General features: G+C 47.4%; 1 protein-coding gene across 3 annotated transcripts; it reads right to left on the bottom strand.

Annotated features, from left to right (window-relative positions):
- Positions 1 to 23283: 23283 nt before the first annotated feature.
- On the bottom strand, positions 23284 to 66467 carry LOC103632498 (protein ENHANCED DOWNY MILDEW 2). 3 transcript variants are annotated; one of them, XM_008654289.2, is made up of 19 exons: positions 66172 to 66467; positions 65557 to 66076; positions 65375 to 65471; positions 64766 to 64813; positions 64512 to 64675; positions 62649 to 62745; positions 62464 to 62559; positions 60146 to 60393; positions 59970 to 60053; positions 59450 to 59893; positions 59003 to 59144; positions 58822 to 58923; positions 38177 to 38269; positions 28924 to 28965; positions 26647 to 26757; positions 25546 to 25617; positions 25350 to 25468; positions 25183 to 25246; positions 23284 to 25097 (listed from the first exon to the last, which is right to left on the bottom strand). In XM_008654289.2, exons 2-19 carry the CDS (start codon positions 65973 to 65975, stop codon positions 23652 to 23654), a joined length of 3888 nt encoding a protein of 1295 aa, XP_008652511.1. In that variant the 5' UTR covers positions 65976 to 66076; positions 66172 to 66467; the 3' UTR covers positions 23284 to 23651. The 3 variants fall into 3 exon arrangements, with proteins under 3 accessions (XP_008652511.1, XP_008652512.1, XP_008652513.1); XM_008654290.3 differs by lacking the exon at positions 28924 to 28965 and having other exon boundaries at positions 23301 to 25097; positions 66172 to 66413; XM_008654291.3 differs by lacking the exon at positions 38177 to 38269 and having other exon boundaries at positions 23301 to 25097; positions 66172 to 66413.
- Positions 66468 to 71914: the final 5447 nt, after the last annotated feature.

Below are 71914 nucleotides of genomic sequence, written 5' to 3'. Positions count from 1 at the left end.
GCCTTCATTATCCTGAACCATGGGAGCTTTGCCCTTAACAAAGTTAGACAATTTTTAGGGGCATTAAGCTTGACATTGCTTCCCTGTTGGAAACCAATGTCATCCTTAATGCCAGGGCGTCTCCCACTATAGAGCATGCTTCTAGCAAATTTAAACTTTTCATTTTCAATTTCATGCTCATTGATTTTAGCAGTTAATTGAGCTATATGATCATTTTGTTGTTTAATTAAAGCAAGGTGATCATGAATAGCTTCTACATTAACATCTCTACATCTAGTACAAATAGTGACATGATCAATGGTAGATGTAGAGGGTTTGCATAATTTGAATTCCTCAATCTTAGCATTTAAAATAGCGTTCTCATTTCTAAGACTGAAAATAGAAGCATTGCAAACATTTAATTCATTAGCCTTGGAAATTAAACTAGCATTTTCAGTTCTAAGGCTAGAAATTGATTCATTCAATTTATCAATCTTAGCAATTAAACTAGCATTTTCATTTCTAAGATTGGTAATTGAATCATGGCAAATGCTAAGCTCCTTAATCAAGTTTTCATTTTTCTCTACTTCCTGAGCATAAGCATTTTTTACTTTAACATGCTTTTTGTTTTCTTTAATAAGGAATTCCTCTTGGTTGTCCAAGAGTCCATCCTTCTCATGAATGGCACCTATCAATTCATTTAACTTTTCCTTTTGTTGCATGTTAAGGTTGGCAAAAAGAGTAAGCAAATCATCTTCATCTTCACTAGAACTACCCTCATCACTAGATGTAGTATATTTGGGGGTGGTTCTAGTTTCTACCTTCTTCTTTTTGCCGTCCTTTGCCATGAAGCACTTGTGGCCGACGTTGGGGAAGAGGAGTCCCTTGTTGACGACAATGTTGGCGGCATCCTCGTCGGTGGAGCTCTCATCGGAGTCCCATTCCCGACATACATGGGCATCGCCGCCCTTCTTGTAGTACCTCTTCTTTTCTCTCTTCTTCCCCTTCTTGTCGTCGCCCCTGTCACTATCACTAGACATTGGACATTTTGCAATAAATGATCGGTCTTACCACACTTGTAGCACACCCTCTTGGAGCGGGGTTTGTAATCCTTCCCCCTCCTTTGCTTGAGGATTTGATGGAATCTCTTGATGATGACTGCCATCTCCTCATTGTCGAGCTTGGAGGCGTCAATGGGAAGCCTACTTGATGTAGACTCTTCTTTCTTCTCTTCTGTCGCTTTGAATGCGACGGGTTGTACCACGGGTGTGGAGGTGTTGCCTTGCTCCAAGTCGATGATGTGTTTGGAGCCTTTGATCATTAGTTCAAAGCTCACAAACTTTCCTATCACTTCCTCGAGAGACATTAGCTTGTATCTAGGATCACCACGTATTAATTGAACTTGAGTGGGATTACGAAATACGAGGGATCTTAGAATAACCTTGATCATTTCATGGTCATCCCACTTGGTGCTCCCGAGGTTGCGCACTTGATTGACCAAGGTCTTGAGCTGGTTGTACATTGCTTGTGGCTCCTCTCCTTGGTTGAGGACGAAACGACCGAGCTCCCCCTCGATCGTATCCCGCTTGGTGATCTTGGTCACCTCATCTCCTTCGTGCGCGGTTTTTAGGACATCCCAAATCTCCTTGACACTTTTTAGCCCTTGCACCTTATTATACTCCTCTCGACACAAGGAGGCGAGGAGTATAGTAGTTGCTTGGGAGTTAAAGTGTCGTATTTGGGCGACCTCGTCTGAATCGTAATCTTCGTCCCCCACATTGGGTACCTGCGCTCCAAACTCAACAATGTCCCATATGCTTGCGTGGAGTGAGGTTAGGTGATGCCTCATTTTATCACTCCACATACAATAGTCCTCACCATCAAAAATATGGTGGTTTGCCTAATGGAACAGAAAGTAAAGGAGCGCACTTGGAAATACAGGGATAACGAAGTGGTATCTTACTATACTTCTTGCGCTCATGGCGCTTAGAAGAGACGGACGCCGCCTTGGAGCCGGATGTGGAGGGCGACGAAGAGTCAGTCTCGTAGTAGACCACTTTCTTCATCTTCTTCTTCTTGTCGCCACTCCGATGCGACTTGATGCGGGGAGGGGATTCCTCCTTGCCTTTGGCGCCGGACTCCATTGATGGAGCCTTCTCGTGGCTTGTGGCCTTATCACCGGTTTCCATCTCCCTCTTGGCGGATCCTCCCGACATCACTTCGAGTGGTTAGACTCTAATGAAGAATCGGGCTCTGATACCAATTGAAAGTAGCCTAGAGGAGGGTGGATAGGTAGAATCTGAAATTTATAAACTTAAGCACACACTACAAGCTGAGGTTAGCGTTAGAATTAAATTTGAGTCCGAAAGAGAGGGGAAAACAAATCAACCAAGAAATAAAGCGGATGAACACGGCGATTTGTTTTACTGAGGTTCGGTTCTAAAGAACCTAGTCCCCGTTGAGGTGGTCACAAAGACCGGGTCTCTTTCAACCATTTACCTCTCTTAAACGGTCACTTAGACCGAGTGAGCTTTCTCCTTAATCAAACGGGTGTCTCTTGCTTTGATTACAAGTCACTTTGAAACAAGAATGAGGAAGGAAGAAAGCGATCCAAGCAACAAGAGCACAAAGAACACGAACAAAACTCTCTCTCAAGTCACTAAGTGGTTGGAGTGGATTTGGCACTTGGAGAGGCTTTAATTCTTTTGATTTGTGTCTAGGAGTGAATGCACTAGCTCTTGTATTGAATGTGAAGTGCTAGAAACTTGGATGCTTGGAGTGGTGGTGGTTGGGGGTACTTATAGCCCTCAACCACCAAAGGACCGTTGGGGCAGGCTTTTGTCGATGGGCGCACCGGACAGTCCGGTGCGCCACTAGACATTGTCCGGTGCGCCAGCCACGTCACCCAACCGTTAGGGTTCGGGAGCTTCTGACTGTTGGAGGCTTTGTCTTCTAGTGGCACCGGACAGTCCGGTGCCAAACCGGACAAGCACTGTTCACTATCCGGTGCACCTCTGACGACTGCACTGGCTTCGGCGCGCACTGTTCGTGCACTGTAGCTCTGCGTCCACGCTTTTGCAGTCGACCGTTGCGCTGAATAGTCGTTACTCCGCTGGTGCACCGGACAGTCCGGTCGCACACCGGACAGTCCGGTGAATTATAGCGGAGCGCGCCTTGAGAAACCCGAGAGTTGAGAGTTGGACGTTGTACGGTCTTGGTGCACCGGACACTATCCGGTGGCACACCGGAGTACCCGACAGTCCGGTGCGCCAGACCCTGGCACTCTTGGTTTCTTTTGCTCCTTTGTTTTTGAACCCTTTCTTCAATCTTTTATTGGTTTGTGTTGAACCTTTATGCACCTGTAGAACATATATTCTAGAGCAAACTAGTTAGTCCAATTATTTGTGTTGGGCATTCAACCACCAAAATTATTTATAGGAAAAGGTTAAACCCTATTTCCCTTTCACAAATACTTATGACTATGTGACTAATACATGCTCACCTATTATGTCATTTCAGTGTGCTTGTGTGCCCGCTTGCGAGACTCCCCTCCTGTATGTTTTTTTCTCTTGAGAGACGTGCTCAGGTAGCAAAACTTTCCTATTTCTCTCTTATCTACTGCTTTGCTGCTCTTGCTTATCTTCTCTATTTCTCGTGCAGCGTGTTAGTAGTCAGTGCAGGATGGTGAGGACGAAGAATGTCGCACCATAAGGGGAGGAGATGACCAGGACACTCCTCGCCCCTTTAGACAGGCAAGGGCAAGTATGTGTACCTTGAGCAGCAGGGAGGCAAGAAGAAGAGGAAGATGGATAGAGCTACTCGAACAACAGCAGCAACAGATCGGGCAGAGTAGGGAGGTCAGCTGAGGATAGCTTCTGATCAGATTGCCTTCAGGGTCCGTCGCCCCTCGCCTCAGACTCGCTCCACTCCTGCTCGGTTCAATCCTTCAGCCCCAGTCACCACTACCACTCCACCTTCCTCCACTCTGCCAGCTTCTGCCACTCCCGAGCCTACCACTACACCTACTGCACCTACAGCCTCCACCACACATGGTTCCACTGCTCCCGCTCCCGCTCCCTCTTCCATTCCACTAGTTCCTCCACCCTGCTTCCTAGAGCGTGACGTGACTGAGGTGCGACCTCTTGCTGCGGATCCTCGGTTGTTTGATCTTTAGAGAGCCACTACTGCCAGGGTTCGATGGTTCCGTCATGTACCAGTGGAGTCATGGTTACTTGCTCAGTGAGATCCAGCAGTCGCTCCTCTCTTTAGCACCCGCACCTAGGAGTCCTTTTACTGTGCTCAGCCATCAGCGTGGATTTCTTTGAGAGCTCACCGACGCCTTGACCTATCAGCCTTCTGCTTAGCAGCTGGTTCAGAAGGCCACATCACTGTCTGTACTTCTTGGTGGCCGATACATTGAGGAGTGGGTCAGAGTCTTCTATGCCACAGTTTGGATTGACCGTGACCATTAGTGGATGAGGTTTCCCTGAGTCGACGATGAGGCTTCACAGTCTGTGCTATGGTACTTCAGACCCCTTCGCCGCCCTCATGAAGGAGTTGCTCCCGGTACACCTCATGTTCCACCCTTTTCAGAACTCCATTCACAGACGGTTCTCGATGCTCCCCTACATACTTCACCCCAGTGGTGAAGTTCATTTATGAGTTGATGAGGCGCACTCTACTACCGAGGATAGGATACAGAGATGATATCACTCATATTCAGCTCTGGCTCCTCGGCGCTTTGGTTTCCCACTCTATGTTCGACATCGTCGATTTCCTGATCTGTGAGATTGAGGACATAGTGTTGGATGGACTTCGAGCTCGGCATCAGCTACCCTATGCGCACTACTTCTATCATATGTTCGTGCAGCTGATCCAACCTCCTTAGTTCCAGGCAACTCTCGACGCCACATACTTTCATTTGGTTTCTACCGCCTAGCTCTTGAGGATACAGCTCTAGCTTCTGCTACAGTGGATCCTTTGGCACTTGAGCTTAGAGATGAGGATGAGACGATTCGCCAGTTCAAGGATCAGGGCACTGCTACAGATACTTCTTCAAATTCAAATGATGAGGATCTCAGGATACCGCCACTGCCCCCATAGCCTCCTGTGCCACCTCGTTCTCATGATCACGAGGCTAGTGGTTCCATTGCTACTCCTTCATCTGCTCCTCCAGCTATTGATCTAGCCCTGGCAGCTATTCTTTAGTCTCTCACCCAGCGGCAGGCTCACTAGGCAGGTGAGCAGGCCTGTCAGGAAGCGATCCAGCAGCAGATGTCTGAATGGATGCTCTCTATGTTTCAGACCATTCGGGACCGTTTGGACACTCTTCAGCAGTACCTTTTGGCAGATAGGGCGGAGCACCAGGCCTTCATGACTCATATCCTTCAACATATCGGTGTTCTCGTTCCTCCAGTGCAGTCCACTCCACCTCTAGCTCTTCAGGCTTCAGTGGTGCCAGTGATCCAGTCTAGACCCCCAGCTCCACTCTTTTGGTCCGACTATCTCTCCGCTCCAGCCAGTTACACTCGACTTCTCGACACAGGACATTAGAGTCATCAGTGCTCAGCCACTAGTGCCCCGAGTTTCATCGGTTTCTACTCCTACTATGGCCGTCACAATTTTTGTTGCAGCGCCAACAGCTCAGGCACCGTAGCCAGCGTTCGAGTCAGCACCAGCTCCAGCCTCTACCACAGATCCTAGATCCAAGACTGACTCCGACCCCCTGCATGTCTTTGCTCTGGCTCCTCGCCCTCGACCTGATGCTCCTGCACCTCCTCCTCCTTCTGGTCTCTAGGTTAGAGTAACCCTTTTGGTGTTTGCCGCCAAAGGGGGAGAGATGAGAGTTGTGAGAGCTAGGGGGAGTTAGTTGAGAGATTCATGATCTTTTGTTGTAATATATGCCTGATACTCTCTGTTATGACTCTTCACTTTTGTATGCTTTTGACTCACAAACTCAATGACATGCTCTCAAGATTTTTTTATGACCATGTGTTTATGTTTTCACTTTTCTATTCACCAGTCATGCAGTTCTTGTTCCTGGTTTTTCACTCACACTTTTGTGAACAAGATTCTCATGTTATGTATGTGCTTACACTTCCAAAATTATTACATGACTTTTCCCTGTCAACTAGATTAGTATCACTAACTATCTTCTAATGTTGACAGAAAACAAACAAAATACTCTCACACTCTTATAGGGTTGTCATCAATCACCAAAAAGGGAGAGATTGAAATCATCTAGGCCCCTGGTTGATTTTAGTGATTAATGACAATGTAATATTATATGTGACTAACATGTGTTTTGCAGAGCAAAGGGTAAGTTAGGTCACATTGTAGGGAGTTGCGCAACAACGGTGAAAATAATCCCTCGGATGAGAACTTGAAGCGACGGCTGAAAAAGGTGAATCAAAAGATGAAGGACTTCATATACTAAGTGTCGAAGGAGTTGTGGACACTTGGTATAGAGTTAGGACTTCTATTTTTGTTTTAGCCATACTATAAAGAGGGGTTGTGGATGAATAGTTTGACCAAGAGAAATCTAGTGTAGTGTTGGTGCATGTTCACACTCACAACTAGTGCTAGGTGTCACTCTATAACTCACTCACAAGTTAGAATCGAAAACGATTTAGAAAAACCTAAGGAAAGAACTTAGGGATGCTGACCTAGGGGCACCAGACTGTTCGGTGCTCCCCTTGGGAGCGGGCCCGAGAGCGCCCGAGAGTAGCCTCAGCCAGCTGAAGAAACCCGAGAGCGCGCTGTTCACATACTTGAATTTTAGCCTAGCACCGGACTGTCCGATGCACACCGGACATTCACTGTTCACTATTCGGTGCGACGTCAGAGCAACATCTAGCCATCAGAACTAGCCGTTGGAAGTGCATCATTGGTGCACTGAACTGTCTGGTGTGCCCATGTGCAGTAGCCTGCAGTAACCGCTAGTTTTGATTGGTGGGTGTATCTATACCCCCTCTACCAGCCATAATAAGTGTCTTGCTACCCCGACACACTTGTATTCATTTCTAGAGCATTGCAAGTCCACAAGGCATAGTGAGGTGATTAGCAAAATCATAATCCCATGTTAGGACCTCATTAGTGCGTACGAGAGCCACCTAGAGCAAACACCACATGCAATAGGCTTCTCTTGGTCAAGTGAAGGTCTATGGCTTATTACTCTTGGTGATCGGCATCACCTAGATGGCTCGATGGCGATTGGAGTTTGGTGATTACCCCGAAGGATTTTTGGTGACCCGACTCGGAGATTGTACGCGGAAAGGCAAAGAATCATCTCATAGTGAGCACTTGGTTCTTGCGAGGACCAAGCAGGATCGATACCCTTGCGCGGGAATTCCAACAAGGACTAGTTGAGAGTGCCGACTCTTCGATACCTCAGGGAAAAAATTGGAGGAGTCGTCTTGTCCCTATTTACTTTCCGCATTTACTTTGAGCATTTTACTTTGTGTATTTGCTTTGTTAGTATTTGCAATAGTGACTTAGGGTTCTTCTCTATTTCGTAGCTTTTACTTGTTGCTAGTTTGGATGAAAAGTTGGGCTCATGCTTAGGGTTTAATCTTTTGATAGAATTTTAGAAAAGCCCAATTCACCCCCCCCCCCCCCCCTCTTGGGCATCGTGATCCTTTCACCATATTTTTCTTGTTTGTTGTGAAACACCCACTTGGTGCCCACAACATTTTGCTTTGGATGTGGCACCAAACTCCATACTACATTTATCTTGAAGTTGTTGAGCTTCTCTTGCATGGCTAACACCTAGTCTGGATCCTGTAAGGCTTCTTCTACCCTGAAAGGCTCAATAGAAGAAACAAAAGTGTAGTGATCACAAAAATTTGCAATATGTGAATGAGTAGTTACTCCCTTACTAATGTCATCAAGAATTTGATGCACTGGATGATCTCTTTGAATGTTGGTGCAAACTTGGTTTGAAGGTGCCTGTGGTACTCCTTCCTCCTCCCTTCCTTCTTGTTCTTGTGCTCCCCCTTGATCCATGCCATTGTCTTGATGTACTGGTTCCTCATCTTGAGCTAGGCGCTGCACCATTGTTGAGGAAGAAGGTTGGCCTTGCACTTGTTGTTCCAATGGTCACACATCACCTATCGCCATGGTCCTCATTGCGGCCGTCAGAACCTCATGTTCATCTATGTCATCAAGATCAACATGCTCTCTTTGAGAGTCATTAGTCTCAACAAACACAACGTCACTAGAGACTTCAACTAAACCAAAGATTTGTTAAAGACTCTATATGCCTTTGTATTTGAGTCATAACCAAGTAAAAAACCTTCAACGACTTTGGGAGCAAACTTTGAATGCCTACCTTTCTTTACCAAGATGTAGCATTTGCTCCCAAATACACGGAAGTAAGAAACATTGGGTTTGTTACCAGTGAGTAGCTCATAAGCCGTCTTCTTGAGGAGGCGATGAAGATAGTGACGATTTATGGCATGGCAAGCCGTATTTACCGCTTCCGACTAAAATTGTTTCGGTGTCTTGTATTCTCCCAGCATCGTCCTCGCCATGTCAATGAGCGTCTTGTTCTTCCTCTCCACTACACCATTTTATTGCGACATGTAGGGAGCGGAGAACTCATTCTTGATGCCTTCATCCCCAAGATATTCTTCCACTTGAAGATTCTTGGACTTAGATCCATTGTCACTCCTTATCTTCTTCACGTTTAGCTCAAACTCATTTTGAGCTCATCTTAGGAAGCGCTTGAGAGTTTCTTGGGTTTCAAATTTATCCTATAGAAAGAATACCCAAGTGAAGTGGGAATAGTCATCAACAATTACTAGACCATACTTACTTCCACCGATGTTAATGTAAGCAACAGGTCCAAAGATATCCATGTGGAGAAGTTCCAATGGTCTTTATGTCGTCATTACATTCTTGCTTGGATGACTAGTTCCCACCTATTTACCTGCTTGACATGCTTCACAAGGTCTGTCTTTCTCAAAATAGACATTGGTTAGTCCTAGTACATGTTCTCCCTTTAGAATCTTATGAAGGTTCTTCATCCCAACATGTGCTAGATGGAGATGCCAAAGCCAGCCCATGTTGGTCTTAGCAAGTAAATGTGCATCTAGATCGGCATTTTCTTTAGTAAATTTTACTAAATAAAGCTTGCCATCAGATACACCTTTAAATGCTAATGAACTATCACTTCTTCTAAAGACAGTTACATCAATATTTGTAAATAAACAGTTGTAACCTATGTGACACAACTGACTAACGGAAAGCAAATTATATCCAAGCGATTCTACCAAAAAGACATTAGAAATTGAATGCTCGGTAGTAAATGCTATTTTACCTATCCAATTTACCTTGCATTGATTCTCATCTCCAAAGATGATCGTGTCATGAGAATCCTTGTTCTTGACGTAGGAGGTGAACATGTTCTTCTCCCCCGACATGTGGTTTGTGCATCTGCTATCAATGATCTAGTTTGAGCCCCCCGGATGCATAAACCTGTAAGGTATTTAGGCTTGGGATTTAGGTCCCCAACTTGTGTTGGGTTCTGTTAGGTTAGTTACATAAGTTTTTGGAACCCAAATGCAAGTCTTACCTATCTTGCATTTTAGTCCCACATTTGTAGCAACAATTTTATCATTTTTGCAATGAATCACATAGGATGCATCAAAAGTGTGAAATAGAATGGAAGGTCCATTAGATGCATTCCTATCCTTAGGCGCATGAGAAACAACATGAGGAGCATGGCGCCTAGTTGTACTCCTTTTAAAATCACTAGATGAAGCAATCATAGTGTGAGGAGTAAAACAATCATTGCAAATAACATGATAAGCATTATGAGAAGCATTCTTGACATGAGAATACAAATAAGCATGATTTTTCTTTTCCTACATATAATGCAAGCTACTAGCCATAGGTGCCTTCCCCTTCTCCTTTGTGAAGTTGAGGACCTTTTGGCTCTTAGTGTTCTTGGTTTCCTTTTGGAAACCAAGTCCATCTTTAATGAAGGTATGTCTGCCAATGGTAAAGGAAAATCTAGCAAATTTAACTTTTTCTACTTCATTTTTGCAAGTTTTAAGTTGAACATTTAATTGAGCAATTTCATCATTTAATTTTGCAATAGTAGAAGCATGATTACTACAAGCATTAAAATCATGGTCTTTGCATTCAGCATAAATTGAAACATGCTCAATGGAAGAACTTGCAACACTTAATTTCTCTGTTCTAGCATTCAAATCATCATTTAAACTCTTAAGGCTAGTAATAGAGGAATTGCAAGTGGACAACTCAAAAGCAAGCATTTCATTCTTCTTCATTTCTAAAGCAAGAGATTTTTCTACTTCCACTACTTTATCATGTTCCTCATAAAGTAGATCCTCTTGTTTTTCTAGCAATCTATCCTTTTCATTAAGAGCATTGATTAATTCATTAATTTCATCTACCTTAGATCTATATAAGCCCTTAAAAAGATTGCTATAATCTATGTTACCGTCATCATCACAATCTTCATCACTAGAAGAGGTATACTTAGGGGTATCGCGGTTACGTACCTTATTCTCTTTTGCCATGAGGCAAATTTGATGCTCGTTGAGAAGAGGGAGGATTTGTCGAAGGCGGAGGCAGCAAGTCCTTCATCGTCGGAGTTGGATGAGGAGCAGTCCGAGTCCCATTCCTTGCCAATGTGCGCCTCGCCCTTTGTATTTCTATAGAATTTCTTCTTGTCCTTATTCCCTTTCGTATCTTGTACCTGGTCATTATCATTATCAGGACATTGAGAAATAAAATGACCAGTCTTACCACACTTGAAGCACGAACGCTTTCCCCTTGATATGTTCTTGTTGGGGTAGTCCTTGCGTCCTTTCAATGCAGTCTTGAAGCGCTTTATTACAAGCACCATTTCCTCCACATTAAGTCCAGTCGCCTCCACTTGCATCATCATGTTTGGGAGTGTCTCTGTGCTGATCGTTGCTTTGAGTGCAATGGGTTGTGGCTCATAAAGAGGAAGATGTCTGTTGGCAATGTCATTGACGTACCTTGCTTCTTTTACCATCATGCGCCCGCTTACAAATTTACCAAGAATTTCCTCGGCTGCCATTTTGGTGTACATGGGGTTTTCACGAATAAGATTAACAAGATGAGGATCGATTACAGTGAATGACCTTGACATGAGGCGCGCGACATCATGATCTGTCCATATTGTGCTTCCATAGCTTCTAATCTTGTTCACTAGGGTCTTGATCCTGTTGTACGTTTTAATTGGCTCTTTCCCCTTTTCATGGCGAATCTCCCTAGTTCGCCTTCCACCAAATCCATCTTGGTGATCATTGTAGCATCATTACCCTCATGAGAGATCTTGAGGGTGTCCCATATTTGCTTGGCGTTGTCCAAGCCACTAACCTTATTGTATTCATCCCTGCATAGAGATGCTAACAGAACAGTAATAGTTTGGGCATCTTTATGGATTTTCTCATGAATAAATATGGCATTATCATTACTATCAAAATACATTCCATTTTCTACCACTTGCCAAATACTAGGATGAAGAGAAAATAAATGACTACGCATTTTATGACTCCAAAAATAATAATCTTCCCCATCAAAGTGAGGGGGCTTGCCAAGTGGAATGGATAATAAATGAGCATTTGAGTTGTATGGAATACGAGAATAATCAAAATAATAATTTTGATTAACCATCTTTTTCTTTGTAGAGGAATCGTCATCGTCGTCGTCGTTTGGTGAAGACGAGGAGGTGTTGCTGTCGTAGTAGATAATCATCTTGATGCGCCTCTTCTTCCTGTCCTTCCTCTTGTTGTTTGAGCCTGAGTCAGTGGGCTTATTACCTTCTGGCTCATCAATGTTGAGGGTCTCCTTGTCGTTGATCACAATCTCCTTGCCCTTAGGATCCATCTCTTCGGCAGGTTAGTCCCTTGATGAAGAGAACAACTCCGATACCAATTGAGAGCACCTAGAGGGGGTGAATAGGTGATCCTGCAATAATCAACTCTAAACAACACAAACTTGATTTATAATGAGTGTTAGTGAAAACTAAAACCAAGTTGTTATGAGTAGAGATGGGGAGAGAGAGGATCTCTTCACTTGATTGCACCTTTTAAATGTGTATCAAACTTAGGATCAATAATACAAGTGCATATGAGAACTCAAGATGGCAACAATCGCAATAAAGTAAATGCACAAGAGACACGACGATTTTATCCCATGGTTCGGCCAATGCCTACTCCGTGTTGTGGTGACCGCCTTCGGTCAAGGGTTGCACTCAACCCTCTCAAGTGATCCAAATATAAAACTTGAGTACCATGGTTTTCTTCCTTATATCAAATCTCTTTTGTGAGGAATCTCCAGAAGTTTGAGTTTCTCACACCTTACACAAATGATCTTAATCAAAGCACAAGAGTAAGGGGGAGTAGCAACACAAACAAGAACTTAATCGCAGCAACAACACGCACACAAGTCAAGAAAAGAGCGTAAAAGTCAAAACGGTGGAGTCGCAGCTCAAGAATGCGCTCAAATCTCTATCTAATGACACAACAACGTGGTCGCGGAGTCTTAGAGTTGTAGTATGCTCAAAGTATGCTTGTGTTACAGCTCCATACATCTAGGGGGTCCTTTTATAGCCCCAAGGGACCAAGGAGTCGTTTGATCTTCATTTGGAAGGCCTTGGTTGCCTTCTATCCGCGGATGCACCGGACTGTCCGGTGCGCAATGGACAATGAATAGTAAGAAGTTCCTTTCCATACCAGCCACGGTGACCGTTGAGTTAGTCGTTGGATCCTTCGGTCACCCGGCACATCGGACAGTCTAGTGTCGCACCGGATAGTCCGGTGCTACCACGTGTCCACTGCTGATTACGCGTCGACCGTTGGTGCTAGCGAGAGCCGTTGGCCGCCTGGCTCACCGAACAGTCTGGTGCACACTGGACAGTCCGATGAATTATAGTCAGCATGCCTGACTCTTTTCTTGAGAGCGGCCAGCTCGCCTTGCTGGTCAGCCTAGGCATCGAACCCTCTCCGGGACACCGGAAAGTCCGGTGCTCCCAAGACTGGTGCAAGTTTCACTCCAATTTGTCTCGACTTGGAGAGTCTCCAAGCACTTTGTTCCTTCAATTCAATAGGATTTGCAATATAATCCTATATTTCACAATTTGCCTTTCTTTACCTGTGCTCGTACTCATAGTAGGCATGTTAGTTCAAAGTGATGGGTTCGGCACTAAATCACTAAAACACTTAGAAATGGCCCAAGGGCACATTTCCCTTTCAGCGCCTCGGGTAACCGCCACTGACGAGTGAGGGGGCACTGTCGCTCGCTCGCGCCTCCCTAGGCTAGGGCCGGCACTCGCACCTATAAGGAAAATGGACCCCGGCCCATTTTTCTAAAGGATTTTGTTGTTTGATGATCAACATAACCTGTGGACTAATGTGTTTGCTAGTGATTGTGTTTGTAGTTCACAAAACGCGAAGGGGATTGGACTGAGGCACTAAGGATGCAATACCTCAAAAAAAAGACTTAAAAGATGCATAGAAGTCCACTCAAGACCAAAAGAAGCCCAAGGAAATAGTGAAGAAATCCAAGAAGAGGGCAGTCAGCCAGCGCTCTGATGGTGCACCAGACAGTGAACAGTACGTGTTCGGTGTGCACCAGACTGTCTCACGAGTACCGGACAGTCTGAGTAGAGAGGCCCGCAACCAGGGTGATGAGGACATCACTCCCATGGATACAAACAACAGTCCTCAAGTTGACTACCCAATTACTCGCGCACGCGCTCGACAATTGAATTTACAGGTGATCTCATTCCTAAGTAATTATTCTTGTGCATTTGAGAGTAGTATGCTACCTAATGATTTAATTGTACTTGGGAATGAAGGGGAGGACCAGCTAGGACGTCGGGATCAAGATGGAGGCCCAAGTTGACGTTCAGAATCTATTCCGGCGCTGCGACGCCATCATTTGGGCTTTTGGGCCGTGTATCTTCGTTGAGCCCATTACGGGCGCGTCCAGGGTTTGCATAACCCTAGAGTCTTTATTAATAGCCGCCACATCCGTGTTAGAGGCGAGTTTTGCTTATGTTTAGATCTGTCAAGAACAGTCGGCGTAGATCGGTTTGTGAGACCCCAACTTGTGAGCTTAATCATTCATCCGCAATATTCTAGATTGTGTTTTTTCTTGTTCTTGCTTGTGTCTTCGATTCTCAGGCAGGAATTAGCCCTCGTGGTGAGGTCAATCGCGCAGTGCATGGTTGATAACCAGAGGAGAAGTGGTGCTGCGATTGCGGGGTTCTAGTCGTGTTGATTGGAAGCCGGATCGTCTGTGTGACATCTCCACCAAATCGATAGTTACCTTCACCTGACGGAAGATCGGGCACCCCCGTTCCTATCAAGTGGTATTCAAAGACTCAGGTATTACCGTCAGGCTTACCCTAGTTTAGTTTAGGTTTTTCATCCTATAACTCCAGATAATTGCCATAAAAAATCTGCTGTCCTAGAACCCTTGTTTAGCCTTTGCAATTTTGTTTTCAGTTTGGTGTTGTTCACTTCGTGTCCGTGGTCGAGTCGTGTTGCTGGTTTAGGGTGTATCTTAGTCGTAGATCAACTGCACCTTCGGCGCTATCCCATCCACCATTACCCAGATCACAAGTCGATCCACCCCATTAATCGACTTGCCCTAACCGCTATGATTGCAGATAGAGAATTTTTGCCCTAACCGCCGCTTTCTAGTCGTGCCTCCAAAAACATAACTTGAGGTACCTTCCTTAAACCGGGCATAACTTTTCGCTCGGGTGTCAAAAAATATGAAATTTTTACAGGAGCTTGTTGGCACCATTCTGAGGCCAGCCAAACTAGCCTATGGCTTGTTTGGTTTCGATAAATTTGTCAAAAAAAAATCAGGAAAATAAAGAAAAAATTGTCAAAGCTCTTGCACGCTTTTCAGAGAACTTGCTCATTTTCTATAGACCACATCTGATCTCTGTTTTAGGTGAAACTTGGTGTAGCTCCTATTTTGTTGCTTCTTGTGCTGAGAAAAATATCAAAAAATCATACAAAAAAGAAAAACAAAATCACAAGTGAATCCTACTAGTGCCTTTTTGGCCTTGCTAGTACCACATTTACGGTACTGTCATTCTGCGTAGTTCCATTGTTCTTTATTCCAACTTGTTGTGCTACGCCTCGGATACATCTCTTAGCCAGCAATTGTGACTTGTGCTTTGGATATTTATTGAACTTCGCTCATCTGCACTCGATTTTGTTCCACATTCACATACATATTGTGTCTGCCTACAGCTCCACATACTATATCTTCTGATCAATACAGATTTGACCTTGCAATCGTGGTTTCACTACCTCTTGGTAAGTATCACGAACCAGCCTCCGATTGTACCATCCTTTGCTTGTATTTCGTCAGACACTTGTAAGAGCTTGGTAAGATACATTAGAGTGTGTTCCTATGTTCCACCTGAGAGGAGCATGTAGTGAAATTATTAGGGATAACTGTCACCGTTTGTTTCCTGTTTTTTGTGTTTCGATGGCAGGCGACGAAGAAGAAGCAAGGATCCCTACAGACTTTGATGAATGTGTTAGCCGCCAAGATCTGGAGGCAAACAACAAGCTCCTGAAGGAGCAAATGGGGGAGATGGTCCACAAGTCAGTGCATGACGCCTTCATTGACATGAACCTTGGCAAGACTTACGAGAGGCTAGATCGACGATTGTCCCAGATCATCGACATACTTGCTATGTTGGAGACGCAACAACAAGCACCGCCACCACCACCTCCTCGTCCACGTCTTCCCGATGATGCGGTGTTTGATGAAGAAGGTAATTATGATGAAGCGGCCACCAGAGATTTGCACCTACGTCGTCGTCTTCATCAAAACACAGAAGGTATGCCACACCGCCAGCAAGGTAATAACAATCGTGCTCCTGACGACCCTTATGCTAAGATTAAATTTTCTATACCATCTTTTTTGGGTCATTATGATGCTGAGGGATATCTTGATTAGGAGATGATGATAGAACAGAAATTTGCTGCCCACCTTGTACCTGAACGACATCAAGTTAGACAAGCCACTAGTGAATTTAAAGATTTTGCTATTGTTTGGTGGACTGGTCTAGTTGGGGATGGTAGAGCACCTACGACTTGGAAAGATCTTAAGGTAGCTATGCGCGATAGATTTGTTCCCCCATCTTATCATAGAGAATTGCGTAAGAAATTGATGCGTTTAGAGCAAGGGGATAAATCTGTTCAAGATTATTATGCTGAGCTTCAGAAGGGATTGCACCGTTGTGGGATAGTAGAGGGACATGAGGACGCTCTTTGCCGTTTTTATTCAGGTTTGCGGTGTGACATTCAGGACACTATGGATTACAAAGAATTTAACACTGTCAACAAGTTGTTCCAGTTTGCTATGCTTGCAGAGAAGGAATTGCAGGGACGCCAACATCGACCTAGGGATACTTTTGGTGTCTCCTCTACATCACAGACGCACACACCTGCCTCGAGTCATACACCTTCCTCGACACCTGCTGCACATGTTGGTAAACTTCCTTTGTAGGTACCCGCCAAGAAACAGAATTCACCAGCACCTGCAGCACCTTCGAGTGGTCGTTCTTCGGGTATTGTTTGCCACCGCTGTCATGGGATTGGTCACGTGAAGAAGGATTGCCCGAGTCAGCGAACATACATTGCTACGGATGATGGCTACATTAGTGCTTCCGACGGTGAGGGTGATGATGATGACTCCAGTGAAGTTGCTGCTAATGATGATGCCATACTTGGTGTTGATGCTACTGTGAACCTTCGAAGCATCATGGTGCAGCGTGTTCTTAGTTCTCAGCCTGAACCATCAGAGAAGCAGCAAAGCAATAATTTGTTCCAGACTTTCTTCTCCATCGAGAATCGGCGTGCACATGTTATTATTGATAGTGGAAGCTGCAATAATTTGGTGTGTTCAGATTTGGTCAAGAAGCTTGGCTTGACCACACGTCCACGGCCACATCCATACCACATTCAGTGGATCAATGATTCAGGCAAGGTTAATGTTAGATAGTAGTTGTAGTTCAAAGCACCCCTTATGCCCTAGAAATTGATAATTTTGTCCAGAGAAAACTATTCACTTTCTGATCCCCAAATTTTGAGACAAAGAAACATACACCAGTACCAAGCCACTGTAATTTTTGCAAAATTTTTAGAATTTTATAAAAGCAACTTGTAGTTCAAACCTACTCCAAAACATTAAAGAGAATAAAAGAAAAGGGAAGAAGAAGTAAACCTCACCCCAATAAGTCTAACTTGAGAACTTATCAATTCTCCCTAAGACTTAAAAGGAATTCAGTGGAACCCCAAAATTAAATCTACTACTTACCTTAGCTAAGTTTAAACCAATTTACCAAGTATACCACCCAAGGGTCTTACATAAGTAAAGTTAACCTTGTTTAACTCAAGAAGATCATACACCTTTAAAGTTGTGATTTCTAGAAGCACATATCATATCATGCATATATCTTACGCATTGCATTCATTAGATTGTAATCTCGCCGACGGAGAGTACGTGCTCATCCCCGAGCAAGGACCTGTCCAAGAGGAGGACCAGGAGCAGGCTTCAGAGGCTGCTATTGAGGATCTCCCCGCAGCCCCAGCAATTGAAGGCAAGCCCCAGTTTTATGCATAACCGTATTATTATATGCTACTTTACTACACTTAATGCTTGTAGGTTTGTAATGTGCACTTAAGTGTAGGAGTTGCTTGAAACCTCTAGTTGCATGAACTTAGGATTCCTTTTTGAGATGAATACTAGTATGCTAGGTCGAGTAGCTGCTTGCTAATCAGGATCTCGGTAGAAGTCGAGTGATTTTTCTAGCACTCGCGCGAGGTCAAGAATTGATTGTATTCATCTTAATAATGGGATATATGTTAGTCTATGGACTTGGATCCAGGGAGGATGCCTTGTCCATGAGACGGGAAAAGGAATTAAGGATTAATGTGTGGATACCTGAGTCAAGCTTTTGAACGTACTAAGCACATGCCGGGAAAAATGGTAACCGGTAAACCTAGTACCTGATTGAAGCCGGGCGCGGACTTTATCCCTCATGCGACCTGAGACTGGGTCTCCCATGCTAGCTATGGTGGGTACAAGTGCGGTCACTGCACGGCGGCAGCCGGGGTCAGTGGAGCATTGTATGCCAAGGCGGTGAGGCCTGGACGCGAACGGGGAATCGATAGGGACGGTTGTCATGTGGTTAGGTTTACCTTGCAAGGTTAAAACTCGATTCGAATCGTCTGCTTCTCGCAGCTAATGAGACTGCTTGACCCCTTGTACTGCATCGAGTAAGAAGTGAAATGTGGTTACATGAGATAACTTGTTGATTGAACTAAATGATTGTTACCATGTATGCTTAGAAGGAGCAAACCTAGCTAAGTTAATGATGTTAGAATTTGAAAGGCTAAAATTTGCTTTTAGAAACAGCTAGTGTTTTTGGCAAACCAAACCCCTCAGCCAAACACCTGCATAGTCTAGAGGTAGAGGAGTAGACTCCTCACATCGGTTAAGTCTAGCTGAGTATTAGTATACTCAGCCTTGCTTGTGGCACAATTTTTGCAGGTACCATTCAGGAAATGGTTGATGGTGTGACTTGGCCTACCACCCTGCCACCGGGTTGGACGGTCGAGTGGGATGTTGCTCCGGCAGGAGAGGAGCACGAGGAGTAGTGGGCTAGGCCTTACCCTATTCCTCGATACCGACAACATCGATTATCCGCTGCACTTTATTTTGTGAACTTTATTTACTACGCAAAAACTCTGATTTATGTAATAACTCAGTACTTAATTTGAGGTTTCCTGTTTTATTATATTTCTTTTGTGACTCACCTTCGAGTGAGATTGTGGAATTTGATCCTGGTTAAGTGGCTCTATCAGACTAGATCTGAGGGACTGACGGATTATTCCGATTTAAGTGTGTTACGGCCCCTGGGGCGTGACTTAGGCACTTAAGCTGGAATAATTCGGGTGGTTCTGCCACAGTTAAGGTAACACACATGGTACGAGTGCATTTCTCCATTGGTATGTATTCTGATTATGCGAATTGCGATGTAGTACCTATGGAAGCTTGTTCTCTTTTGTTGGTTAGACCTTGGGAATATGATACTGATGCATGTCACCATGGTAGGAGTAATACATACACTTTTAGGCATAAAGATAAAAACATTACTTTACTACCTTTGACTCTTGCTGAAATTGTACAAGCTGATAAAGATAGAGCTGCAAGTACCCATAAGGAACCAACTAATGAGACAGAAATTCAGCAACAAATTAAATTGAAAGCTCTTGTCATGCTTGCTACTAAATCTGATCTTCTTGAAACTCATGCTACTGATGCTTGTTGCTATGCCTTGGTTTTCAAAGATGCTTTCTTTTATATTGATGATATTGCTAGCACTTTGCCTGCATCTGTGACTAACCTTTTTCAGCAGTTCCGAGATGTTTTTCCCTCTGAGTTACCTCTAGGACTTCCTCCCATTCGTGGGATTGAGCACCAGATTGATTTGATTCCTGAAGCGAGCTTGCCCAACCGTGCTGCTGGACCATTTAAAATTTTGGAGAAGATTAATGACAATGCATATAAACTTGAGTTGCCCCCGAGTTTGGGATTAGTCCCACCTTTAATATTTCAGATTTAAAGCCATATTTGGGAGAAGAAGATGAGCTTGAGTCGAGGACGACTCCACTTCAAGAGGGGGAGGATGATGAGGACATCACTCCCATGGATACAAACAACAGTCCTCAAGTTGACTACCCAATTACTCGCGCACGCGCTCGACAATTGAATTTACAGGTGATTTCGTTCCTAAGTAATTATTCTTGTGCATTTGAGAGTAGTATGCTACCTAATGATTTAATTGTACTTAGGAATGAAGGGGAGGACCAGCTAGGACGTCGGGATCAAGATGGAGGCCCAAGTTGACGTTCAGAATCTGTTCCGGCGCTGCGACACCGTCTTTTGGGATTTTGGGCCGTGTATCTTCGTTGAGCCCATTAGGGGCGCGTCCAGGGTTTGCATAACCCTAGAGTCTTTATTAATAGCCGCCACATCCGTGTTAGAGGCGGGTTTTGCTTAAGTTTAGATCTGTCAAGAACAGTCGCCGTAGATCAGTTTGTGAGACCCCAACTTGTGAGTTTAATCATTCATCCGCAATATTCTAGATTTTGTTCTTTCTTGTTCTTGCTTGTGTCTTCGATTCTCAGGCAGGAATTAGCCCTCGTGGTGAGGTCAATCGTCCAATGCACGGTTGATAACCAGAGGAGACGTGGTGCTGCGATTGCAGGGTCTAGTCGTGTTGATTGGAAGCCGGATCGTCTGTGTGACATCTCCACCAAATCGATAGTTACCTTCACCTGATGGAAGATTGGGCACCCCCGTTCCTATCACAGGGATAGTCCACCAATGGTCATATCCACCGGATAGTCCACCAATGGTCGTATCCAACGGTCGGCTGACGTGGCCAAGGCATCGGACATGTCCGGTGCGCCCGACAATAGAAGCAGCAACTTTTCTATCTAATGGCTGTAATTGAGGGGGAGGCTATTTATGATGGATTATGGGGAGGCTACACTAGCGTAAAACAAATTTTTCGACCCATAAAACCAAGAACTACTCCGGTTATAGCTCATGGAATTACCACTAGACGCGCAGGACTGCGGAAGACGCTCGATGTAGATGAACGTGTCGAGCAGTGTCGTGCAGTCGCCGACGTTCTTCACGTCCTCGCACGGTTCATCCTAGTACTCCAGATGCAGTACCTCCGAGGTATCCACACATACAGGGAGGAAGCGTCACGTACCAAATTGTTGGGTTCGCGACGGCGGCTAGGCGAGAGGCGGGTGACTGCTCGTTTATTGGTGGCAAGTTAGTGTCCACTTAACCGCGCCCCTGCCCCTCATTATATAGGCGTTCTGGTGGGCTTCTGACTCCGAAGCCCATCAGTAACTCTAAAGCCCTGTCTAATTTTGGATCCAATCCGAGTTAGACCTCCTTCCCCTTAAGTGTGTGACCCTATAGGTTTACGTACATATAGACATGGCCCAAGTACTCTTTACCCAATAATTGACAGCGGCCTCTAGCAAGACATGTCAACTCCTACACGCATGTAAAGATCATATCAGACGAACTATTGCAACATTACGTACATGGTGTTTCCTTTATCTCACGATATTTGGTCTGGCTCTAAGCTAACCTGTCTTTCTCGATATTGTGAATTGGAATCCTTTCATTTGTTAACACTTAACCCTAGCACGACCATGCATTTCTTGATCCAATCACTCGAGGGGCCAGAGATATCTCTCTCAAGATGAGAGGGACAAATTCCATCTTGACTGACCAAGCCTCAGTATGCTTCCTGACAAACCCAAAACTACCTTTATAACTACCTAGTTACGGAGTAGCGTTTGATAGTCCCTAAGTAAGTTAATTCACATTTTGAGAACATGCGACAATCTCAGGTCTAAGGACACAGTATACATGTTGCAAAAAGAGAACTATATTACAATATCACGTTGGGTCGATCCAGCCTCATGTCATACATGCGCCCGCATTATTAGATTAACATCTCCATACCTCGATAAAAATACGGGTATCATCCATGAGAGTTTACTTTCTCTACTTGCACCTTTCCTTCCGCATTTACATTAAGTACTTAAGTTTCCATCTATTCTTTCTAGTTATAATATTCATGATTGAAACATAGGCTTTACGGTAGAGATAACAACACTTAGACAAAACCTAGTTTGCACACTCTAGATTTTTTTTATTTGCATAGATTTTGTTCTAGTGATTTAATTATTTAGGTAGAAGTTTTTAGAAATCCTAATTCACCCCTCTTAGGCGTCATCGTTTCCTTCAACGCCACCGGGGTCACCGTCGCCGCTGCGCACGCCTCAGGGCCGCTGTCGTCGCTCGTGCCTCATGGAACGGCCGCCACCGAGCGAGTGGGGCGTCGTCGCTCGTGCGTCAGGATGGGGCGTCAAAAAATGAAGGGGCAATGAACCCTAGTGGTCTGGGACTCCTTTAATAGATGATAAGACCTAGTGTGGCTGAACCGGTCTGGCCTAGGCTTCTTCTAATTATTAAAGTCAGCCCGCCCGAGCCAGCCCAGACTGGCTGATGTGCCCACCCGTCCGCCCCATGCCACCTTGTGCAACCACCTGCCCCGAGCCAACCGACCCCGCGGAAGAGCCGAGCCAAGCCACCCCAGAAATGACTTAATGTTTATTGAATGATTTAATGCTGTCTAGAATGAAATATATCATTTGATGTAGGATTTACCAACCACCCCAGAAATGATTTGATGTAGGATTTACCAACCATCCTGAATATCTAGCTCTGTACAAAGGTGAAATATATCATTCGAGTAGTATAGCCATGAAACCTTCTTTTAAAGAAAAGTTCAATCGTGGTCACTTATCTATTCAAAATGCTAGAGATTATTTGGACTATAAAAATCAAATGATTTTTTATAAAATATTTAATTATGAAATGCTCACTAAAAAACATGAGCATTATAGTGGGGGTGTTCTTTATGCTAATTGTGATCGAGATTTTAGCTCTGTACCTACTATCTCACTCATAAAAAAGATTGTTGCGATCACTACGATATTTCGCAATTTCATTTGTGATTATTCTAGTGGTTGACTAAAGCAAATTTTATTACAACGAACGCATTTCATGATTATGTGGCAACATCCTTATCTTGCATCAAACTAGATATAATGATCATATAATATTTTTGTGATAAAAACTATGTTTGTAATTATTTATATTTGATAATTTATATTTACAAAAAATAATTATATGACTCTTTATCCATGATAAACATATAAACACCGAAACCAAAGATAAACATGACTTCTCACTTAAACAAAAAACACTAAGGGCTTGTTCGGTTAGGGGTGGATTGAGGGGGATTGGAGGGGATTAAATCCCCTTCTATACAAATTTAAATAGGAGGGGATTTAATCCCCTCCAATCCCCCTCAAACCCCTTCAAACCGAACAAGCCCTAAGGTGTCAATCGGTTGTTTAGGATTAGTGGATCGAAACGATTTCTAACCGGATTGCTTCTCTAATTTATATAAACTTGAAACGATTCCGGACGCAATCCAACGCAAACCAACAAGACCTAATTTAGAAAGTTACACTTCAATAAAAAAATACCGGCCTACCAGGTCCCAAATCGACCAAGCCGGTTCTGTCGGGCTCAGGTTAGCCTCTCATAGCAGGACGCGCAGAGGAACCGGCCTGATCGAGTTCTGCGGAGGGCAGCATCTTCTCACCCACTCGTCCTTTTTTCTCATCGACAGACCCAAACGTATAGTATTAAACTTTGGCACGGTACAACGGTTTTGGAATTGTATTCCTAATATACTAACATAGACCAAACATACTCTTGTAAATACGCTCATAAACAGAAATCCAGAGCAAACAATAGGATTGAAGCCTACACTTCTGTATTTGTAGGAATTGAAGTCTACACTTCTGTATTGGTAGACACAGGTGATGTCTTCGTCGAAGGCGCCAGGAAGAAACGACTAGTAGGATCCAAAAAGTTAGGCCGTAGATAGGTTGTAGGCTCCACCGGACTCAAGAAATCGGTTGCACTTTTGCTGGTCAAATCTGAGGACCAAGTTCCAGCGATCAGTGATGAGGCCACCCGCCACCGGAAGAGCCAGGTTGTCCGAACGGGTACTGCTCAGGCAAGGAGCTCCTCGATCTTGTTGTGTTCGTTCCATCGAGGGACGGCGCATACCTGTCAATAACTGAGCGCTGTGTTCCAGTCGGACCCGAAAGCCCATACGAATACCTGTCCATTACTGAGCCTCGTTGTGAACTTGCACCTGAGAGCCCAAAAGGGGGAACAGTTGGAGCTGGTTGGCTAACGCGAGCACCTGAAGATCCAAGGGAGTATCTTGCCGAGAGGTAATTATCAGCAACCGTTCCACCATGCAGTCTTGAATCTGTTGCTAGTGGGACCATACTAGCTTGTGGGTTACTGTCACCACCAATTTGTCCATATCTTGCACTGTATCCTGGCATAAGCACATCAGCATTAGCGTTTAAATCTTCTGAGCTCGGATGCCTGTAAAAGCTGCCATCTCCTTTAGACCACGGATCACTGTTTGGAGCAGTAATATACGGCTTGGTCACTTCTTCGATGCTGGAGCCCCTCATCCTTGAGCTATCATCAATGTGACTGAAGATAGGATCATTTTTCCTCTTAAATCCATCACAGTATTCCTCTTTGATTGCCAAATAACTGTCATGATTTGGAACCCTATTGAGCACAGAGTCACTAGGTTCTTCTGCCAAAAGGTGAGCATTCGTATCCAAGTGTTCAATTGGTCTCGTCAGGGAATAGCTCATGGGTTTGCTTCGAGCATTGCAACTGACTGGGGGTGAGATACTCATGTCAGAATCCCCTCCTCTAGACCTCATGTTTGGCATCCCTGCTGCAGTTTGCTCGTAGTTGTACTGCGCGCTCTTTTTTTCATTATGAGCAATCTTTTTGCTAGGAATAACTCTTGTTTCCTCATATGCAACTTCCACTTGCTTTTCAGGGGGGAGGCTCTCTGTGTGATCAGGTGTCCCCTTGCTGCTCCTGTTGTCATGTCTCCTCCTGTTGTATCTGCCAATCTTTCTATCTTTTCCAGAATGCGACATGACTTTGCTGGAAGCTTCAGGTTCTTTCTTCACTGGGAGGTTATCTGGTATATTAGCCTTTTTCACATGGTGTTCTATCTTCCCTAGAGTTCTCTTCTCTTCTTCAGATCTTGCTTGCTTCCTAGCAGAACCATCATCAAGTAGATTGGACATTCTGTCATTGAATGGAGTCTCTTTCCCTGATCTCGAGTTCAGTTTGTTTGTAGCATCAGATTGTTTCCTCACGGACAGGTCATCTGATAGATTACTCTCTTCAACATGGCAAGCTATCTTCCCCATACAAGTATGACCATGCTCTTCAGCCACTTGCATGTGCTTCTTTGTCCAACCAGGATGACTCCACAAATAGAGGGGTGGCGCAGATGCATTCCACCCTTCAACTATTTTATCATTAAGATCCACAGAACCAGGCAAATAGAAGGACTGCCAATTTCAAGAAAGGTATTAGGTCAAACAACTAGAGAAGAACAGACAAAAGAAATTCAATACAATGAATGTAAGTTATTACCTTGCCAGAAAGACACTCACTGTCCTCCCAAATCAAATCATAAGGTGTTCTCCTCTGATCTAACCTGGATATGAAGTGGATAAATGTAGAGGAAACACAATTTCCCAAAAGGAAACCTGAGAAGATGTTGACCAAAATACTCAGGACAACAGGAATATGTTACATACCTTTTAGTTTCTTTAGGGACAATTAGTACAATGAGCTTAGGCTTGAATGTCAATGCTTTGTCAATAAATTTGTTCGCAAGACTTGCTTTGACTCCAAAAGGAGGATTAAGACCCATAATCTACTCAATAAACAATTGAATGTTGTAATTATATAAGATAAACTAAATTGTCTCAATAAATAACAAATAGAACATACTAGTTGGGATCCATGAGGCAGCTCGTTTGGCTGCACAGTCATCCAATCCCTCTTTTCAAAGCAGAAGCGATTCTGCAACGCAGGAAGCACATACATATTACATGAAGTAATAACTCTGAAGAGAAAGTAATCATGACCAACTCCTAACCCTGAAATCTTCAAATGAAACTTTGAATGAATAGCATGATAATCTCTACTATATGAATAAGGAAGTGTGTTCATCTGCTCCGACGGTTTTCTTCTGCCTTCATCCGCCTAATAGTTCATCTTCATCTTTCACGTCGCTTAGTAGCTCTAGTGTTGGTGTGTAATGTGTGTGGTGTAATGGGGTTCTCTCCCCCTTTTGTTCTTGTCAGAACCCCGTTTAGGTTTCCCACATGGTATCGGAGCTAGGTTATTTTTTTCCCCACCCCAGCCGTCGGCTGCCCTCTCCCCTTCCTTCCACCACCAGCCGCCGACACCCCTCCCTCACAGCCGGCGAGATCCCACCGCTGCCGGACCCCAGCACCGGTCGCGCAGCTCCCCGCTTCCCCACCTTCCACGCAGTCTACAATGAGCTTCTCGAGGAGCTCACCATGAAGACTGAGACACCCGCTCCCACCCCGACCCTCTACAATGCGCCACCCGGTGGTCAGGCACCTTCATGGGAGAGGGAAGGTCAAAAGCCATCTCGATCTGAGGTAAGATTCCTCAGATCAATCTATTATTTGATGTTAAGGGCTCCTTTGGAACACATGATTATCAAAACACATGAATAGGAAAAACACAGGATTAGAATGTCCATGTGATTGGAATCCTACATGAATTTATAAGACATGAAAGTCACAAACATCTGTTTGGATAATGTGCAGGAAAACATAGGAATGCATGGCACATCTCATGTTTATTTTCCTCCAAAATTGCTACGGGAGATACCATTCCATAGGAATTTTAAGGAGTTGATAGGATTCAATCATTTGTTCCAAAGGCTCTCATAGGAAAACTTTCCATAGGAATCGAATCCTCTAAAATTCCTTTGCTTTTCCTCCATTCCAAAAGAGGCCTAAAAGGCCATGTGATAAAGAAAAATCGAACAAAGGACTCAATTGTCATCAATACTACCTGTGGTTGGATAAGATCATAATTCTTGAAATGGCACTTCTTCTGAACTTTGTCGAGTTTTTCTTTCATAAGACGGCTAAAATCATTTGCCCCACAGCAGAAATCTACTATCTGCAAGACCAATGGAGTTTAGCATGTTCATAAATTTATGTAACAAAACAACATTATAACCAATTTTACTTGTATAGATAAAGGAAAGGGCAACTTCAATATTTACAAACAAAGATGCCATGCTACAAAATATTGAACACAATAAAAGTCTTAGTCTTAGCCAATAACTTCATTAAGAACCTTCAGTTCCGACCCTGGTTCTCTTAGACTGGTTTCAACGCCTCCCGCGAGCAGCCCCTCTCCTTCATTTAGCGGACACAGTTTCATGCTATGCACCACAACGCTTCTCTCTACCGAGCACGCTATGCTGCAGTAACATTCTCTCACCCTGGATTGAGCGTGCCACTATATGTCCCGTCCCGGTCGCCGGTGACCGCCATATTCTCCCTCCCATTCGCGTGCGCGCTCAAAAAAGAAGTCTACCGCCGTATTCTTCGTCGAGTTTTCTATCAGCAAGATGTAATAGGCCGAAAACAGCAAGCTGTGCACAGTACTGTTCATTTCATATACGTAATGACCCATACAAATTTGAAATAGTAATAAACAATTAATAAGGATTCGTGTAATTACAAACGTAAACTTGTATATAGGTAGGTGAAAAAATGATAAAGGAAATTATATGAATGGTAGTTTAGTTCATTAATGGGAAATCTATATTTTAATAGTATAGTGGATTTTAGGAGGATGATATAGGGGGAACCACTGTACAGAGTACAAATATAGGAGGAGCTGACGTGGCACGTTAGTGGGATATAGAGGGTGCAATTTAGAGGGAACCGCTGAAAATAGTGTTACCAAAATCTGTTTTATATCATGTGCGAAAAGAAACCGATAAGCATAAGAAACAATCTAACACAGTTGATCTCTATATGAATTAGGTCATTTTGATTACAAACATTCATAAGCAGAAGACACACAAAACAGTGCATCAACAAATACATGCACTATAGCTCTCACCACTCACTAGGGCTTGGGCACACTCAGGGTCTGTTTGGTTGGGTTGTGGCTCTGAAAAAAGCTGTTGTGGGCTGTGAGCTGTTAAAAGCTAAAAATCATTTGGTGGAAACCACTAAAAGCCGCTAAAAGTTCTTCGATTTATATTTTCACAGTTTCATCCGAAAGCCACTAAAAGCAGGTCCAGAGGTGCTTTCAGTTTTGCACTGTGAGAAAGTCATCTTTTAAAAAAAGTTGCTTCCTGGTTCCAACCCTTTGGTTTGGCTTTTGACTATTACAGGGCAAAAGTGAAAACCAAACCAAACACACCCTCAATGCTTACATGTCAACCCAGATCATCATTGTCCATTTCTCACCCTCTATGGAGGATAGATATCCCCCGGGTTACCATGACTCGGATATGTTCTATGGGCCGCCAAAAAGGCCCTCGGTGGGCTAGGAGCGCAGCCTTCAGAGGACATTAGTCAGGCGTAACTAGAGGCGGGCGAGGTAGGCGGATGCGTGGGCGCGAAGACTCCTGGGACGCATTTCGCTGAAGACTCGCCGACCTCTAGAAAAATCGGCACGACTCTCGTAGATGAGGTGCAACTCCTCTTCTATCGAGAATAAGGCAGAGGGAGAGCCCCTACGAAAACAAGGACATCACTCAGTAGGCATAGCCATCTTCAACCTCCACCGAGCAATACACCTCCAAAAACTCATAGGATAGGGTATTACGCGTTTGAGCGGCTGGCCCGAACCTGTACAATCCTCTGTGTTCCGTCGTGCCCTGCACGAACCATTAAGCTTCAATCGACTTCGCCACCCTCCCAAAAGCACTACGTGGGATACACCGTAGTGCGTCGTCGGTACCAAACACCGACACCCTCCCCAATCTCAGACATACCCATTTGCCCCAACCCACTAGATAGTGATCAAGCTAATCGGGAAGAATACCCTTGATAATCTTGACCCATTGGGTGCTAGTGGGTAATACTCGTATCCTACCCATTACTAATGGGTAAATAATTTGCTACCCATACCCTACCCATTTGATGTGGATGAAGATTTGCAGAGTGGGTATAAATATCCAATGATATGTATTAGTGCACAGGAGATTTAGAATTTTATTTTTCTCTTGATGGCTTATTATGAGCTTTAGAAACTGCTAAAACGTACTTTAGAGGATGGAAAGATCAATTGATGGTTGCTTATACCAGGAAAAAAACATACCATGTCACCAGTTTCCACATACCAGTGAAGTCTATCAACAATCTGTACAAAGAAAAGAGCACATTAACAACAATGATATGGAATTATATGAAGGGGATGGCAAAGCCAATCTTTAGTTGGCTAGCTAGTTGGCTAGCAACTAGTTGAAGACTTAGCTAAAAATTAGATCACCGATTAGCCATCCTGTCTGGATGCACTAGAGCTAATTTTTACCTAACACATGAGTCGGTTTTCATATCTTATTCTGAAACCTTGACATCATATTTTCCATGAGGATAGCACAGTAGCACTTATATTATATCAACAAAGTGCGCATGAATCAAGTTCAAGAGACACAAAGTGAATCCATATATTAAGATGTGTGTTTCAAGGACCTAACACAACCAATAATTATAACAAAGATTTATTTCCAATGGTTATGTGGGAAACCCTAACCCTAACTCAGGGTTGGGTGTTTGTATTAATAGAGCAAGTTAGATGGGCCTGGCCCATTACACAGGGGTGAGACTGTAATTACAAGGGGCTAACACCAAAACCCTAACGGGTACCCTTACACCCCCTCAGTCTCAACTCTATCATGCACATATGTTGAGACTTGATCAAAAGTCGGTGAATACACTCGACGGTAGCCCCTTGGTGAAGATGTCGGCGAACTGTAGTGTGGTGGGAACACTGAGAACACGAACGTCACCGGCAGCGACACGCTCGCGGACGAAATGCAGGTCGATCTCCACGTGCTCCGTGCACTGATGCTGCATGGGATTGGTGGAGAGACCTGATCGCGCTGACGTTGTCGCAGTAGACGAGGGTGACTCGCTGAAGGGGGCTATAGAGCTCTTGGTGTAGCCGGCGTAGCCAGGAGGCCTCTGCCACGCCATTGGCTACGACGTGGTACTCGGCGTCTGCGCTGGAACGGGAGATGAGGTTGGCGCCCAGGAACACGGCATAACCGAAAGTGGACCAGCGCGTGTCGGGACAGCCAACCCAGCTAGCGTCGGTGTAGACCACGAGCTCCGACGTCTGGGAGGGTTGGAGTAGAAGGTCGTAGTCGAGGGAGCCGCGGAGGTAGCACAGAATCCGCTTGAGAGCGGTGAGATGGGGCTCCTGCGGGGTGTGCATATGTAGTCACACCTGCTGGACGGCGTAGGCAATGTCGAGCCTAGATAAGGTCAGGTACTGAAGCGCGTCGGTTAGGCTCCCGTAGGACGTCGTGTCAACGACCAGGGGCCCGTGGAGCAGTGCTTGTAGTCGGACATGCCAGCCCGCTCCAGGATGTCAATGGTGTATGTGTCGGACTTTAGCCGAAGGGGAAAGGTCCAAAGAAAGACTAAGTACAGGGAACGTCTAGAGATCACAATTAACTAGATCAAAAGTCTGCTCAGCTTTAGAAGAAGTCGGAAATGGAAGACGAGTATGTCGGTCTAGCTAACAAGCATGTCAGAGGCCCTCAGAATGTCCTCTACTACATGAAATATCTAAACTACTTAAGAGCTTGATCATGATGTCGGGTCCTAGATGGCCGAGACAACGATGTCAAGTAGTGAACGAGGTGGTGGAGGAAGGTCGAAGCGTGTAGAGGGGCTCCGAGCTATCACAGCGGGCGAGTGGGTCCTGGTGGCCAGATCCTTCACAGAGAAACCAAAAGGGTCAAACTCAATGGAACAAGAATTGTCGATGGTGAACCGACGAACAGAAAGAAGGTTGTGAGTAATGTGAGGAACTACGAGAACATCGTTGAGATATAACGGTCCAGGGAGAACTAAAGCACCTACTGAGGTGACCAACAGAGTGCAACTGTTTTCAATGACGATCGAGGAGGGATGGGAGGGATGGGGGAGGAGCGGGATAACGTGGACATGCTAGAGGTGGTGTGGTAAGAAGCACCAGAGTCGACCACCCAGTCGGACGGGGGTGGTGTCATCGCCATGGTGCTAAAGGCGGTGGCTGGGTCCCACCCTCCAAGCCAGCGGGGACCAAGGTGTCAAGGTGGGGGTCCCCAGAGGCAGGAGCTGGGCCGGAGTCAGAGGCGGGAGTCGTCGGGGGCACGTCGTAGGGAGGCGTAGTAAGGAGGGCCAGCGCAGGAGGGCGGGAGGCACTCGGGGCCTGACCCGGTCTCATGACGATGGTCCCGATCCAAGGGTTGTAGAATGACATCCATGCCTAGACGCCACCCCGGCCAGAGGGACCACCCTGGGTGGAGCCGCTATTCCCACAGTCGCCCTTGTGGGAACGACGACCTCCGTAGGCGTTGGAAGCCGAACGAGGGGCCACAGGGGCGATGGGTGGCAACCCCAGTCGATGGAGGGCGAGGGGCCAAGCCCCCCGAGGGTGCCTGACCGCTGGTAGGAGCACTGTAGAGGGCCGACGCTGGAGCAGGGGCCTTAGTCTCCAAGGTGAGCTCCTCGAGGAGAAGCTCGTTATGGATGACGTAGAAGGTGGGGAAGGACACGGTCCTCTTGATGAGAGCCTTCATGTGGTCATAGCGGGGGCTGAGGCCACGTAGAAGGTTCAGCGTCAAGGTACGGTCGGTGATGGGCTCGCCGAGGTCACGGAGAGAGTCCGCAGGTCCTTCATTACATGGCAGTATTCTCTCACAGAGAGATACCCTAAGAGAACTGGTATAAATGGGCATCGAGGTGGAGCGCCCGAGCCTCCCGGTTCCCGAGGAACTAGGCCTCGAGAGCGAGCCACGCCAGTCGAGCAGTGTTCGCCTGGTCGCGAATGATGTCCTGTAGCTCAACGATGATGGTGTCGTGGAGCCACAAGAGGACCACGCTGTCCATTAGGTACCACGATTGAGACGACAGGGCATCAAGGTCGTCGAGGAAGTGGTCGGCGAGAGCGTACCGCCAAAGCGTGAGAACGACTTGACCCCACCAACGAGGGTAGTGTAACACCCCAGGTGTCGATTTCGTGTTATGCCGTGAGTTTTGTCCTAAGCTCGAATGCTCGGTGAAAATTTCTATTTCTCGATCGCGTCTCTTTGTTTATCAAGATTTTTCCATGAAAGTTCACTGAATTCAGAGTTATTCGATCTCGAGGAATGCCGGATTTGGAGCTCGTTAAAACTTTTGCCTCTTGAACGAGTTCAATTCGGACGTCAATCTCGTCTCGCAAATATCGCCTAAAACTCCTCCTATCCGAAGTCTCGGCAGTGGCTATCTGTGCTCGAATTCGCTTTCTCGATTTTGGTCTACATCCAAATATTTAATCTGATTCTGTACTCTCATACGGAATACTCTGTTGTGTCTGCCTCAAATTAATTCTTATCCGACTCAGCTTAATATCTTTGTGTCTAATCCAAATTCAAAAATCAAGATCGGCAATGATTTTTTAAATATCGTGACTCGCCTTTTCAATCGTAGGTCTGAAAGTCAGTCGATCTCAAGTCATTTTGATTTTCTTTTGTGCGCGAGGAATTATTTCCGAGTGACGCAAAAATCAAATTCCTAGTCTAGCTAATTCTTCGATCTTTCGTTCGACCGAACCCCAACTCGCTTTATTTCTTCGCACCCATCTTTTCCGCGAGGGTATTTTATTTCTTGACTGGTGATTAGTTCGCCTCGAAGGAATCTTTTGCTTCCCTTCTAAGCTACCTCTTGCTTCTTATCTAAGGAACCCCATTCCTTAGCTCCTAAGCAACCAGCCCTCCTCTTTAAAATATCCCACCATCCACCCCCTCTCCTTCCCTTCCCCCACACGCCACTTCTCTCTGTTCCAAAACACAGCAGCAGCCTCTCCTCATCCCCATGCCAACACAAGTCCAGGAGTAGCAGCCCTTTCTCCTCCCATGACGCTTCCTTCTCCCCATGGCTGCTATAGCCGGCGCCCAGCTCGCGCAGGAGATCGGCAGGCCGGACCTCACCCCTTCCTCCATCGACAGACATTCCCTTTGCCGCGCCAAGGTTCCAGCCCAGCGACGCCGAGTTCCTTGCAGTCTCGCCATGCTCAGCGCCATGCACGACCTCCTCCTTGTCTGTGTACGTGGTGCATGAGTCAAGGTAGAAGAACCCTCTCTCTATGACATGTGGGCCATGTGGCATTTTCAATGTGTACTCAAATCACAGATTTTGCGTTATGTTCTAAAATTCATATCTTGAGTTTGGTAGCTCCTAAAATCATGAAACTTGTTTTGTTAGCTTCCTTATAAAATGCTCTACCCATTGGATCTATAAGTTGACATGCTTTAATAGATAGTTTTGGTTGTGGAATTTTATTTAGAAAAGAGGTTTAGAAAATAAATGAACTTGCTTCTCTCCATAGTTTTAATTTTAAAAAAATCTGAAAATGGTGAGACTTGTTTCGTTAGTTAGATGTTGTCATACTCTAGCTATGAAAATATAAAACTCATATGTTGTTTACTGTTTTGTTGGTGTGTTAATTAAATAATGTTGAATGGGAAAAAGATGATTGATTTGCTTGTTATTTTTGGATCTGTAGCTCTAGTGCTCTAAATGGATTGAAATTTTTACAGTAGACCCTCTGTGTGATGCTCGATGACTGTTAAAATTTTCATGAATTGTGGTGCATGTATCACTGAGTTAGTGATTTAACTATTTTAATGCACATTAAGTAGTTTTAAATGATTTAAAAATAATATATAGATGTAAAAATGAAAAATGATGTTCCATTGTACTTGCATGATATTATAGTAGCTTAAGGAAACCTAATATGGTCATGCATTCACCGAAAATAATTAGTTTTAGATTTAACTTGCTCTCACATGCTTTATTGCATTAACAATTTATCATTTTTGTAGTAATTAATATATAAAACCTGAGAATGTAAAAATTGTACATTAGTCATGATTTGTTATTACCTATGCCTCATAAAAATCTCATTAGATAATTATAAGAAGAGTTAGTGAAAAATTAGAAGTAAACAAAGACATGCATATTTGTTGGAATGCCTGAATTGTACCTTAATACCAATTAGGGGTTTTATGTTTATGTCATAGTGATGTACAGTCAAGACTTAGTGCCACTTCTTTATTGCCTGCTTGTGATTTAAGTTAAGTAGGATTGCCCACGAACTGAATTTGCTGCTTGTGTGTTCTCAGAATGTGGTGATGATTTAGTAAAGCAAATTAAGTTTCTATAGAAAGGTTCTATATAAAAGTTGTAGTTAACTTATATGTCTAGCTTGTCCTGAAATTTCATGAGCTAAGAATTAATAGTTTAGAAGTTATGCTTTTCACAAGTCCAGCACCCGAATATGTCCAAATCATGTACAGATTTCGAAGGTTGCATTGTTTGCTTAAGTTAAGCATTGAATTAATTCTTGTTGATCATAAGAAAGTGTAGACAACTTTCTTATCTTGTTTGTGTTAAAATTTCATAACCATAGGCTCGATAGTTTCAGAGTTATGAATTTTACAAAATGATTGTTGTGTTCTGACCACTGTCTGGACAGATTTCGAAAATTCTATTGTTCGATTGATTAAAATTGGAACCACTTCTTGGTGATTATAAAAGTTACGTAGTATTTTTACTAAGCTTTTCAAAAAGTCTTGGATCATCCTTTTTGGTGATCTAAAGATCAAGTTATAGCTGATTGAAGTATGGAGCCTGAATCTGTCCAAACCTGGACAGCAAGGCCTTCCTTGTGTCTTTTACCCTTGATGCTTATTAAATCACCCTGAGATGTTTATAAATGTTTTGTAGATAATTTCATTACCTTTCTAGAAAGTCTAGGATCACTTGTTTTGGATGCCTAAGTCTCTAGTTATGGATTTTTTAAGTTACAAGTCTGAATCTGTCATTTTAGCACTATTTAACCTTGCTAAGTGTCTAATCACATTGAGATAACAATACAAAAGTTGTAGAGCATTTCTTAAACTTTTCAAAAAGTATTCGATCACTATTTTCGGATGAATATCTTGTAAGTTATGATTGAAACAAGTAATTGTTGTGCTGCTGTCCTAGACATGTTGGTTGTGATTGATTGCTCTACTAGTTGTGTTGTCTTGATTCGACTGCTTGCTTGTTTTGATCTTGATTGAACGAAGTAATAATGATAGTAACTAATATAATTGAGGATATATATATAAGTAACTAGTGCACGCCTCCCTAAGTAGTGAATTAAATTGTTGAAGTCTAGTAAGTGAATTAGCTTCAATCAACGTTAACTTAGCAAGATTCGTTATATTGACAAGAAACACAATTATTGATATGTTACCATTTCTAATACTTGCGCTGCTAATCTAATATTACTAAATAACCAACCTCATTAGACTAGTATAATAAGCAGTGTGATTAGGCTATCACTTCCTGTGTGTTTTCTTGGGTGTGTGTGCTTGCATTCGGAAATTGTGAATAATGGTAGAACCCGATTAAGTGATTATTCCCAGTTAAACTAAGTTTGTCCGTATGACGTTTAGAAGTCGCAGTGAATGTAGGTGTGCTTAAGTAGTTTAATAATAGAGTAACTAACAAATGATTAAAGTGAATGTGGTAAATACTTGTACGTGTGATGTCGTGTTTGTGTTGGTTAAGTATAGGTAGGAATCATCGTCCTTCCAGTGGTGTTGATGTTGTGCGCTCGATGACGTGTAGATAGCTAATGCTAGTGTGTGGTTGTTTACGGTGTCTTACGATTTAATGTTTAGTTCGCTATTGTGTGCCTTGGGGTGTCTTGTGCTATTTTCCATCTTGTTCATACATATGCATCTTGCATCTCATTTAGGACCGAGAGATGTTGATCGTGCGAAGTGAAGTGGTGCTAACCACAAGATGAAGTCGATGGACAACCCGAAGGACGGACGAAACAAAGGCCAAGATAGAAGATGCTCGCCAAGCGAGTGTCATCTAGCGAACACTAACTAGTGTTGGATTTTAGGCAAGCACCGGTTTTATGCATAACCGTTATATATGCTATTTTATTGCAATTATTGTTTGTAGGTTTGTATTGTGCACCTAAGTGTAGTAATTGCTTGAACCCTAGTTGCATGAACTCAGGATTCCTTTTGAGATGGATACTAGTATGCTAGGTCGGGTAGCTGCTATGCTAATTAAGGATCTTGGTAGAAGTCCAGTGATTTTTCTAACACTCGCGCGAGGTCAAGAATTGGTTCAATCCATTTTTGATAACGGAATTATGAAGGTCTGTGGACACTGATCCATGGGGATGCGTTGTCTACGAGACGAAACTGGAATAAGGATTAATGTGTGGTACCGTGTGTCAAACGTTTGAACGTACTAAACACATGCCGAGAAATATGGTAATCGGTAAGCCTAGTACCTGATTGAACCTTTCGACAGACTTTATCCTTCATTGGTCCTGAGACGAAGTCTCCCATTCTAGATATGGTGGGTACAAGTGCGGTCATTGCACGGCGGTGGCCGGGGTCAGTGGAGCATTGTATGCCAAGGTCGTGAGCCCTGCTCTGTTGCCAGGGAATTGACAGAGACGATTGACGTGTGTGGGGACAGAGTGCCCCTATTTGTCTTGTGTTTAGGTTTACCTTGCAAGGTTAAAACTCAATTCGAATCGTCTGCTTCCGTAGCTAATGAGACTGCTTGATCCATGCTGCTACATCGAGTAAGAAGTGAAATGAGATTTCTTGAGATAAAGTGTTGATTGCATTAATTGTTTGTTACCATGCGTGCTTAGAAGGAAGCAAACTTAGTTGAAGAATACCATAGAACTTGAAAAGGTAAAATTTTGTTAAGACTCAACTAGTGCTTTTGGTTAACCAAACCCATCAGCCAAACGGCTTCATGGTCTAGAGGTAGAGTAGTTTTCTCGCACCGGGTAAGTCTAGCTGAGTATTAATAAACTCAACCTTGCTTGTGGTATAATTTTTTACATGTACTCTTTGGATGGTTGGTTGATGGTGTGACTTGGGCACTTGGCCTTCATCCCTGCCACCAGGATAGACGGTCGAGTGGGTTGGTGCCTCTGCAGGAGAGGACCATAAGAAGTAGTGTGGCCAGGCTTCGCCATGTTACTCGGTTTTCATCGTTAGTTATTTCCGCGGCATTAAAAATTATGGTTATTGTTTCTGAAACTCCGATAATGTAATCACTACTGATACTTCCTTAATTTATGGTATTATGCTTTATTGTATTTCTCTATGACTCACCTTTGAGTGAGCAAGTGGTATTCGATCCTTGGTAAGTGGCTTTATTGGACTAGATCCGAGGAATTGTCAGTTTATTCCGATTTAAGTGCGTCGTTGCCTCTAAGGCGAGACTTCGGCAATTAAGCTGGAATAATCTTGGCGGTTCCGCCACAGGTAGTGAGAGGACATCGGGTCTAACACAACGGACACGAGGGACCGAATGTTGGGCAACCCGGTGGCCTGAGCGTGGAGGGCGGCAATGTTGGCGTCGAGTCTGGAGGCGTGGGGAGCCTCGGGTGCGACCGGGGGGCGACCGAGGAGGCGCTACGCGGTGGCCATCTGTGCGATCAATGTGGCGTCCATGGCACGTTCTTGCTCCAAGGCGAGAGTAGCGATGCGCTCGTGCTCCCAGGAGGAGACGACGACCGCCTGGATGGTGGTGATAGCCACAACCAACGCTGAGGGAGCCGGGGGAAGAGCCGACGAGGAAGGTACGACGTTGGCCCATGTGGGTGAGGCGAGGGCGGGGAAGCCCAGCGGGGAACCTCGTCATGGCTTTTATGCCGTGAAGGTCGTAAGAGAGGCGCCGGGGAGGGGCCCTAGGCCGGCGTTGTAGGGGGGGGCCTTCCGACAGCGAGCTCGTTGCGGGTTGACGAGAGGTGGCCGGTGAGGTGTTGTCAGGTGTTGTGGCCGCTCCAGAGAAGCTCGGAGGGGGAGCCCATGCCGAGAGCGGCGGCGTGCAAGGCGGCTAGGGAGGATGCAAGGTTGGCGACGACGTGGGAAGGCGTCGTGTCGAGGGCCGACCCGGGGTGGGCAGCGGAGACTGGCTTGGGGCTGGCGATGGCTGGTGGTGGGGAGAGAGGGGAGAGAGGGGAGAGAGAAGTGGAAAATGAAACCTAGCTCTATATCATGGGGGAAACCCTAACTCAGGGTTGAGTGTTTGTATTAATAGACCAAGTTAGATGGACCTAGCCCATTACACAGGGGTAAGACTGTAATTACAAGGGGCTAACCCCAAAACTCTAACGGGTACTCTAACAGGTTAAGCAAATTGAAAGCATGTCGTATGTGGTGATATATCAAAACAGTTGCAGAAAAAATACAGTTTAAAAAGGTGATTTGATAACATTTTTCACATGCAACCCCCTATCACACATGCTACCTCAACATAATAGGTGGATTTAAACATACCTCAACAAGTTTCTCCACCTTTGTAAAATGTCTACCAAAGGAACTGTACCTTGTGCCATGAATAAAAGGTGATATATACACTCTGAGTTTACTCTGGCAGGAGGAAGAAAAATATGAGTTAGTAATTTGGTTGAGTACTAGTCCATTCATTCCAAAGCATGTTAAGGTATAATGCTTTTGCTATGCACCTAGATATACAATATGTCTAGATATATAGAGAAAAAAAAAGAACGACTTATAATTTGAAATGGAGCAGCTAATTAGGCAGATGGCGGTTGAGCAAGCTACGGCTGTGACTGTCCCTTCGGTGACTCCGGCCGTAGCAGCTCCCGTCTCCAAGTAGTTTTCCTGATCTAGATAAAGGTCCGGCTGCTTCTGCAATCATGAGCATGGGTAGCGGTGTGTTGATTGATTAGAATCTTCAAGTGATTCAAGCTGAAGGGCAAAAGATGGCCTTATCATCAAAAAGGGAAGCTTTCCTCAATTTGATGGCCCGCCAACCGAACAGGCTTCTCTCAGTCCCCTTGTAATCAAGAACAGGGCCAACCAAAACTTGAAGGGTACCAATCTGCAGTGCAGCCGCAGGATTGCTGTAGTTGGTATTGAATTCATGGGTGTTGACCTTGCAACACACTCTACCAAGAAAGTTTTGAAGATATTAAAGGCCTTGATCAGAGAGCTCTGAACGATTATGCCAAGTTGTTCAAGCACTCTGTCGGAATCTCACATTGAGGCCCTACCAGCCTTATTTGGATGGACACTCCCTGTAGAGCTTATGGGTGCCAATCCGGTTGAGGCCATGTGTGCTTTAATTTCTAGTGGTTCATGGTCGCTGAATTGTGCTTTAATGGATCAAAAACGCCTTCCTATATGGAATGTGAGGGGTTTGAATTCCTCTGCTCACCATGATTCAGTTCGCTCTATGGTTGATTCTTCTCGTATGGATGTTGTGTCTCTCCAGGAGATGGAGATGGCTGGTATTACTAGGAGGGTCCTCGTTGCGTTGGGGTCAGATTTTGTGGATTTTGTGGACTTACCTGCTATAGGAGTTAGTGGAGGAATCTTGGTAGCTTGGCGATGCTCTATAGGAAGTATTGGCGGTCGACATATTGGCGTTAACAGTATTTCTGTGCAGTTTTGCTCTGATCTTGGATGATCTTGGTGGCTTACTTGTGTGTATTGGCCTCAAGGAAACGAGGAAAAAATCCAGTTTTTGCAAGAGCTTAGAGATCTCAGAACAGCCCGTCAAGGGCCATGGATAATAACTAGGGATTTCAACCTTGTTTATAAAGCTTGAGACAAAAATAACACCATCATAAACCGGGCCATGATGGATCGTTTCAGGAACTTAACCAATGATCTTGCCTTAAATGATTTACCTCTGTTTGGTCGAAAGTTTACTTGGTCTAACCAGCAGAACTCACCAACCTTGGTTAAGCTCAACAGAGTTCTATACACTGTGGACTGGGAGGATATGTTACCTAACGCTCAACTCCACAGTACAGACTCAAATTATTCAGATGATTGCCCCCTTCTGTTGGGCCTGAAAGAAAATAAGTCTGGCAGGCGCAGATTTCATTTTGAGACCTTCTAGCCAAAAGATGAGGGGCTTCATGAAGCAGTCCAATCTGCATGGGGTTCAGTCCCGACTAACGTTTGCCCTTTTTTGACTCTCGATAAAAAACTGAAAGCAGTGGCGAAGGGATTGTGGGCCTGGAGTGATATGAGAGTGTGGCACATTTCTTCCAAATTGGCTTTAGCTCGGGAGGTTTTACATCAGTTGGAGATTGCTCAAGATGGGCAAACTCTATCACCAGCAGAGCTCTGGTTGATGAATAGTCTCAAGAAGCACTCCCTAGCATTGACTTCCCTTAATAGGACCATTGCTAGGTCGAGATCAAGAATAGGTTGGCTCCGGGAGGGAGATGCCAACACCAAGCTTTTCCATATGCATGCTCGATCTAGAAAGAAAAAGAATTTTATTACCAAGTTAGTATCTAACGGTGAAGTTCATACCAGCCTTGAGGATAAGACAGGCATGGTCGATGAGTACTATGATTATTTGTTGGGGCAATGCAGCGACAGAGAGTTCACAATCAACCTCGAGCAGTTGGATATCCCTAGCTTTGACCTGGCAGCCTTGGATGGCTCCTTTTTTGTAGAAGTTTGGAACACTATCAAACAACTTCCTTCAAACAAGGCCCTGGGGCCAGATGACTTCACCGGAAGATTTTATAAATCATGTTGGGATATTATAAAAATGGATGTCATAGCAGCAATTTCGACAGTGGGGAGTAGAAGGTTCATGAATTTTCAGGTGCTTAATACTGCTCTCATTCCGAAGAAAGAGGGAGCTGCTCCAGTAAAGGATTTTAGGCCCATTAGTCCTGTGCATAGCTTCGCCAAGTTGATTACCAAGCTTCTAGCCAATCAGCTGGCGAGTAGATTGCATGAGATGGTCTCTCCTTATCAAAGTGCTTTCATAAAAGGCAGATTTATTCAGGACAATTATATGCTAGTACAACAAACTGCACGCTTCCTCCATCAACAAAAACAACCTCGTCTTCTCCTCAAGCTTGACATTAATAAGGCCTTTGACTCGGTCTCATGGCCCTTCCTCCTAGAAGTCATGCAACACATGGATTTCAGGCCAATTTGGAGAGATATAATCAGCGGAATGTTATGGACTTCCTCAACTCAGGTACTGCTGAATGGATTTCTGGGCCAACACATTTTTCATCGGCAGGGCCGTCAATGTGACCTGCTTTCTCCGATGCTTTTTATTTTGGGCATGGATGTTCTTGGATATTTTGTTCACCAAGGCCGAACAGGAAGGGTTGTTTTAGCCGCTAGCTACACGGGTTTTACAGCATCGTTTCTCTTTATGCCGATGATGTGGTTGTTTTCTCTGGCCGAATGATAGGGATATAAATGATGCTCTGGACATCCTAAATCTCTTTGGGGAAGCATCCGTTCTGTGTACCAACGCTCATAAGAGTAATGTGTACCTCATAAGATGTGATGATCAAGACTTAGCCCTGCTGCATAACTTGTTGCACTGTGAGGTTCCAAAGTTTCCCTGTAAATATCTGGGACTACCTTTAGCCACCAAAAGGCTCACAAAGGATTAGGTTCAACCCATTATTCATAAGATAGCAAACCAACTATCAGGATGGAAGGCTGAATTGATGACTAAAGCTGGACAGGAAGTTCAAGTTCAGCATGTTCTTACAGGCATGGTTATCTATCTTGCTATGGCAGTGAACTTACCGGGATGGGCCTTCAAAGCTATTGACAAGATACGGCGGAGCTTCCTTTGGCGGGGCCGCAAATATGTGAAAGGGGGCACTGTCATGTGGCATGGGACAAAGTTTGTCTCCCACTTGAGCTAGGCGGCCTTGGTATATCAAGCCTAAGGGAGCTTTCATAGGCGCTCAGGATGAGGTGGTTGTGGCTAGCCAAAACAGAACCAGAACATCTTTGGGCTTCCTTGACTATCAAGGTTCCATCAAAAGTCAAGGAGTTCTTCTCAATGGCAATGCAGATTGTGGTCGGTGATGAAGCCTCTACCTTGTTTTGGACTGATCAGTGGTTGTTTGGTCATAGAACTGAGGACCTTGCTCCTCAGCTTTTTGCTATCATTCCTAAGCGGAGAGCTGACAAGCAATCGGTGTTGGAAGGTACTACCAATCAGACCTAGACTTCGGATATTAGGGGGCTTTGTCTGTTGGGGCCAACTCAGATCATCTTGTTTTTTGGGACTTGATTGGCTCTGTACAACTTAGGTCTGCCATGGATGATGTTCATTGCTTCCAACTGACTCCTAACGGAAAGTATTCTGCGAAGGTAGCCTATGATGGCTTCTTCCTTTCCTTGGCTCGATGGGTTTTGAGCCCTATGATCGAATATGGAAAACCTAGGCCCCTTCAAAGTGTAAATTCTTTTTGTGGCTGGTCGCACACCGTAGAGTTTGGACAGCGGATAGGCTGCAGAGGAGGGGATTGGATTATCCTGAAAGATGCCCCTTATGTGATCAAGATCAGAAAAACCTTGGATCATCTTTTAGTGGGTTGTGCCTTCACTAGAGATTTCTGGCACAGGATGCTCATTCAAGCTAATCTTCAGTTCATGGCCCCTCAAGTAGACTGTTGAAGTTTTATGGAGTGGTGCTCCAAGGTCTTGCATGTGACGGTCTCAACTTTCTCATTATTCTTGGGGTATGGATCTCGTGGAAGCATAGGGACGACTGCGTCTTTGACAGACGAAGGCCCGGCATTGATAGCATCTTCATGAGAGCAAAAGAGGAGATGCAGCTTTGGGAGATGGCTCAAGCTAAGAGCATGTCTCTCCTTATGGCTTCGACTCGAGGGTTGTACGGTCTCCTTAGTAGCGATGTGGTCGCCATTAATTGTTTAAGTCGAATGACCCCCTTTTGTATTCTTGTTTTTTGCCACCGTAAGGTGGTATTATCTTGTAACGATCCACTTGGACCTTAACCACTTTCTTCTCAATATAATGATGTGCAGCTCTCCTGCGCTTCCGAGAAAAAAAAATAGTGTGTAAGTGCTTATTACTGCAAACAACTTGAAGAGAAACACTACAATAACGACGAGAATTTGTGATCATAACATCTCATAAGTCCATTATTACAACCAATACTAAAAATCCCCATTCAACTATGTATCGGTTTAGGAACAAATATATTCATAATGTCATTTCCATCAAAATAGAATAAGACAAACTTGGAACTTGCACCACGTGCAATGTACTAACATTGGGGACAGTTAAGATATGCTTATCAGTACAACTTAATATTGGAAACCCCAACTCTAATTCAGGGTAGGCATGTGTATATATACTGATAGTGTATGGGCTGGGCCAATACCCAATTACACAAACACAGATACAATAATCCAACCCCCTTCCCTCCATAGTCACAACTCTAGCTTGTACAGATGTGAGACTGGATCGAAACTCCGAGAGCATCGTGGATGGTAGCCCCTTGGTGAAGATGTCGATGAATTGCAAAGTGGTCAGCAGGACGCGGACATCGCCGACGGTGACATGCTCGTGGACGAAGTGAAAGTCGATTTCCACATGCTTCATACGCTGGTGCTGCACGGGATTCGTGAAATGGTACACCGCGCTGACATTGTCAGAGTAAGACGAGTGTGGCACGCGCGCGGAGGCTGTGGAGCTCCTAGAGAAGCTGACGGAGCCATGACGCCTCAGCCACGTCGTTGGCCACAGCGCGATACTCGGCCTCATCGCTGGAGCGGGAGACGATGGGCTGCCGCTTCGAGAACCAGGAGATGAGGTTAGCGCACAGGAGCATGACGTAGCTAGAGGTGGACAGGCAAGTGTCGGGGCAGGCAGCCCAATCAGTGTGGATTAGATAACCAGCTCAAAAGTCGGAGAGTGCCGAAGAATGTCGTAGTCGAGGGTGTCGTGGAGGTAGAATCCGCTTGGCAACGGATCCAAAGTCCACTCTGGGGCGCTGACTGAAGCCCCAAAGGACCCAGCGAGCCTTGTACTGATCCAAAGTACCATCGGCCTTGTGCTTATGATGAAAGATCCACTTGTCGATGACCACGTTGGTGCCGGGGGGACACGGCACCAAGTCCCATGCCTGGTTGGCCAACAGAGTCACATACTCCATAGCACGACAGCAGTGCGGATCGATGGGCGTGATACGGACGAAAGAGGGGACAAGCGAGCGAGCCAGAGCAGTGGCGGTCGTAAGCACTGTTAGAGTTACTGTGGTTATGTATTGTAATGGGGTATTTGTGTAATGGGCTTAGCCCCAACAAATCTATTATAAATATATCACCCAACCTTCGTTAGGGTTAAGGTTGAGTCCCACCAATATGGTATCTAGCTAGGTTTAGTTTTTTTTTTCTTTTTTCTCTCCCACTTTCTCACATCCGTCAGCCGCTGGATCTCCATGTCGCCCGCCGCTAGCCCTCCCCCGCCGTCGTCGGCTACGCTTGCCGCCGGCGCCACTCCCCTGTCGGCCGCTATGCCATGTTGGGCCCATCCTAGGTGGATGTTGCGGCCCGCACGATAGATCCTACCCTCTCGCGTGGGGGCTTGGCACGCTCTCGCCACCAGATTACAGTCACTTTTCGACGATCACCACCTCTCAATGTCGCGCCCCTACCTACCTCACTGTCGCCTGTCAACATGCTTGGGAGCAGGAGCGCACGGCTGTCGACGCCCTCAAACGCCAGCTCGCCGCGCCCGTCCACTCGCTCAAGGGAGTCGCGGGCGCTGACTCCCACTCTGTGCACGTCATCAACGACGATGCCACCCTTCCCACCCTGACGTGCCAGTCATAGTCAGCCTCCATGCTCAAGCGGCAGGGCTCCCCAGCATATGGGCCCTTGTCTCTGTCGTCCTTGCCCCGGACTCGACCTAGTACACTTGCTGGCGTGATCAGGTCTTGTTGACACTTCACAGATACGGCCTCGACGACCACGTCCTCACTGACACGATCGTGTCGACGCAGGCCTGTGTCGGAAGGACAGCATGGTACTCTCCTAGATCCTCGACACTCTCACGGTCTAGACGTAGGACATCGTCCACAAGTGGAAGGGCACCGCTCGCCAGGCCTCGGTTGTTATCGAGGCTCAGTTCCTCGCAAACCACCAGATCCGAATTCTCCATCTAGACACCGCCTTTCGCCAGCTTGTCCAGAGGGACCTCTCCGTAACCGAATACTATCGGCGGATGAAGACCATGGCAGACACCCTCCGCAATCTCGGCTCCCTGGTCACAGATGAGACTATGGTTCTTAACCACCTGCGCGGGCTCAGTCCTCGATACTGAAGCGTGGCGGTGAGGCTCCAGTAGGCCATTGCGTCGACGACCGGTGGTCTGTCGTCCTCAGAGAGTTTTGTCTGAGTGTCGACAGGCGTGGAGCAGAGCTTGCAGTCGGACATGCCAACCCGCTTCAGGATGTCAAGTGCGTACTAGCGCTAATGGAGGAAGAGAGCCTGAGGTCGTCGCTCGTCGGTGATGCCAAGGAGTGGTGAAGAGGCCCCAGGTCCATCACAAACTCCCACTAAAGGGCGACTATCGTGCGCTGAAGAAAGTCGGTAGTGGATGTCGTGAGCACGATGTCGTCGACTTAGAGTAGAAGAAAGACAGTGTCGTCGCCGCATCGGTAGATGAACAGGGACGTGTTCGACTTGACCTCGACGAAGCCGAGGGAGGCCAAGTAGGAAGTGAATCGACTGTATCAGGCCCACGGCGCCTGCATGAGGCCATACAGGGAGCGGTTCAGCCGGCACACAAGATCCGAACGAGCAGAGTCGACGAAGTCGGTGGGCTAGCTGCTATAGACCATCTCTGTCAAAGTGTCGTGGAGGAAGGCATTCTTGACATCGAGCTGATGGACCGCCCAGTCTCGGGAAAGGGTGAGGGACAGGCTGGCCTTAACAGTGGCGAACTTGACGACGGGGCTTAAGGTCTCATCGTAGTCCACTCCGAGGCATGCTGGGTGAAACCCCAAATGACCCAACGAGCCTTGTAGCGGTCGAGTAAGCCATACGAGGTCAGCTTGTGACGGAATATCCACTTGCTAATAACCACGTTGGTGCTTGGTGGACGTGGCACAGGTCTCAGGTGTGGTTGGCCAGTAGGCCGCGTACTCCTCCATGGTGCGACGCCAGTGGGTATCGCTGAGGGCAGCGCGAACGGAGGAAACTAGTGAGGCGTCCAGAGGTGTGTCGACCGTCAGGACCAACCGCTCGACGGGGCGGATAACGTCCTCCGCCCGGCGAGTCGCCATCGGGTGAACGTGGTCGGGGTGACGGTGGATGGCTACCGGGTGGTACACCGGCGGCTCGGTGTGGGAACGAGCCGGCGGGGTAGCGGGGACCGAGGTAGCAGGCCGCTCGCGACGGTGGTAGACGAAGGTGGGGTCGACGAAGCGAGCCAGACGACAGGGCCGCACCGCTCGACGACGGAGCCGCGCATGGCGTGGGCGGGGTCGATGGAGCCACACATGGCGTAGGCGAAGGCGACGGGGCCGCGCATGGCGTAGGCCGAGTCGACGGGACCGCGCATGGCCCAGGTAGAGGCGCGAGTTAGGGTGCAGGGAGAGGCGCTAGGGGAGGCGTCTTAGTCAGGTGGGGCTCAACCGGGAGCGACCAAGGTGGGGGAGTAGGATCTGACTCAAGGAGGGAGTTGAGATCGATAGGTGGGGAGGAGCCAGCAAGGGGAAAACATCTTTGTCCAAGACAACATGACGAGAGATGAGAATGCGGTGGGAGAGGAGATCAAGGCAGCAGTACCCCTTGTGGTCAGGTGAGTAGCAAAGAAAAAGACAGCGAGTGGAGCAGGGAGATAGCTTGTGGACAGCGAAGAGAGGGGTGTTGGGATAGCAGGCACAGCCAAAAACACGAAGGTGGTCATAGGAGGGGGTTGTGCCATACAAAGCAAAGTGGGGAGTGGGGTGGCTCACCACCTTCGAGAGGAGGCGGTTGAGGAGATGGGTAGCGGTGTTCAGAGCCTCTACCCAGCTTGCCAGCGTATGAGCCCCAGTCGATGAAGGGCGAGGGGCCTGACCCCCCGAAGGCACCTGACCATCGGGAGGCGCGCTGTAGAGGGCCAGGGCAGGAGCGGGTGTCTTAGTCTCTATGGTGAGCTCCTCGAGGAGAAGCTCGTTGCGGGACGACGTGGAAGGTGGGGAAGGACACGGTCCTATTGATAAGAGCCTTTAGGTGGCCGTAGCGGGGGCTGAGACCACGCAGAAGGTTTAGCACCAAGGTACGATAGGTGACGGGCTCGCCGAGGTCACGGGGAGAGTCCTCCATGCCCTTCATCTAGCGTCAGTACTCGCTCACGGAGAGGTCCCCTGAGAGAACAGGTGGAACTGAGCGTCGAGGTGGTGCGGCCGAGCCTCTCGGTTCCCGAGTAACTACTCCTTAAGGGCTAGCCAAGCCTAGCGAGCGGTGACCTCCTGGTCGCGGACAATGTCTTGGAGCTCAACGGTGATGGTGACATTGGGCCATGAGAGGACCACGTTGTCCATCAGGTACCAAGACGGGGACAGTGGGGTGACAGGTTCATCGAGGACGTGGTCAGAGAGGGTGAACCGCTGGATCGTGAGTACCATCTAAGCGCGCTAGCGAGGGTAGTGGGAGGACGTGGGGTCCAGCATGATGGACATGAGGACCGAATGTTGTGAACCCCGACGGCCTGAGTAGGGAGGGTGGCGATGGTGTTGGTGTCGAGCCCGGAGGCATGGGGAGCCTCAGGGGCCACTGGGTGACGTAGCACCACGGTCGAGAAGAAGGCGCTTAGCAGGGAAGGCGCGCGCTGGCCGTGGCGGCGATGGCATAGAGGAGGACGATCACGCCAGTCTAGAGGTAGACAATCGCGGTTGTGCCTGCGGCGGGGCTATTGGGGTCCACGGGCCCGGCCAGCTAGGGAAGAGGGGGAGGCCGGCAGGGGAGGGAAGGGACCCGTCGGTGGTGAATTGGGAGAATGGCGGCGGCGGGCAGGGCAGATGTTGGCAAGTGGTTGTGAGGGAGAAGTGGAAGTGGAACCTAGCTCTATACCATGTGAGAAACCCTAACCCAAACTCAAGGTTGGGACTTGTATTAATAGACCAAGAGATGTTGGGCCTAACCCATTACAAAAGCTATGAAGGTAATTACAAGGGGCTAACCCCAAAACCATAAACGAGCCTCTGACAGACATGTTAGACTTCTTTTTTCATCCTCTTCTAGAGCAGCAGGCATTTTTTATCTTGTCCACTATGATGTTTGGACATACCCAATACTCGGCGTTTCTGGTAATAAATATTATCAGCTCATTCTTGATGATTACTCTCATTACTCGTGGACTTTTCCCTTGCGCTTGAAGTCTGATACGTTCCCCACCCTTTCTCGCTTTTTCACTTGGGTTTCCACTCAGTTTGGACACACCATCCGGATTGTCCATAGTGACAACGAACAGGAGTTTGACAACTCCACGTCTCGTGTCTTCTTCCTCTCCCATGATGCTCAGATGAGGATGTCGCGCCCCTACACTTCTTCTCAGAACGGCAGGGTCGAGCGCATAATCCACTCCACAAATAACGTCATGTGCTCCTTGCTGTTCTAAGCCTCCCTTCCCGCTCGGTACTGGGCCGAGGGCCTAGCCACTACTATCAATCTACTCAACCGCCTCCCCACCAAGGCGGTTCCTCACCCCACCCCCGACTTTGCTCTCTTTGTCACCTCTCCCTCCTACGATCACCCTCACATGCTTGGGTGCGCTTGCTACTCTAATCTTTATGCCACTGCCCCTCACAAGCTTGCATCCCGATCCACTCGTTGTGTCTTCCTTGGGTACTCTCCTGATCACAAGAGGTACCAATGTCTGGACCTCTCCACCCACAAAATTCTCGTCTCGCGTCACGTTGTTTATGACGAGTCCGACTTTCTCTTCTCTGTATCTCCTTCCACTGCCTCCTCTGAGCACGACACCCTCCTCGAGGCGAACTCTGTGGTTTCCCCCCTTGCTCCCTCTATCGTGCCATGTGTGGCCCCGCCCCCCTCACGCTACCTCAAGCGACCACAACCCCCCCCCCCAAGCCACCAAGCGCGGCCCCAAGTCTCCTGTGTTGCCACATGCGGTCGCGACCTCTCCCGCACCCACGTCACCACACGCGGCCCTGGCGTCTCCCGCGTCATCTCACACGAATCCAGTGTCCCCCGTTTTGCTACGTGTGGTCCCATCGTCGACCGCTGAGGCAGCCTCTTCGTTGTGCTTAACGGATCTTATCCACGTCTAACATCGACGTGGTCGGGCAGCTATCCCGGGTCCCTCTCGCGTGGAGCCGCCGGTGTATCACCCTGTTGCCCTCCACCGAGATCTCGGGCCACTGGTGTACTTCAGCCTATCGACCGCCTAGTCCTCTAGACTTCCTCTTCTCCGGCGCTCTCCCCCGAGTCGTCGTCTGTTCGTAGTACGCTCGACGACCCCAACTTTCGACGCGCTATGGAGGAGTATGAGGCCTTGTAGAAGAACCACAATTGGGACCTGGTGCCTCACCCCTCTGGCGCCAATGTGGTCACCAGGAAATGGATCTTCAAGCACAAAATAAAGGTGGATGACTCCTTGGATCAGTACAAGGCTCGTTGTATCCTTCAGGGCTTCACCCAACGTCCCAGGATGGACTATGAAAAGACCTTCAGCCCCATGGTAAAGTCTAGTACCATCCAGACAGTTCAAACTCTGGCTCTCTCACGGGCCTCTCTCACGAGCATGCATGGCACTTGGACGAAAACAGTATATTGCACTCAGTCGGTCATCTTCGTGGACCCTGCTCACGTCGACATGGTCTGCAAGCTCAACCGGTCCTCTCTACGCCCTCAAGAAGGTGCCCCAAGCTTGGTACAGTCGCTTTGCTGCCTTCTCGCTCTCACAGGGATTTGTCAAGGCCAAGGCGGATACCTCCATGTTCGTCTTCCATCACGACCTGGATACTGCGTACCTCCTCTAAGTCGACAATGTCGTCCTCACGGCCTCCTTCCCCTACCTCCTGCAGCACATCATCCCCTCCCTCCAACAGGAGATGAAGGACCTAGGTGAGCTACACCACTTCCTGAGGATCACCGTCGAGCGTCGGCCCTAGGGCCTGTTTCTCCACCTGCGCCAATACACCGTTGACATCCTTGAGCACGCTGGCATGGCTGATTATAAGCCCTGCACGACTTCAGTGGACACTCAAGGCAAGGTCTCCTCCGATGACGGCTCTCTGGTGGCTGATCCGACCAGCTATCGAAGTCTTGTTGGGGCCCTGCAATACCTCGTCTTCACTCTCCCTGACATTGCTTACGTCGTCCAAATGAGCCTCCATATGCATGCCCCATAGGAGTCACATCTTACCGTTATGAAGCGGATCATGCAGTACCTCCAGGGCACCACCGACTTCGACCTCCTTCGACGATCTGCAACCACCGACCTCGCCATCTACACTGACGCCGACTGGGCTGATTGTCCTAACATGTGTCGGTCCACATTCGGCTTCATCATTTTCCTTGGCGACAGTCTTGTCTCCTGGTCTTCGAAGCGGCAGCCAGTTGTCTTTCGCTCCAGCGCCGAGGCCGGGTACCGCGTTGTGGCTAACGGCGTAGCTTCGTTAGGTACTCCAGGAGTTGCACCGTCCACTAACGCATAGCACTCTTGTCTATATTGTAATGGGGTCTTTGTGTAATGAGCTTAGGCCCAACAACTCTATTATAAATATATCACCCAACCTAATTAAGGTTTTGAGTCCCACCAATAAGCACCAGTCGATCAACTGGTTGAAGGACACCGACCAAGCAGCAAGTGACCATCAGGTGGGCGTGGCGAGGGTCACAGTGGATGGCGACCAGGCGGTACACCGACAGCTCGTCACGAGAGCAGGCCAGGGCACAGGGTGGGTTGTCATTGGAAGGGGACTGTTGGATCAGGCCACACACATCGCTGGTAGACACGAGTAGGATCAATGAAGCGAGACGGAGGTGGTTGGAGGCGGGGTCGCACGTGGCACGGGTGGAGACAACGAGGCCGCATGTGGTGCAGGTGGAGGCAACGGGGCCACATGCGGCACGAGCAGAGGCAATAGGGCCACGCGCGGCGCAGGTGGAGGCGACAAGGTCGTGTGTGGCGGAGGCGAAGGTGACGTGACCACGCGTGGCACGGAAGAGGCAGAGGGAAGAGGAGGTACATCGACATACTCAGCATCAAGGAGAAAACATCCTCATCAAAACATAACGAGAGATGATGTGGTGGGTGAGAAGATCGAGGCACCGGTTCCACTTGTGATGAGGAGTACCCAAGGAATAGACAGCGAGTGGATCGAGGTGCAAGTTTGTTGGTGAGCGGTGGTAGAGGTGTTGGGATAGCATGCGCAACTAAAGACGTGAAGGTGCTCGTATGTGGGGATGGTGCCGAAGAGGTCAAAGAATAGAGTGGAATGGTTGACCACCTTGAAGGGAAGATGGTTGACGAGGTAGTTGGCAGTGTTCAGCACCTCAACCCAGCGGCGGGTGGGAAGAAAAGCCTAGAAGAGGAGGCAACGCGGCATATTAGTGCTGGTGCGAATCATGTGCTCGGCCCAACCGTTCCGAGGGAGGTGCGAGGACACAACATCTGTAGTTGCATGCCATAGGAGAGAAAAAGGGTACCAGATGTGGAGTTATCAAACTCACGCTCGTTATCACATTGAACGCTCTGGATGATGCGTCCGAACTGAGTCAACATCCAATCAAAGAAGTGAGATAATCCGGTGAAGGTGTCCGACTTACGGCAGAGAGGAAAGGTCCACAAGTAGTGAGAGAAGTCGTCCAGGATGAACAGATAGTACTTGTAACTGGAGATGCTAGGGATCAGGGGTGTCCAAAGATCACAGTGGACAAGGTCGAAGGGGCAAGTGGTGCGAAACATGGAAGAGAAGGGTAAACGAGTGTGAGTGTGTGACGGCCAACCTGACAGGCATGGCAAAGCAACGCATCGATGTCGCGGGGGCAGGTGATGGTCGAGATGCCCGAGAGTCTAGTGAGGACGTCATGATCAGGGTGGCTAAGACAACGATGCCAAGTGAAGGCAGAGGCAGGGCATAGGGTGTGGGAATACGAAATGAGGGAGGTGCAGCAGGAAAGCAATTGGGATACAGGGGGTCGGAGATGTCGCATCGGGCGACCACGACGAGTGATAAGATCTCGTATGGTGAGCCCAGGGATCAATCTACATAGAATAGTGATTGTTAGTGAAGCGGCGGAGCGAGAGAAGGTTGTGTACGATGTTGGGGCAACAATGATGTTGAGGTATAGGGGACCAAGGATCGGGTCACCTACTGAGGTGACAGACAAAGTCAACCCATTGCTGACAATGATGGAAGAAGGGAAGGTGGGGCTGCGGGGATGGGGTAAAGAGACAGTATCAGGGTCAGGTGTGGTGTGGTATGAGGTGCTGGAGTCGGCAACCCAGTCGGTGGAAGGAGCTAAAGTGTGCTACGGTAACACGAAGTACAAGGAGAGAGCCAAGGGAGGCACCCCCTCAGAGCCTCCAGGATGGAAGTTGGGGCTATCACGAGCATGCAAGCTGACATCTGGTATGGGTGATGGAGATGGCAAGGCCTTGATTGTTATGGAGACAATCTCAGCACAGCAGAACACAAACGATCCTAGAGTGTGGCGACCCTCTAGAGAGTGGACGAAGGCCGGAGGGTGGTAGAGCTCGACGCAATCACAGAGAACCGGATTCATGTCTTTATCAAAGGCCACGAACATGCCCTAGAGAAATTGCTCGTCGCGAAGGGATACACGCACATAGTAGAGAGGCATGTGAACCATGGCATGGCGAAGGACGAGCATCAAGGGAGGTGGCACGAGGAGTGTTGACTCCGCGACGAGCTCGGCGCCAGCGAAGCAAGAGAGGAAGGCCTCGGCAGAGGAGGCATCAGAGGAAGCCAAGGATGCAGTGCGAGCCGAAGAGGGGTGCTGGAAGAGGCGCTCGAGCATGACCATGTGTGTGCGATGTAGGTAGTTGCACCGATGGAGACAGCTACTACGGTAGTCACCGCCATGAGAGGGGTCGAAGAGGTGGAGGGTGTGACTAACCTGATTAGGCGAGATGATAACCCACGTGGGTACTGTAGCATATATATAGGCAGACAATAATATATGGGCCTTAATGGGCCTTAACACCCCCTGTCAAACTCAAGGCGGAAGTGGAGGATTTGAAGCATTGAGTTTGATTAGATGAAACTGATGTTGTGCCCTAGTTTGTGCTTTTGTGAAGAAATCCGCAAGCTGTAATTCTGAGGGCACATATTGAAGAGCAATGGTCTTCTGATGACAATGAGATCTAGTAAATGAGACATCAACACCAATGTGTTTTGTGAGTTCACGCTTCACTGGATCATGACAAATTTGTATAGCTCCAGTGTTGTCACAGTGAAGAAGTGTAGGCGAGTCACAAGAAACGCCTAGATCAGCCAAGAGCCAACGAATCCAGATAATCTCAGCAGTAGTAGTAGCCAGGGCTCGAAGTTCTGCTTCAGTACTAGATCTAGATACTGCGGCTTGCTTCTTGGATTTCCAAGCAACAGGGGATGATCCAAGAAGAATACAGTAACCAGTGGTGGAACGACGATCTGTAGGATCACTGGCCCAGGTAGCATCAGAGTAAGCATGAAGCTGAAGTGGGGAGTTTGAGTCATAAAATAAACATTGTGTTTTTGTCCCCCTTAAATATCTAAGCACACGAAGTAAGTGCCCATAATGAACTGATGTAGGAGCAGAGACAAACTGACTCAAGATGTGAACCGCATGAGCAATATCTGGCCTAGTGACAGTAAGATAAACTAAGCTGCCAACAAGATGTCTATATCGAGATGGATCCTCTAACGGTGTCCCATCAGTCGGACGAAGAGATAAGTGAAGATCCATAGGCGTGGCAACAGTGCGAGTATCAGTAAGACCAGAACGATCAAGAAGGTCTTGTATGTACTTGGCCTGAGAAAGATAAGTACCATTTTGAGTCTGCAAAACCTCAATACCCAAGAAATAACTGAGGGCCCCCAAGTCAGACATTTGAAATTCCTTACTCAGATACGCCTTCACATGAGCAATATGGTCTGGATCATCTCCTGTAATCAACATGTCATCAACATATAGTAATAGCAACGTGCGTCCTCGTGAAGAAACATGAATGAACAATGCAGGATCATGATCACTGGAATAGAAACCACAAGCCTTGATGACAGAAACAAATCTCTCAAACCAAGCACGAGGGGCTTGTTTGAGACCATACAAGGCTCGACGGAGACGACATACATGCCCTGATGGAACCTCTATCCCAGGAGGTGGATGCATATAGACTACCTCATGTAGATCACCATGAAGAAAAGCATTTTTGACATCCATCTGAGAGATAGTCCAAGAAGATGAGGCTGCAACAGCAAGTAAAGCTCGGACAGTAGTCAGATGGGCCACAGGTGCAAAAGTCTCATCATAGTCAATACCCTGGGTCTGTTGAAAACCTCTAGCCACAAGACGAGCTTTATATCGCTCAATAGACCCATCAGATTTGGTTTTAACCTTGAAGACCCATTTGCACGTGATAGGTACAACATCAGCAGGTAACGGAACAACATCCCATGTACATGTGCGATGAAGAGCATTTAATTCATCAGTCATAGCAAGCTGCCACTCAGGTATACCAGAAGCCTCTTTATAAGATGATGGTTCAGCAATGACTGCACCAGCACAGGGAAACCCATAACGTTCTGGAGCTGCAATATTGCCACGGTCACGAAGATGATACCCCTGATTAAAAACAACATGAGAGTCATCATTGTTAGTACAAGTATCAGTAACAGGGTCATCATCAGGACTGGCCGTGGGAGTAGAGCGAGGACGACGAATGTAAGTCTGAGTGACAGGTGGTTTGGAAGCGTAAGACTGAGATGGTGTGGAAGTGGAAGGTGGTGTGATGGAAATAAGAACATCTGGGGTAGAAACAGTAGGTGGTGATATTGATGAAGTTTCAGAAATGGGAGGAAGGCTCATGAAGGAGGTAGACTCTGTGGAATAAAAAGAAGAATGAGTGGAAGAGTTGTAAAAGAAGGGTCGGTTTTCATTAAAGCTCACATCTCGAGAAATACGCATGCGACGAGAAGATGCATCATAACACCGATAACCTTTATGTTCAGGGCTGTATCCAAGAAAAACACACTCAACAGATTGAGCAGTCAATTTAGTACGTTCACGAGGTGATAATAGGACATAACACGTACATCCAAAAACTCGAAGGTGGTCATATCGTGGAGGAGTTCCGAAAAGAACTTCACCAGGTGTTTTGCCAGAGAGTTTGGATGACGGTTGTCTATTGATTAGGTAAACCGCAGTAGAAACTGCTTCGCCCCAAAAGTGTGAAGGGACAAAAGAAGATATCAACAAAGTGCGAGCAGTTTCTATAATGTGACGGTGTTTGCGTTCAGCCACACCGTTCTGTGCATGAGCACCAGGGCAAGAAAGCTGAGCAAGAGTACCCTCTGAAGTCAAAAACTGGCGAAAATTATCAGATAAATATTCACCACCAGAATCAGAACGAAAGGTTTTAATATGAGTGGAAAATTGAGTGTGAATCATGCGAGCAAAGGTTTTATAAATAGAAATCAGCTCAGAGCGGCGTTTCATGAAATAAATCCAAGTGTAGCGAGAATGATCATCAATGAAAATGACATAGTATTTATATCCACCTTTTGACACAAAAGGTGCAGGACCCCAAATATCAGAGTGAACCAAATCAAAGGGTTCAACAGAATGAGAATCACTAGTAAAATATGGAAGTTGTATTTGTTTTCCAAGATGACAACCCTTACAATGAAAATCAGACTCAACCGAAGTATGACCTAAGCAACCTGACTTTATTAGAGTAGACAATCTAGATCCACACAAATGACCTAGACGATGATGCCACTGGGCAAAAGACGCAACAGAAGCAAGGGTAGCTGGAAGCACATGCGCTGGAGATGTAGCCAAGGAAGGAAGTCGCAAAGAGTCCAAGATGTAGAGGCGAGGAGCGGCTTTACGGCGACGGCCAGTCCCAATCACTTCCCCTGTGCGAAGGTCCTGTACAAAACAAGATGAGTCATCAAACCCGACAAAGCAATTATGATCCGTAATTTGACCTACTGAAAGAAGGTCCATAGATAGCTCAGGAACAAAGAAAATATTGGGTACTGTAAAGTGTGGATCAGAAAGAGAGCCCTTATGAGTAATGTGGCATACAGTACCATCAGCTGTCTGCACTGAAGCACCATCTGTGACCGGTGTAGTAGAAGCCAACTTTGATTGATCAGATGTGACATGAAAGGAGGCTCCTGAATCAAGTACCCAGGCCGACTCTGAAGTACAAGCGGACGAAGTGGCAGCAACAGCAACTGAGCCTCTAGTAGATGGTCCTGGACCACGACCACGAGCAGCACGTCGTGCACGGAAATCAGTCAACTTCTCAGGAAACTTGACAAAACAAAGCTCAGATCGATGATTGGTCTTGCCACAATGATCACAAGGCTTAAAAATGTTCTTAGATTTCTGGGCAGCAGCCAACACACTGTGAGGATTACCGCCAGTAGAGGACAGAGAATTAAGACGAGTCTCTTCAGCAAGTAAATCAGACAACGCCTTAGCCATAGTGAGAGTGTCAGAGCCCTGAAGTAAACGAGCACGAAGGGAATCAAACTCAGCCCGAACACCCATAACAAATCTGTAAGTGAAGAACTTCTCAATAAACTTATGAGCCAGACATGGATCAGTAGTACAAGCAGGCACCATTGATGTCAAAGCACTCATCAGACGATCAAAGGCTGAGTAGTACTCATCAATACTCATATCATTTTGCTCAATAACATGTGTCTGCTGCATGAGGGTATGTAATAAAGCACCACTGTCCTGAACAAAACGCTCTTTCAAATGAGACCAGATGGCTTTAGCAGTTTTGAATTTAGATAAACTCATAATCATAGACGGTTTGACGCTGTTCACCATAGCAGCCATCACTTTACCATCATTAAGCTGCCATGTTTTGATATCAGCAGCATTGCGACGATCATCAGCAAGAACGGGTGCCGCATCAGTCAAATGAAAGAGTAATCCATGTCCCCGAAGTGCAGTCTCAACACAGAAAGCCCACTCCGGATAATTTTGACCATCAAGAGTGATATTGACCACAATAGCATTTGTCGTCATATTGAATTGAATCAAAATCAAGGAGAATAGGAAACCTGAGACCAAAGCCCTGGGAGCAGCGACGTCGCAGATCCACGGTCGGTGCAGATTTCCGGTGGGAGCAGCGGATCTGCAGCCCTGCGTGCAACGACAGCAGACGGGGATCCGCGGAACTTGTCCCAGGCAGTAGAACGGCGCAGGCAGAGATAGAAATCTGCCCCTGGCGCACTGCCCCTGGCAGCAGAGGGAGCCCTGCCCCTGGCGCACTGCCCCTGGCAGCAGAGGGAGCCCTGCCCACGGACACCCCTGGCGCGGACAGCCCTGGCGGCGGCGGACACCCCTGGCGCGGACAGCCAGGCGGCGGATCCAGGCGGCAGATCCAGGCGGCGGACGGCGCTGAGATGGGGAAGATCCGCCCTGGCGGCGGCGGATGGCGCACTGCCCGGCGGCGGACGGCGCTGAGATGGGGAAGATCCGCCCTGGCGGCGGCGGATGGCGCACTGCCCCTGGCGGCGAACAGGGTAGGCCGCGCGCCCCTGGCGGCAAACAGGAAGCTGCCGGATCTCCTGGCGGCGGATCGAGGACGGGGACAGCGATGGCGGACAGGATGCTGGCCGCGATTGGCAGCACAGCGACGGCGCGACGGCGCCCAAAAAAGTGGATCAGGGCCGGATTTAGACTAAACCCTAACCCTAACCTCCTCTGATACCATGTGACTAACCTGATTAGGCGAGATGATAACCCACGTGGGTACTGTAGCATATATATAGGCAGACAATAATATATGGGCCTTAATGGGCCTTAACAGAGGGTGCGCCCGTGGCGAGAGCGAACGCACCAGTAGGGGCGCCGGTGGCCAGGATTGCTAACGGTGGGGAGTGTGCCACGTATTGTTGATGGGGATACGTCGCAAAGGAAGGTGACAGGAGAATACAGGGAATGGCAGCGCTACGAGGGACGACGCTGCGTGTGCACCGAGGGGCTCCAGCTAGGGAACGGCGAGCGTTGCGCCGGTTGCGAGGAAGATGCAAGGGAGGCTGGCAGACTGGGTGAGAATGTTTGGTGCAGCGAAGATGTTCGAAGGCACGATGAGCGCCACTGTTATTGTGGTGTGGGAGCAGAGGGACGTCGCGATGGTGGTCGATCGCGCGTTTGGAGGGGACTGCGCAGGTGACGACGAGTTGGTGGTCGGTCGCGCGGTGGAGAGGAGGCTGGTGGTGTGGCCCGTGCGGGCGTGGAGAAGCGTTGTTTAGGGTTTAGGGTGTCTGTTGCCGGAACATGAAGAGTGTCGGAACATGAAGAGTGCCTGTTGCCGGAACATGAAGAGTGTCGGAACATGAAGCGGTGTCTGTTGCCGGAACATGAAGAGTGCCTTGATCAGTTTCTGCGATCTTGTTCTGCTCCAGTCCTGTTGTCGTGTCGGTGACAATTGCTGACAAAGAGGGAGGGCACGCAGCCATGGTGGGTGCACAGCCGAGGGGGAACGGTGCAGCGATAGCGGCCCTGTTGGTGGCAACTAGGGGAGAGAAGGAAGGGGAGAACCAAGCTAGATACCATATTAGAAACCCCAACCCTAAATCAGGGTAGGGTATATATATCGATAGAGTATGGACTAAGCCAATGCCCAATTACACAGACACAGATATGATAATCCAAGACTTAGAAAATAGATACTCATATGGAGATGGAATCCGGGATAGAGTTTTTATTGATGATGACAGTATAGTGATGAAATAACAAGTACCAACTGAGACATAAATAAACAAAATATATATCGTGCTTCAGAACCACATCTATTGCAGATCTGCTTCAAATACACAGTAAGTGTACAAAAAGGGATTTCAAAGGAAGGGAAGCACTGCACTAAATGCCAACAAAAACAGTTGTGCAAAACAATGGATAAATATTTATTCAGTATTTACTTACATGCCACCTTGCAAGCTGCCTTAAAACTTCAGGTTCACATACTGCTTTAGCATCATTGACACTACCTCCATTTTCCAGCTTTTTTAAAGCTGCTTCTACAGCCTAAAATGGCATCACAAAATGTCAAACAAAATAATGATAAGCATAAATTTTAAGTTTACATGATGGAACAAGGAAGCACCTGAACAGAACGTTCAATCTTTCCCAGTGGTATCTTGTCAGTCAATCTGCCAGAGTATACATGAGTTGATGGCAAACTGCAATTCCTCGTTACATCTTTTATTGTCAATGAAGACACTTTATTTCCCAATATGGTAATCACCCTGCAAATAGAAGATCTCATATAGTCATATAACAGTATGCGGACTTCAAACATCGTTTACATTATCATACAGAATGTGGATACATGGCATTAAGATTAAAACATGAGTATAGGAGAGGATTCTGCAACATGATAAACAAAAAAAATCCAATGCCTCATCAGACCTGACAAACAAACAAAATTTCAATGCCTCATCAGGTCTGGTTGTAGGAAATTCATGAATGCTAGCAATTTTTGCACATAAAGTTACATACCATATGATCTGGAGATTTCATTCCCCAAGTACTTTATACACAAGTGACTCACCTCTTTTCAGTTTCACTGTCCACTTTAGGAAATGAACTCTTCCTGATGGCAGATAAGGGCAAAGGTACCAACTCTTGTTCTTGCTCTTTCACAGATTTTGGACTGCTTATAAAATGATCCTTGGCCACATACGGCAACTGTATTTTCTCTTTCAACTTGGCTTTTTTCTTTACAGGTGTGTCAACAAGGTTTTGAGTGAAACTCTTTGCAGAAACTTCTCTGGTGTCTTGTTTGTTTTGTTCCCTTTCTAGCATGTGAACCTTGCTTTTCCTTTTCACAGTATCTTTGGGAGATTGCTCAAGAACTGTCTCACTGTAAGTCCTCTTTTTCTTCTTAGGCAACAAGCTAGATCCCTTCTTTACAAATTGAAGTGGTTTTTCAATCTTTGGAAACTTGATATGATCTCTGACAGGTGTCTCAAGTTCACTATCAATCTCATGGTCCCTGTGACAGTTTATGAGAAGTCTGTCACCTGAGCAATATACATACATGGAATTTAAAAAGTGGCAAGGTTACATACAGGCAGTATATCAAAATTCTTTTTGATAATTCCCAAGCCCGTATGATGATATCGTCCTCTTCATTTTCGTCAAAGGAAATTTCGCTGTGAAATAATTCCAAATATTTGAAGAATAAGAGATTATACACTTAAAGTATTTAAAAAAACAAGAAAAATAGCTTGTTCTAAAACAGAACCTTGGTAAACACTTTCTGTGATATGACTTTGGACAGCGTCTGCAAACAGCAAATTGCAAAGGTTCTTGTGTTCTATCCTCCAAACCTTTGCAATGAAAGCACCAGTGAATTGGGCATGTAAATGAAAACCCTTCTGTTATCTTCTTCTCCAATTCTGAGGCTTCATCAATGTTGATGGGGTGAAGTTGTTGGGCAACACATTTCGGGTGGTAAAAGTGCCCACATGTAGCATTGTTACATAAAAACACCTAACAAGCAATGCAGTGGTTAGCAAATAAAGGCAGAACTTGAATTGAAATTGCATAGCAATAAGTGATGTTAGACTACAGTTAGGGTTGCACATATTCCGACCTAGTATCTAGCTAGACTTTTTTCTCTCTCCTCCCTCCCTCACTCCCACAGCCACCAGCCCCTCTCGCCTCTAGCCGCCCCCTACCCACCCCCGGCCACGCCTCCCACCTCCCTTCCCCGCCGCCGCCGACCTCCATACATGTACATCTGGGCCGGCCCAGCATGGCACCGCCCACTAAAGCATAACCCCAATTGTGGGTCGTGTTGTGCCAGCTCGTGGGGCGAGCCATCGGCCCACAGCACGACCAATAAATACTTAAGTGTGCCAGGCCAGCCCAATAGCTCAAAATACCATAATGTTCCAGGTCGGCCAATATAAATAGAACAATAATACAAAGCAATTCATTCAATCAATGAAACAAATCACATGAAATGAAACATAAACACAAGTACAAAACATATATGACCAAAATAAAACTGAGTTGTTTTGTGGCTGCTTCATTAAAAACCATTGGTAAGAAGGAAAAAAAGTACAGCCAGCTCAAAAATGTTTAATATTTAGTTCATTGTTCATAGAGTTCAGTTCAGTACTATCCCCACACAACCACACTCATGCAACAACCGGTTTGGCCTACTAAGAGACGACATATCTAACAACTAAGTGTCGCAGAGATGCGTATGTTGCGTTGGATATGTGGGCACACAAGATTGGACCGAGTGAGAAACGATGACATACGCGATTGGTTAGGAGTAGCGTCAATTGAAAAAAAACTGATCCCAGACGGCCTTGGAGCGGGCTCCCAGTTCAGGTCCCTAACAAAGCAAGGGCTCTATTCAACATGGTGGTAATGAAAATACTATATTCTGGAAAGATAGATGGATCAACGGTAAGACCGTAATAGAGTTAGCTCCCAATCTGATCAGGACAACTTCTCCGAGAACAATCAATTGTCAATCGGTGGCGCACGGCCTTTTGGACAGAAGTTGGGTCTCTGATATAAAAGGAGCTCTCACTGTCCAAGTTTTGAGGGAGTACCTCTTGTGGCCTAGTTTGGGTAATCTAGTAATAAAAGGGATTGGAGTGGATTGTGATGTTTTATGGAAGTTTTTGATCTATTAGGGATTTATACACTCTCTAATCCCTCCAAACCACTTCAATACTAGAGTACCCAAACTAGGCCTGTTGTGGTACCTGCTGGAAAATTGGCAACTGACAGAAGGTGAAGCTGATCGTCACTTGTGGAAACAATCAAATTCTGGGGTTTACTCGGTCACTCAGCTTACACGGCCTTTTTTTATGGTGCAGTCTGCTTTGCGCCTTGGAAAAGGATCTAGAAAACTTGGGCTCCTTCTCGCTGTAAATTCTTTACATGGCTTGTGTTTAAGAGGTGCTGCTGGACAGTGGTAGCGTAGGCTACCTCATCCCGTCATCCGGCTGCTTGTCCTTTGTGTGATCAAGAGGCTGAAACCATCAACCACTTGCTAGTCTCCTATGTTTTTGCTCGGCAGGTGTGGTTCCTAGTTCTCCATGGCTTTGGTTTGAGTCATCTGACACCAGCAATTTCTGATGGTAACTTCTCTTCATGGTGGGCCAAACCCCTCAAGTTGGTACCAAAGGAGCTCAAGAAGGGGTTCAATTCTCTGTCCATTCTAGTGTCCTAGGAACTTTGGAAGCACCGCAACCGTTGTGTCTTTGATGGGGCACGACCAGATCTTGTGGTGGCCTTGCAGGACGTTCCTAGCGAGGGTGTGTTATGGTGTTTGGCTGGGGCCAAGGGCTGAACAACTGATTGCAAGGGTCTCAAACACAGGCTAGTGTAGCTAGTGTGGTCATGTTTTTTACCCCCTGTTCACAGGGTGGCGGCACTGGCGGGTGGGTATGTTATCCGTATGTCAGGTTGTCTTGGTGTTGGGAAATGTCTTCCCCTATGTACTTGCTTCCTTTTCTTTCTTAATGAAATGATATGCAGTTCTCCTGCGTGTTCGAGAATAACAACCAATATATGTTCTTTAGAGTACCAATATACCTTGGCTGCTTCTCCATCTGAAGGTTCCAACACTCCGCAGATGAAACACTGGTGTTGCTTATACTCACAATTCTTGCAAAGAAATAATTTCATTGCCTAAAAAATAAAAAATATGATTTCAAAATAGAAAATAATAACAAAAAAATCAAGTTAATGTTTGCATCACTTTGAGGTACAACACATACCTCAACTTCTGCCTCAGTGTATCCAAGGGTAACACAACAGGAGTCTTCACCACTTCCTTCTTTTGCATGGAAAGAGCGCATACATGGGCCATCACAGCTATAGTAGAAAAACGCAACAAGTACACCACAGAAAGAAAAAGATTAGAATATGGAGAATGGATGACCAACATGTTGATAAGCACAAGAATATGACCACATCGACAGATAGAACAAGTATATACTGGAGAAAATTAGATATTGACATGACATTTCGATGGCTAGAAAATTAATAAACATAAGAAGCTCAGCATGAAAAAAAAGAGAAATAAGAAAATTGGTAATTATACTGCACAATAAACCAGATTATGCAAGGTGGTTTCCATTATGTGTTAACAATGAAAGAAACTATAGTCTATAACAACTTCACTCCAGAAATTTCGTATTTTTTTCAAAATATTTACAAGGGATAAACATGTATTTTTTTTCTCGAACGCGCAGGAGAACTACGCCCCATTATATATTAAGCAGAGAAAATAGAAAAAACAAAACAAAACAAAAAGGTTTACAGCCCTCCTTACGGAGGCCAGAAACAGGCATACAAATATAGATCCATAAGGGGATCAAAAAATCAAACTACTCAAATCTTCCTAAGGTTCTACCAAGGGTGCAGCCAGATGTGTGAGGCCTTTTGCACCAGCCACTTCCCATCTTCTTCTTTCCTCATTAGCAGCTCTGAGACTTGAAGACATACTTGGGTTGCAGCCATCAAAAATGCAAGTGAGTGGCCAGTGGGCTCATGTATAACCAGGGATAAACATGTAAGCAATGAATTCACAACCACAGATTCCAGACAGATGATTGATATACATTCCGCTGAGATTGGGCAAGTGAGTGGCCAGTGGGCTCATGTATAACCAGCATGTCAGTGCCCTGATAGCAAAAGCAGGAGCTAAGAACTAGAGAATCAGATTATAGATAGAAGTTGGATGCCTGGACCTTTGACATCTACTATCATGGACTTCTTCCTAATACAACACCTATTAAGGGAAACTACAAACTGTTCTAATTGATGAAAAAAGAAACATACTCTCAGCATGTAGATGTGAGAGGATGCATAAGCTCGCAATTGCTCCTCGGAACATGGTCTGCGGCTCTCTGCGCTGAAGCACCTTTACAACTAAACTTGATCTCAAAAGAGAATGAATTTGTGTATAGAACTATAGATTATGCAAAATATAATCCATCAACCCTATCTTTTAGTTATGGCTCATGTGTCACAATAGAAAACACTAAATCTCTTGATCCAGCTGTGAAAAAATAATATCAAATTTAGGAGCTTTCTGTGCATCAATGTCACACTTTATTCTATATCAACAACAGTCTACTGGAATTTTCATAACAAAGCTTTTCAGGATATAGAGTAACTCGATGACCTACTTCATAGGAATGCATATAGCTCTGACCATGTATATTATTTTCCCGTACGATGCAATTTCCATCGGTGGAATGAGCAGCATCTTTGTAAACACTATACTTCTTCAACTTCTGTTTTGATTTTATGATGATAGAGTTAACTAAGTTCAAACTTCACAGCCTAACGTTAGCAAGTGATCTCTCTACAGGTAGCCAGCCATTAAGTCATGTCATATGGGGCCTTCCTAAGTTTAGTACATAATATAAATAGTGCTTATAAAAACAATCCTAGGGGCTTGGCGCGACGATATTGGGCTAATCACCATGTAAAATATATATGTAATGGTTTTGTTGTGTTTGCTCAACTGAAGAAAAGAACAATTAAATACTAACTAAACATCAAGCTGCCTAGATTCTCAAGAGAAAAGACTCTCAGGTAGCCTACTCAATCACATAAGGGAATCCACCTACCATAATATGTCTCCTCCATCGTCACAAATAGCACATATTGAATCAAACAAATATTCATCGTCATCTTCATCAGATTCATTATCGACATCTTCCACATTCATTTCATCTATGCCCTCATCATCAGTGATGAACGGCTGCTTGACATCAATATGGTCTGCACCAACCTAGTCAAAATTATATCAAGAGTGATAATTAATGTGAGATTAATTTCTCTTCCAAAACATTCAATATTATGCAGAACCATATACACATACCTCAGTGAATTTTTTTCTAGATTTTCCTTCAATAAATACTCGCAAAATCTATCAGATAATAACCACAGAAAATCAGTCAAATAATCATCATAACAGGTCATGACTCACAGATAACAGCAATCGAGCACAATAACAAGTTGTTCCAATCACTCTAGTTAGTTAGATACAAGGAAGAAGGCCTTGTAGTTGGCATCACGTGCAGCTTATAAGCATCAAGAAGCAAACACCGAATCAATGGCAATACAAACCAAGATTATCAAATATTGCAACTCTAAGGGTAGTAGTGATAGCTAAAAGATAGTAGAGCACAGGCATGCCAGAGAGTTACAATCTTAGAGCAAGAATGTGTTTTATTGCAAACTAAGGAATTAAGGACAATGTTTACAACTTTACATAACACAGCTCTAGCATTAAACAAAATGTGATTACATAGTTAACTCTCTACAACTCGACATGGGTGTCACTTTTTTCTAATTTACAATGCCACCTTAGGTTATTATGTTGTCAACCCCTCATAACTTGTAGATCATTTCATGCTCATGGTAGACACAATTGTGTTATGCTAACAAACACAATTGACAATTTCGATAACAAGAATGGAAAAGATACCTCTGATTTTGCTAAGACAGGATCTTTTGCCGCAAACTGCTTCATCAGTGAGCAGTGGTTCCTGAAATCGTCCTCTGAGGGTGGAACGTCAAACTTGCTACAGAAGCACAAGTCAGATCTGTAAGCATCAGTCTTCGCCATATACCGAAAGAACAAACATAACAGTGTGCCAAGGAATGTACTTAAAAACTTTGCAAAGGTGGTTCCACAAGGTTTTTTCTGGCTCATGAGGCTTCCTCCTTAGAAAATGCAGCATCTGCGCTGTGATCAACACAGTCCTGATCATTTCCTCGTAGCTGTTCAAGGGCCTAATGAGACGTATCCAACGTCTGCCTTTTGCTGTGAGCACTGCAAACTCGGGTTGTTTCCCCTCGAGACCCAGCCTGCAGGCCACCACCTCATCGTACACCTTGACGCCCGGGTCACCAGTCCCGCGCAGCACCAGCTTCTTCTTGCCGTCAGGAAGATCATCAGTGTCCCCGAACCAGAAAGGCAGGGTGGAGAAGCAGACAGGCTCCTTCTCGTTCTTGGAGTCAACGAAGTAGTAGCCCTCCACCGCGTTGAGCTGGGGCTCAGCATCGTCATCGTCCGACATCATCATTGCTGCCGCTGCGTTCTGTGCGGACTCAGATCAGCGTCCCCAGAATTCTTGGAGAATCACTCACCGCAGCACGCGGCACGCAGCGAGAAATATGCGACAAACTGATGAGATAGAAAGAGATGAAATTTCAGGTTTTCGGGGCAAAACCCCAATTCCTCACGAATTCGTGACAGCGAGCTAGGGTTCTTCGTATTACCGAGAAGAGGAATCGGTCCCCTAGTTTCCACTGCACGGCGATGAGGGAGCAGATTGGAGATAGAGGAGATCGGAGGCGATGGCGCGCAGTAGCGAGGCGATCCTCCGCGGCAGCGTGCAAGCCTCGAGACTAGGCGCCGCCTTCGACGGCGCGGGCGCGGGTGCGGCGCTGAAGAGAGGAAGAAGGGGTTCGAAGATGGATGTGAACATGTGATGTTGATGTGAGCGACGCTTCTGTGTTGCTGCCAGACGGGGCCAAAGGTTATAAAACATAGAGAAATCTGGAATCATCCCATTATAAAAAAGTGGATTTCATCATTTTACCATTAAATGAGTGAGCTTCAACTGAATGTCATTATCAAACTTAGTCTAGACGTTGTAATGCCATATTCCGTTTAATAAAATAATAAAAGGTCTGGGTATATTGGCACTATTGGCAAACAAAATTTTCCCAACCTCTAGCGAATGGGCATGCCAAAGAAGAAGGAAGAAGAAAAAAAGTATGAACTTATTTGTCGGCGTTCCGAGACCGGTGGTCCCTGAGCCGACGAGTGAATGTCGCTGCGTGCCCCAGCTCAGATGGGTCGAGCATGGGGGCGAGCGCGAAGGGGGGAAAGCGAGGCGGCCGGAGACCGGCGTGAGAGAGGTGGGAATCCCGCGGCCTTCGTGTTCGTCCCGCGCCCAGGTCGGGTGCGCTTGCAGTAGGGGGGTTACAAGCGTCCACGCGGGAGAGGGAGCGAGCGGCTTCAAGCGAGCGCCTGTCTCGTCCTCGTCCCCGCGCGGCCAACCCTCTCTAAGAGGGCCCTGGTCCTTCCTTTTATAGGCGTAAAGAGAGGATCCAGATGTACAATGGGGGTGTAGCGGAGTGCTACGTGTCTAGCGGAGGAGAGCTAGCGCCCTAAGTACGTGCCGTTGTGGCAGCCGGAGAGATTTTGGCACCCAGCTGGTGTGATGTCGTGGCCGTCGGAGGAGCGATGGAGCCTGGCGGAGGGACAGATGTCGGAGCGGTTGAGTCCTTGCTGACGTCCCCTTGCTTCCGTAAGGGGGCTGAGAGCCGCCATCGTCAAAGAGTATGCGGGGCGCCATCATTGCCTATCTGGCGGAGCGAGCCAGATGGGACACCGGTCTTGTTCCCTGCGGCCCGAGTCAGCTCGGGGTAGGGTGATGATGGCGCCTCCTGTTGACGTGGCTGGTCTGCGTCCTAGGTTGGGCGATGTGGAAGCTCCTCCGAAGCCGAGGTCGAGTCTGTCTTCCGTGGTCGAGGTCGAGTCCGAGCCCCTGGGTCGGGCGAGGCGGAGGCCGTTGGCTGAGGCCAGGGCGGAGTCCGAGCCCTGGGTCGGGCGGAGCGGAGTTCGCCGTCTTCCGGGACTTAGCCCGTGTCCGAGCCCTGGGTCGGGCAGAGCGGAGTTCGCCGTCTTCTGGGGCTCTTCCGGGACTTAGCCCGTGTCCGAGCCCTGGGTCGGGCGGAGCAGAGTTCACCGTCTTCCGGGACTTAGCCCGTGTCCGAGCCCTGGGTCGGGCGGAGCGGAGTTCGCCGTCTTCCGGGACTTAGCCCGAGTCCGAGCCCTGGGTCGGGCGGAGCGGAGTTCGCCGTCTTCCGGGACTTAGCCCGTGTCTGAGCCCTGGGTCGGGCGAAGCGGAGCTTCCTATGGTGCCTTCGGCAGGACCTGACTGCCTGTCAGTCTCACTCTGTCAAGTGGCGCCGCAGTCAGAGTGGCGCAGGCGGTGCTGTCCTTCTGTCAGGCCGGTCAGTGGAGCGGCGAAGTGACGGCGGTCACTTTGGCTCTGCTGGCTGGGGGGCGCGCGTCAGGATAAAGGTGTCAGGTCACCTTTGCATTAAATGCTCCTGCGATTTGGTCGGTCGGTGCGGCGATTTGGTCAGGGTTGCTTCTTGGCGAAGGCAGGGCCTCGGGCGAGCCGGAAATATGTTCGCCGCTGGAGGGGGGCCTCGGGCGAGACGGAAATCCTCCGGGGTCGGCTGCCCTTGTCCGAGGCTAGGCTCGGGCGAGGCGTGATCGAGTCCCTCGAATGGACTGATTCCTGACTTAATCGCACCCATCAGACCTTTGCAGCTTTATGCTGATGGGGGTTACCAGCTGAGAATTAGGAGCCTTGAGGGTACCCCTAATTATGGTCCCCGACAGTAGCCCCCGAGCCTCGAAGGGAGTGTTAGCACTCGCTTGGAGGCTTTCGTCGCACTTTTTTGCAAGGGGACCAGCCTTTCTCGGTTGCGTTTTGTTCCAGTGGGTGCGCGCGAGCGCACCCGCCGGGTGTAGCCCCTGAGGCCTCGGAGGAGTGGTTTCACTCCTTCGAGGTCTTAATGCCTCGCGTAATGCTTCGGCTGGTCTGGTCGTTCCCTCATGCGAGCTGGCCGTAGCCCGGGTGTACGGTCGGGTCCCAAGTTCTCGGGCTGGTATGTTGACGCTGTCAACGGTTCGGCCGGAGCCGGGTTTGTGAGAGCAGCCCCCGAGCCTCTGCACAGGGCGAGAGGGCGATCAGGGACAGACTCGGCTTTTTTACATACGCCCCTGCGTCGCCTTTCCGCAAGGAGGGGGGGGAAAGCGCCATGTTGCCCTCGATGGGCGCCGAACATGGTGTCTCCGGTGAGCTGCAAGCGAGTAATCCGAGTGGACGTCCGTGCCCCGTTCGTTAGGGGTCGGCTAGGGGCCCAGAGGCACGCCCAAAAGTACCTGCGGGTGATCTGCCGGACCCGGTCCCCTGGCGACGGGGTCCGAGGGCTCGATGCCTCCCTCTGATGGGATTCCGTTACAAGATCGTTCCCGCTGGTCTCGGAAATGTCCTAGGGTACCTCAGGAGTGCAGCCCGAGCCTTGGTTATGTATCGAACGTACCCATGGTCATCCCTCGCTCTGTATCTGAGGCGGCTGTAAACCCTTCGGGGGCCAGCCTTCGAACCCCTGATCAGTAGTGGGCGCGAAGCCCGAGTAGCCTGAGGCGGTCGTTGAACCCTTCCGGGGGGCCGGCCTTCGAACCTCTGACCAGTAGTGGGTGTAGGGCCCACGTGATCTGAGGCGGCTATCGAACCCTTCCGAGGGGCCAGCCTTCGAACCTCTGATCCGTAGGGAGGCTCGGAGCCTGGTTCCTTCACGGGGAAGGATCCTTTTCGGGGTATCCCCTTTCCCGATCCCTGTTGCAAGAGAGAGAAAGAGGAAAAAAGGAAAAGGATACGAAATCGAACGACGCGGCGTACCTTTTTTGACGCGGTCATTATGGCGAAGGCGAAGCGTCGCCCGCTTCTCCTGCCAGGGGCGCCGCCTGTCCCGCCGCGGAGTTAATGCGACGGGGCGAGTGGTTGGCGGGGCGGCCGTTGCGCATGCGCGAGCCGTTCAAGGAACGGAACACGAGCGCGTTGTCTTCACGCCGTGGGAGAGGGTTCTCTCGCTGCCCCCGGATGGGACGTGAGCTTGGCTGACGACGTGACCGCTGCTCCTGCCCGCCTGCCACCATCATTACTGCCGGCCCATTTTTGGCCGCATTGACCGTCACGCCAGGCTGGCGCTGCTGGGTCGTGCGCTGGGTCGCCTCGAGTCGCGGCATTGGTTCCGCAGTCGAGGAGGCGCGGTGGTGGCGCACGTGGCGGTGCAGTTGCATGCACGAGGCATTTGGCACGCCGGTTGCATGACGCGTGGGCCTAGGCCCCCATGCCGGGCGTGTTGGGAGTCGGAGAAGTGCGCCCACTTGGCGCGGTTGCATGCCGCCTGCATGGCTGCCCGCCCTTTCGCCCGCTGGTCTGGGCAAAAGTGGAGGGTCGCTTGTAACCGCTGGGCGGTTGTGCGCACCGCGCACGGCGGTTTGGCTTCTTCTGCTCTGAGCCGGTTTGCATGACGTGTGGGCCCCAGCCCCCGCGCCGCAGGGGAGGACCTTAGAGTGTGTTGGAGAAGACTCAGCCCGCGACGGTTGGGGGCACAAGTAGGGAGAGTCGCCTTTAAAAGGAGGGTGACCCCCTTTGGAAGGCGACCATGTCTTCGCGCTCCCTTATGCATCGAGTCTTTCCACCTTCCAAGCCCCCGGATGGGGGATACCCGCCGTCTTTCCGCCTCATCGTTGGAGGAACGTAACTCCGTGGGAGTTGGTACCTTTCAGCCATCGTTCGGCTTCAAGGATTTTCATCACACAGCCCGGTTGCACCCCTCCGCTGGTGGTCACCCAAGACGGTGACCTCCAGCCCCTGGATGGGGAGAGGCAAGCCGGGCTGTGATCTTGGTCCCGCCCTCAGCTTCGAGGGTGTTCGTCATCCTCGCTGGGGCGGGGAGCGAGGCGAGCCGGGGCTCTGCCTCCCGCGCAGGCTGGCGGGCCACCTCTTCTTCCAGCTTCTGGTGGTGGCAAACATCCTCCAGCTCTGCGGAGGAGACGTCCTCCAGCCATGCCGGGGAAGGCGAACTGTTGCTGCCCAGCTAGGATGCAACATTCCGCCCTCTTCCTTGCTTTCGCGGCGAGGACGGCAGCGAGGACCTGCCGATGCGCTTGGGAGCGGCCCGCTCTTTGGCTTTAATAGCTGGTTCGCGTCCCTTGAGCGGGAACGCGAACGAGAGCCCTCCGGCGGCCGCGTCCGTCCTGGGACCATGGCTGCTGCTGCAGAGGTCGCTGGCGGGTCCCCCGGTGTTCGTCGCCCTGCAGGCTCGAGGTTGTTCATACCCGAGGGGACGGAACCAGAGTTCCGTTTGTAATGGCACTTTGAATGCCAGTGTTTTTGTTCATTGTGGCTGTCGAGGTCTGAACATGTATGTAATTTTGGCGCGGAGCCGTGTTTTTTCCTCATTTTCGAGCACTAAGACTCGCCTGTTGGTTGTCTGAACCGCTTCACCAAGCGTGAGTCGCCCCGTGTAAAGGCGACGAGTGAGGTATCCGTATCCCGGAGGCGTAGGAGTCCCTCGGCTCGGTCGGCCTTGTCGTTCGAGGCTTCTCTAGCTTAGTTAAAGGAACCCCTCGGCCGCTCTCCGATGAGCCGAGGCCAAGGGTAGCGGTGTCAGCATGAACAGAGGCAGAGTTGGCTCGAAAAGAAAACCTGGTTGGCCGGAGCCTGGCCGGGTCATCCGTTAGTGGGACCGACGTCAGAATTGACCAGCCGAGGCCTCGGGTTGGGCTGACGTCCTTGGAGGACAACTGGCCGAGGCCCCGGGGTGACCGGCCGAGCCGCCTGCTCGGGCCGGATTCCTGGAGAAGACCCTGACAGCGATGGCCCGGGCGTGGCGATGACGTCGTCCTTCGGAGTGGAGATCTTCGGACCGCGTCGCCGTCCGAGGCTAGGTCGGATCTCGCCGAAAGTGTTGTCGATGCCGAGGGTGCTGCTGCTCCCTTCCAGCGTCAAGACCCGAGCCTGCAGGATCGGATTGTCTTGTAGCGTGTGTTTCCTGCGGCCGCCGAGGCCAAAACACACCCTCGCCATGTTGTAAAGCTGCGTCTTTTTCCTCTTGTTTCGAGTATCTGGACTTTTTTGTCGGTAACAGAAATGTTTGTGCGAGCGAGAGTTGCTTCTCGCGGAAGGTGATGAGTGAGGTATCCGTATCCCAGAGGCGTAGGAGTCCCTCGGCTCGGTCGGCCTTGCCGCTTACGCACACTCTTACCCGTCCATGGGGCTCTGTCACCGACGCAGTCGAGAAGGCTCGAAGGATCGCTTCGGCAGAAGAGCTTCCGAACGTGAAGACTTGTTCGGTCCGCGGAATCACTTATCCGAACGTGAGTTACTTATCGCAGAAGGTGATGAGTGAGGTATCCGTATCCCGG

This window comes from Zea mays, chromosome 7 (genome assembly GCF_902167145.1).
Source record: "Zea mays cultivar B73 chromosome 7, Zm-B73-REFERENCE-NAM-5.0, whole genome shotgun sequence".
Classification (NCBI taxonomy): Eukaryota; Viridiplantae; Streptophyta; class Magnoliopsida; order Poales; family Poaceae; genus Zea; species Zea mays.
This window is presented reverse-complemented; position numbering and strand designations above follow the sequence as displayed.

Bases quoted from the DNA above. Each gene is read 5' to 3' on its own strand.
- LOC103632498 (XM_008654289.2), bottom strand. From the start codon at position 65,975: ATGATGATGTCGGACGATGACGATGCTGAGCCCCAGCTCAACGCGGTG. The intron at 62,560-62,648 runs GTATGTGTTGTA...TTTATTTTTTAG, and splicing joins ACACTGAGGCAGAAGTTGAG to GCAATGAAATTATTTCTTTG. The intron at 25,247-25,349 runs GTATGTAACATA...CTTCATATCCAG, and splicing joins GTCCCTAAAGAAACTAAAAG to GTTAGATCAGAGGAGAACAC.